The sequence below is a fragment of the Schistocerca cancellata genome, chromosome 10 (genome assembly GCF_023864275.1).
Source record: "Schistocerca cancellata isolate TAMUIC-IGC-003103 chromosome 10, iqSchCanc2.1, whole genome shotgun sequence".
In the NCBI taxonomy this organism is placed as follows: domain Eukaryota; kingdom Metazoa; phylum Arthropoda; class Insecta; order Orthoptera; family Acrididae; genus Schistocerca; species Schistocerca cancellata.
In genome coordinates this window covers 127665293-127737381 of record NC_064635.1, presented here as the reverse complement: position 1 = coordinate 127737381, position 72089 = coordinate 127665293, and the positions used below count along the sequence as shown (strand labels likewise).

The window sequence follows — 72089 nt, the reverse complement described above, 5'->3', positions numbered from 1 at the left end:
TATGTCCCACATCGATTTATGCGGTTATTAACGCATGAGCCGTGTATCGACTCGTGTTACACCTTGCGTTTAGATTGCATTGGTTTTCCTTTTCTCCCCCTGACATGTTTGTTTGGTACATTGTCTGTCATTAAGTGGCTGATTGGTCGTCTTTTCCCTCTGCTATCGATATCTGCGTTTTGCTTCCGGGAAACTGCTGTGGAGGAAGTGAGATCTTTGACCGGTTGTAACTTCGTGTGATGGTGCGGAAGTAGGGGCGTTGCGCGCAGAGAGTGTGGTGGACACGGGAGGGCAGTGTGGCTCTCCAGCGCGAAGCAGGCGTGGTCGGTTGTACCGAGTCGCCACGTGATGTATGTCGGTTGTGTGTAACGAGCGGGTCGAGTTGACGGAAGAGCTCCCCGCGTGTTGGTTGTATGCAGAATCGCCCCACGGGTAGTTGCTGTTCATTTGGCCTTGGTGGGACGTTAACAAGCTTCTTTATATCCTCCGTTTCAACACTGGAGTTTAAAAGGAGACACCTAACATGAAGGAGCGGTCACTACCCGTCAACGTTGCAGAGAAGACGTGAACTCCGGTGACAGAGCGGGTTGTCGCGTCACCGTGGCGTGTTGGGTACGCAGGCGACGCGTGTGCGGTCGGATGTGTGGATCCTTGCCATCGGAGGTCGTGTACTGCCTGTTCGAGCATAATTACAAGTTAAGTTAGTGGAAGGTTTAATCATTAAGTAATAAGTTTGCGTAACCAGTGTCTCTTCTGCCTTGTGGCCTCCGGCGATCAGGTTTCCTGTCCCCGGCACCGGTGTAATTGAAGACAGTGATCTTTCCTCCTCCTCTCGTTACTGTCCAATGGGAGGGGTAGTTTTGGCAGTTTAATTGTTTCGTTATTCTGTCGTGTGTTATGAGTAAATTCACGCTTCTTGTTGGTTGATCATGTGGTCGCTCATTCAGGACCGTGTGGTATAATGTTTCCTTGCACGAGGTTAGCTCTAATTCTGTCAGCACGTTAAGCCATCTTATTACAAGTTTTCGCTGGCTAAAAGTCGGTGTAGTAACCAGCCTGAGAGTGGCAATTGTGTTTACGGGCGTATTTAAATTGGTCAGTATTCTGTCTAGCCTGAGCATCCCTGAGTGGGTAATTTGTGGCCACCTTACACAGGTCCGTCGTATTTTATAATGATATTCCAGGACACTTTTGTTCAAAAAAAATTTAAATTCTTCCATTCCCATATTGCTATTAATCGTGTGTTTGCTGAGCCTTTTGATTTTTTTTAATGGCGGTGTTGGTAGCTTCACTACCTCACTGTATTTTATTAACAAAGTTCTGTATTTACTTTAGTAGCCTGCTTACTAATGTTCTTTAAATTTTTTTAGACTGTTGTATTGCTATAAATTACTTGATTGCTGTATGCGGCGTGCTTTAAAAGGTTGTTTATTGCCGTACTGCTAGCTTCTGTGTTTTTCTTTTTAAATTTTTTTAAAGTGTTTGCGACCGAACCGCCGAATCTTTCCATCAGTAAATGGGGTATGTTCTCAACTGACTCGGTTGTTTTAACCCCCTCCACTGACGGAATGACCCACTTCCTAATTCCGTATGTATAAAACCAATACGGACTTGTAGCTGTCACGTCTTTGCTACGTATTTTAACAGTAAATAGCTCAGTCCTAATGGTAAGAGGCAGTAGTGAATTCACGTTGTTAATATTTGAATACAGCACAGCTGCCCCAAGCTCAGTTCACTTTAACTCCACTCCTACCCTCGCCCTCGCACCACATTAACTATGTGCTACGTGGACCTTGCTAAATTCACTTGCGTGTACATTTTGACCGTTACTCGCCAGTATTTACCTAACGATTAGCACACTCCTAACCGGACTATTTCCCAAAGAGCTGTGATGATTGAACGGGTTCGATCCACAGCCTACAGTGCCCTACAGTCCACACGGTAACACTGCCTACCTGACCCACTTAACTTGGTAGTGAGCTTATGTATCCAATCACCACTGCTAGCAGCAGTGGATAATCCTATCAGCACGACGAGAGCGGCAGACTTACCGTCGAATCCTCCTGAAAATACTTATAACTACGGTCGCCAGCTCTGAAGGAGCAAAAGAATAAATCAATTTTTGGCTCGTTTCAAAGTGAAACGGCTTGAGCTGAATTTGAACTTAATTCTGAATATTACTATTTCTGATCATTCGAGGTGATTCTACAAAGCAAATACTCTCTCAATTTCTGTGAGTTGGTTTGGTAATTACTACGAAGACTATTTATGCAACTTGGGTTAACAAAATTCTTTCCTTCAACTTTATGTAATGATTTTGGCTATTACTCTTTGGACAATTGATATAGAATTACTTAAGTGACTTAACTTGAAAGGTTATGCAGAAAAATTTAAGTAACTATAAATAGGCGACTCATTCTGGTGTGACCATTGCTCTTTTCAACATTCTTATACGCTAAAGCATTCTAGAACAAAAAGAATTGTAAATGAAAGAGGCGATGGTGGCCTCAGTCTGATTTCACTATACTATGTTTGAGGTTACTACACTTTCCAATGAACAACATGCGCCGTAATTTTACTCATTACTATATTCTGTCCTCTGTACTTGCATAAAAGAAAACTGGTATTCTCCTTTTACATGTATACAAAGTTCGACTTAACAATTGCAAGCAGTCTTGCCTTGGGTAGACGTGTCGGTGCTGGTGGTGAGATGCATGTGGCTAATGCAGCTCTTCACGCCTCATGCCCTTAATGGCGGCTGGAACTACGAGCCGTAGCACTCGTATAAGCTACTGCACGTCCGCCATAAAATCTGGGCGCAGGAACTCTTACAATCAGCCCCAGTGGCATAGAGGCGGCTTCGATAACCATTCATCGCGTTTTACTCCACAAACGGCGACGATATTCGCGTCTTCACTGTTGCACAATCACTTTTGCGTGAGCACAGTTACACACGTCCGATCACGTCAACACTCCCCAGGCGATTCCATTGTTCAGTCCCTTTGTCTCCAGCTACCCCTAGCTACGCTCGTATCACCAAGAGTGGGGGCGTCCCCCTACCACCTTTTTACCGAAATCATTTAGTATTTAAGAATATTTATATTTATTACTCTGGAGTTCATACCAGTCATAATAATTTACTACTAGTGCTTTACAACATTAAATTATACAGTAATAACTTATAATTACCAAGAAAAAGAATAAATTTGACTCCGAGAGCTTAGTGCATTGTCTGACAGGTAGCGCTAATTCCCAGTTTCGGCAATAGATGGCATCAGGGTGCACTCCCTAGCAGTCTCAAACCAGCGCGCCCGTTTCCGACGCGCGGGCTCCAAATTACTGGCAGCCTACCATCATTTCCCCCCCATGAACCATGGACCTTGCCATTGGTGGGGAGGCTTGCGTGCCTCAGCGATACAAATGGCCGTACCGTAGGTGCAACCACAACGGAGGGGTATCTGTTGAGAGGCCAGACAAACATGTGGTTCCTGAAGAGGGGCAGCAGCCTTTTCAGTAGTGGCAGGGGCAACAGTCTGGATGATTGACTGATCTGGCCTTGTAACATTAACCAAAACGGCCTTGCTGTGCTGGTACTGCGAATGGCTGAAAGCAAGGGGAAACTACAGCCGTAATTTTTCCCGAGGACATGCAGCTTTACTGTATGATTAAATGATGATGGCGTCCTCTTGGGTAAAATATTCCGGAGGTAAAATAGTCCCCCATTCGGATCTCCGGGCGGGGACTACTCAAGAGGACGTCGTTATCAGGAGAAAGCAAACTGGCGTTCTACGGATCGGAGCGTGGAATGTCAGATCCCTTAATTGGGCACGTAGGTTAGAAAAATTAAAAAGGAAAATGGATAGGTTAAAGTTAGATATAGTGGGAATTAGTGAAGTTCGGTGGCAGGAGAAACAAGACTTTTGGTCAGGTGATTACAGGGTTATAAATACAAAATCAAATAGGGGTAATGCAGGAGTAGGTTTAATAATGAATAAAAAAATAGGAGTGCGGGTTAGCTACTTCAAACAGCATAGTGAACGCATTATTGTGGCCAAGATAGACACAAAGCCCATGCCTACTACAGTAGTACAAGTTTATATGCCAACTAGCTCTGTAGATGATGAAGAAGTAGATGAAATATATGACGAGATAAAAGAAATTATTCAGGTAGTGAAGGGAGACGAAAATTTAAGTCATGGGTGACTGGAATTCGTCAGTAGGAAAAGGGAGAGAAGAAAACATAGTAGGTGAATATGGATTGGGGCTAAGAAATTAAAGAGAAAGCCGCCTGGTAGAATTTTGCGCAGAGCATAACTTAATCATAGCTAATACTTGGTTCAAGAATCATAAAAGAAGGTTGTATACCTGGAAGAATCCTGGAGATACTAAAAGGTATCAGATAGATTATATAATGGTAAGACAGAGATTTAGGAACCAGGTTTTCAATTGTAAGACATTTCCAGGGGCAGATGTGGATTCTGACCACAATCTATTGTTTATGACCTGCAGATTGAAACTGAAGAAACTGCAAAAAGGTGGGAATTTAAGGAGATGGGACCTGGATAAACTGAAAGAACCAGAGCTTGTAGAGAGTTTCAAGGAGAGCATAAGGGAACAATTGACAGGAATGGGGGAAAGAAATACAGTAGAAGAAGAATGGGTAGCTCTGAGGGATGAAGTAGTGAAGGCAGCAGAGGATCAAGTAGGTAAAAACACGAGGGCTAATAGAAATCCTTGGGTAACAGAAGAAATATTGAATTTAAGTGATGAAAGGAGAAAATATAAAAATGCAGTAAATGAAGCAGGCAAAAAGGAATACAAACGTCTCAAAAATGAGATCGACAGGAAGTGCAAAATGGCTAAGCAGGGATGGCTAGAGGACAAATGTAAGGATGTAGAGGCTTGTCTCACTAGGGGTAACATAGATATTGCCTACAGGAAAATTAAAGAGACCTTTGGAGAGAAGAGAACCACTTGTATGAATATCAAGAGCTCAGATGGCAACCCAGTTCTAAGAAAAGAAGGGAAGGCAGAAAGGTGGAAGGAGTATATAGAGGGACTATACAAGGGCGATGTACTTGAGGACAATATTATGGAAATGGAAGAGGATGTAGATGAAGATGAAATGGGAGATACGATACTGCGTGAAGAGTTTGACAGAGCACTGAAAGACCTGAGTCGAAACAAGGCCCCCGGAGTAGACAACATTCCATTGGAACTACTGACGGCCTTGGGAGAGCCAGACCTGACAAAACTCTACCATCTGGTGAGCAAGATGTATGAGACAGGCGAAATACCCTCAGACTTCAAGAAGAATATAATAATTCCAATCCCAAAGAAATCAGGTGTTGACAGATGTGAAAGTTACCGAACAATCAGTTTAATAAGTCACAGCTGCAAAATACTAACGCGAATTCTTTACAGACGAATGGAAAAATTGGTAGAAGCGGACCTCGGGGAAGATCAGTTTGGATTCCGTAGAAATGTTGGAACACGTGAGGCAATACTAACCTAACGACTTATCTTAGAAGAAAGATTAAGAAATGGCAAACCTACGTTTCTAGTATTTGTAGACTTAGAGAAAGCTTTTGACAACGTTAACTGGAATACTCTCTTTCAAATTCTGAAGTTGACAGAGGTAAAATACAGGGAGCGAAAGGCTATTTACAATTTGTACAGAAACCAGATGGCAGTTATAAGAGTCGAGGGACATGAAAGGGAAGCAGTGGTTGGGAAAGGAGTGAGACAGGGATGTAGTCTCTCCCCAATGTTATTCAATCTGTATATTGAGCAAGCAGTAAAGGAAACAAAAGAAAAATTCGGAGTAGGTATTAAAATCCATGGAGAAGAAATAAAAACTGAGGTTCGCCGATGACATTGTAATTCTGTCGGAGACAGCAAAGGACTTCGAAGAGCAGTTGAACGGAATGGATGGTGTCTTGAAGGGAGGATATATGATGAACATCAACAAAAGCAAAACGAGGATAATGGAATGTAGTCAAATTAAGTCGGGTGATGTTGAGGGTATTAGATTAGGAAATGAGACACTTAAAGTAGTAAAGGAGTTTTGCTATTTAGGGAGTAAAATAACTGATGATGGTCGAAGTAGAGAGGATATAAAATGTAGACTGGCAATGGCAAGGAAATCGTTTCTGAAGAAGAGAAATTTGTTAACATCGAGTATAGATTTAAGTGTCAGGAAGGCGTTTCTGAAAGTAATTGTATGGAGTGTAGCCATGTAGGGAAGTGAAACATGGACGATAACCAGTTTGGACAAGAAGAGAATAGAAGCTTTTGAAATGTGGTGCTACAGAAGAATGCTGAAGATAAGGTGGGTAGATCACGTAGGACACATTCTGAGGCATCAAGGGATCACACATTTAGCATTGGAGGGCAGCGTGGAGAGTAAAGTCGTAGAGGGAGACCAAGAGATGAATACCCTAAGCAGATTCAGAAGGATGTAGGTTGCAGTAGGTACTGGGAGATGAAGAAGCTTGCACAGGATAGAGTAGCATGGAGAGCTGCATCAAACCAGTCTCAGGACTGAAGACCACAACAACAACAACAACCATCATTTTAGTTCCGTTAGATGTTCTATTGTTATAAATTACTTGAGTGCCGTTAGCGGCGTGTTTAAAAGGCTGTTTATTGCCGTACTGCTAGTTTCTGTAAGATACGAATAAAATATTTGTGAAAATCTCAACTCGGCAGTAAACTACTAGAAATTTGGCCCCGTTTCCCAACTTGTGGTGTAGCTTGTAGTAACCGTAACCACTGTGTGTGTCAGCGCAGTGTTGCTTGTCTACCGAATCGCCGCTGCTCTCGGTCGTTAAGTGGAGGCCGTCGGACACTGCGTTGTGTGTAATGCCTTACATTTGTTACCCTCGGCACACTCTTCACACTGTGGATCTCGGAATACTGAATTCTGTGACGATATCCGAACATCCCATGCCTCTGGCTCCGCCTACCACTGCTGTTAATTCCCGTCGTGCGGCCACATTCGCGTCAGAAACTTTTCACATGAATCACTTGAGTACAAATGACAGCTTCGCAAATGCACTGACCTTTTATACCCTTTATATTACCACCAACTGCGTACGCGCATGTCGCTGTCCCACAGATTTTGTCACTTCAGTGTAAACGAATAATAAATTATTACTGTATCCATTCGATCACAAGAGAAGCAGAGGCTGAGATTATTTAGAGTTACTGAAAAGGGGTCGTACTGATCTATCAGCTGAAAGTCCCGGTAAAGGCTGGACAGCTTAAGTGAATGGAATAAAATAGTAATCGAGGCATGAATTACGACGGGAAGTTAAGTCCACAGTGGAGGCACATCATCGCCTGAATACGCCAGACGAATGAAAAAGACTACTCGTGCAAGTAACATTGGTTATCTAGTCACGAATGAGCCTTGAGACATTCGAGAAAAGCATTGTCTTCGCAGAATGTACTTGATCAACGCGAATGTACTCTACTAGCCATTAAAGATGACGTGCTATAGACGCGAAATTTAACCGTCAGGAAAAAGATGCAGTGATATGCAAAATCATTAGCTTTTCAGAGCATTGACACAAGGTTGGCGTCGGTGGCGACACCTACAACGTGCTGGCATGAGGAAAGTTTGCAGCCGATTTCTCATACACAAACAGCAGTTGACCGGTGAAACGATGTTGTGATGCCTCGTGTACCATGACGTTTCCGACTTTGATAAAGGTCAGATTGTAACCTATCGCGATTGCGGTTTATCGTATCGCGACATTGCTGCTCGTGTTGGTCGAGATACAATGACAGTTAGCAGAATATGGAATCGGTGGGTTCAGGAGGGTAATACGGATCGCCGTGCTGGATCCCAACGGCCTCGTATCAATAGCAGACGAGATGACAGGCATATCTGCATGGCTGTAACGGATCGTGCAGCCACGTCTCGATCACTGAGTCAACAGATGGGAACGTTTGCAAGACAACAACCATCTACATGAACAGTTCGACGACGTTTGCAGCAGCATGGACTATCAGCTCGGAGACCATGGCTGCGGTTACCCTCGACGCTGCATCACAGACAGGAGCGCCTGCGATGGTGTACTCAACGACGAACCTCGGTGCACGAATGGCAAAACGTCATTTTTGCGGATGAATCCAGGTTGTGCTTACAGCATCATGATGGTCGCATCCGTGTTTGGCGACATCGCGGTGAACGCACATTGGAAGCGTGTATTCGTCATCGCCATACTGGCGTATCACCCGGCGTGATGGTATGCGGTGTCATTGGTTACACGTCTCGGTCACCTCTTGTTCGCACTGAGGGCTCTTTGAAAAGTGTACGTTACATTTCAGATGTATTACGACCCGTGGCTCTACCCTTCATTCGTTCCCTGCGAAACCCTACATTTCAGCAGGATAATGCACGATCGTATGTTGCAGGTCCTGTACGGGCCTTCCTGGATACATAATATGTTCGACTGCTGCCCTGGCCAGCACATTCTCCAGATCTCTCACCAACTGGAAACGTCTGGTCAAAGGTGACTGAGCAACTGGCTCGTCACAGTACGCCAGTCACTACTCTTGGTGAACTGTTGTATCGTGTTGAAGCTGCATGGGCAGTTGTATCTGTACACGCCATCCAAGTTCTGTTTGACTCAATGCCCAAGCCTATCAAGACCGTTATTACGGCCAGAGGTGGTTGTTCTGGGTACTGATTTCTCAGGATCTATGCACCCAAATTGCGTGAAAATGTAATCACATGTCAGTTCTGGTATAATATATTTGTCCAATGTATACCCGTTCATCATTTGCATTTCTTCTTGGCGTAGTAATGTTAATGTCCAGTAGTGTAATTGCGATACCCTGCACGCCCGGGTCGTAATTCAGCTCTCAATTGTGCGGGTAACAAGCGGCTGACCTGTTGCAGACAGGAAGCACGATAGAGACGCTCAGTAGCTCGGTACGGGCTTTTGTTGAGGTTTCGAGAACATACCTTCACTGAGAAGTCAAGCAGTATATTGCTCCCTCCTACGTATATTTCGCGAAGAGACAATGAGGATAAAATCAGAATGATTAGAGCCCACACAGAGGCATACCGACAATCCTTCTTTCCACGAACAATACGAGACTGGTATAGCCACATATACTTGCGTGGCTCCATTTCCCGCTTAGAAAGTGCCGCGGACCATTGTGGAACAGCGAGGCTTTTCCGAGTGATGTGCGATTTGAGGAGTGAAGTTTGCTAAGAAATTCCCGGACGTCACTCGCACTGAAAGTGTACCTAAGGGCGAGTTTAAAACTAAGTTTGAACAATAGTTGTTGTTGTTGTTGTTGTTGTGGTCTTCAGTCCTGAGACTGGTTTGATGCAGCTCTCCATGCTACTCTATCCTGTGCAAGCTTCTTCATCTCCCAGTACCTACTGCAACCTACATCCTTCTGAATCTGCTTAGTGTATTCATCTCTTGGTCTCCCCCTAAGATTTTTACCCTCCACGCTGCCCTCCAATACTAAATTGGTGATCCCTTGATGCCTCAGAACATGTCCTACCAACCGATCCCTTCTTCTGGTCAAGTTGTGCCACAAACTTCTCTTCTCCCCAATCCTATTCAATACTTCCTCATCAGTTATGTGATCTACCCATCTAACCTTCAGCATTCTTCTGTAGCACCACATTTCAAAAGCTTCTATTCTCTTCTTGTCCAAACTATTTACCGTCCATGTTTCACTTCCATACATGGCTACACTCCATACAAATACTTTCAGAAATGACTTCCTGACACTTAAATCTATACTAGATGTTAACAAATTTCTCTTCTTCAGAAACGATTTCCTTGCCATTGCCAGTCTACATTTTATATCCTCTCTACTTCGACCATCATCAGTTATTTTGCTCCCCAAATAGCAAAACTCCTTTACTACTTTAAGTGTCTCACTTCCTAATCTAATACCCTCAACATCACCCGACTTAATTCGACTACACTCCATTATCCTTGTTTTGCTTTTGTTGATGTTCATCTTATATCCTCCCTTCAAGACACCATTCATTCCGTTCAACTGCTCTTCCAAGTCCTTTGCTGTCTCCGACAGAATTACAATGTCATCGGCGAACCTCAGGTTTTATTTCTTCTCCATGGATTTTAATACCTACTCCGAATTTTTCTTTTGTTTCCTTTACTGCTTGCTCAATATACAGATTGAATAACATTGGGGAGAGACTACATCCCTGTCTCACTCCTTTCCCAACCACTGCTTCCCTTTCATGTCCCTCGACTCTTATAACTGCCATCTGGTTTCTGTACAAATTGTAAATAGCCTTTCGCTCCCTGTATTTTACCCCTACCACGTTTAGAATTTGAAAGAGAGTATTCCAGTCAACATTGTCAAAAGCTTTCTCTAAGTCTACAAATGGTAGAAAGGTAGGTTTGCCTTTCCTTAATCTTTCTTCTAAGATAAGTCGTAAGGTCAGTATTGCCTCACGTATTCCCGTATTTCTACGGAATCCAAACCGATCTTCACCGAGGTCGGCTTCTACTAGTTTTTTCATTCGTCTGTAAAGAATACGTGTTAGTATTTTGCAGCTGTGGCTTATTAAACTGATTGTTCGGTGTTTTTCGCATCTGTCAACACCTGCTTTCTTTGGGATTGGAATTATTATATTCTTCTTGAAGTCTGAGGGTATTTCCCCTGTTCCATACATCTTGCTCACCAGATGGTAGAGTTTTGTCAGGACTGGCTCTCCCAAGGCCGTCAGTAGTTCCAATGGAATGTTCTCCACTCCGGGGGCCTTGTTTCGACTCAGGTATTTCAGTGCTCTGTCAAACTCTTCACGCAGTATCGTATCTCCCATTTCATCTTCATCTACATCCTTTTCCATTTCCATAATATTGTCCTCAAGTACATCGCCCTTGTATAGACCCTCTATATACTCCTTCCACCTTTCTGCTTTCCCTTCCTTGCTTAGAACTGGGTTTCCATCTGAGCTCTTGATGTTCATACAAGTGGTTCTCTTATCTCCAAAGGTCTCCTTAATTCTCCTGTAGGCAGTATCTATCTTACACCTAGTGAGATAAGCCTCAACATTCTTACATTTGTCCTCTAGCCATGCCTGCTTAGCCATTTTGCTCTTCCTGTCGATCTCATTTTTGAGACGTTTGTATTCCTTTTTGCCTGCTTCATTTACTGCATTTTTATATTTTCTCCTTTCATCAATTAAATTCAATATTTCTTCTGTTACTCAAGGATTTCTACTAGCCCTCGTCTTTTTACCTACTTGATCCTCTGCTGCCTTCACTACTTCATCCCTCAAAGCTACCCATTCTTCTTCTACTGTATTTCTTTCCCCCATTCCTGTCAATTGTTCCCTTATGCTCTCCCCGAAACTCTGTACAACCTCTGGTTCTTTCAGTTTATCCAGGTCCCATCTCTTCAAATTCCCACCGTTTTTCAGTTTCTTCAGTTTTAATCTACAGGTCATAACCAATAGATTGTGGTCAGAGTCCACATCTGCCCCTGGAAATGTCTTACAATTTAAAACCTGGTTCCTAAATCTCTGTCTTACCATTATATAATCTATCTGATACCTTTTAGTATCTCGGGGTTCTTCCATGTATACAACCTTCTATCATGATTCCTAAACCAAGTGTTAGTTATGATTAAGTGGTGCTCTGTGCAAAATTCTACCAGGCGGCTTCCTCTTTCATTTCTTAGCCCCAATCCATATTCACCTACTACGTTTCCTTCTCTCCTTTTTCCTACACTGGAATTCCAGTCACCCATGACTATTAAATTTTCGTCTCCCTTCACTATCTGAATAATTTCTTTTATTTCATCAAACATTTCTTCAATTTCTGCGTCATCTGCAGATCTAGTTGGCATATAAACTTGTACTACTGTAGTAGGTGTGGGCTTCGTATCTATCTTGGCCACAATAATGCGTTCACTATGCTGTTTGTAGTAGCTTACCCGCATTCCTATTTGCCTATTCATTATTAAACCTACTCTTGCATTACCCCTATTTGACTTTGTGTTTATAACCCTGTAGTCATCTGACCAGAAGTCTTGTTCCTCCTGCCACCGAACTTCACTAATTCCCACTATATCTAACTTTAACCTATCCATTTCCCTTTTTAAATTTTCTAACCTACCTGCCCGATTAAGGGATCTGACATTCCACGCTCCGATCCGTAGAACGCCAGTTTTCTTTCTCCTGATAACGGCATCCTCTTGAGTAGTCCCCGCCCGGAGATCCGAATGGGGGACTATTTTACCTCCGGAATATTTTACCCAAGAGGACGCCATCATCATTTAATCATACAGTACAGCTGCATGCCCTCGGGAAAAATTACGGCCGTAGTTTCCCCTTGCTTTCAGCCGTTCGCAGTACCAGCACAGTAAGGCCGTTTTGGTTATTGTTACAAGACCAGATCAGTCAATCATCCAGACTGTTGCCCTTGCAGCTACTGAAAAGGCTGCTGCCCCTCTTCAGGAACCACACGTTTGCCTGGCCTCTCAACAGATACCCCTCCGTTGTGGTTGTACCTACGGTACGGCTATCTGTATCGCTGAAGCACGCAAGCCTCCCCACCAACGGCAAGGTCCATGGTTCATGGGGAGGCTGAACAATAGTAGAAGGTGGTAATGTAAGTAGTATGTTAACGTCGGCCTCGACTGTTCTGACTACGCAATGACTCATCGGACACCGTTTGGGTCTGTAAAAAAAGCTTGACACATAGAAAGTAAATGATTAAGGTTGACCAACTATCAAAGCAAACACAAATTTAGAGTAACTGACACTATAATTACGAATGATTTCTTATGTCCATAAAAGTTTTTAAACCACATAGAAATGTCCATTCATTAACCACTCTGTTTTTTTCACACACACTGGTCTCACATGCAACAAGATAAGAGTATTTCTCAATAGATTTAAACAAATTACAAATCTTATAATGACGCCTATGTAATGGTGCGTCGGTATTATACAGAAGATAAAAAGAGAGTGATATCGTCCGGCAATGGACGATGGGTTGCGCGCTTTTTTTTTTCTTTTTGTAATATTCAGATGTTTTCAGAGTTTCTTTGGCGCATCAGTAGCGCTGCATTCATTTCTCCTTGTAAATCGTTAAAATACATCATTACAATTCGTAGTTAAATATTATACATTGGCAAATAAGTGGCTCTTGGCCTCTTTCATTACCCAAATTAGTGTTTTATGTGACGAGATGTGGCGGTGTGAAAATGCAACATCTCAGACTGATTCCCTCACACTGAAAGGCGTGCCGCAACTCCCAGGGCGTAGGAGCACAATGTCACTGGCCCCCGGCCGTGGTCGTCAAGTGCCCACTTAAACAACAGAGGATAGTCGGTGCAAACAGCTACTAGAGAAGAGAAAGGATTAATAGATAAGAAGACATCTAAATACCGGCGATCACCGACATTCGTAATTATAAGTGTTAACTCTTTCATTAATTGGCAGGAATACAATTAAGCTAGTAATTATTTTAAATTAGTTGTAAATAACACATGAGAAGTGTCAGTCCACCACTGGACTAATGTGTGTGGCATCATAACCCCATCACATGTGCACCGGCCATCCGAGACCAAGTAATGGACTTATAACAACATTCTTTGTCATCACACGCCTTAGCCAAACACTAACAGCAGCGAGAGAAGCGAATTAGCGAATTGACATCCTGTACGAAGACTATAGGTAACGCCACATAATAAAAGGGATGACGTGAGTAGCTCATCTTACGTAAAAACGATTAGCTTGTGAGTAAGCAGATTGTTTTGTTTCACCTAAAAGAGTTGTTTCTGTTCGGTCATTGAATATTGGGTAGGAAGTCTAATTGATGTTATTCATTAAATAATGGCTCTCTTTTCCTCAGGTGATAAACATTGCATCCTTTAATTACTTAATTTCGTCTAGTGAATATTTATCCTATTGCAGTTAATATGGTAGGAGGGAAAAAACTGCGGAAGTACCTCCGGCAATAGGTTCAGCGGAAATCATTCCGGGCAGTTCTCTGACGTGGGTGGGACAGTGACGGAAGACAGGCGTTTTGGAACGGGTTTCTTTTACGCAGCGCAGATTTGCACCAGGCACGTCGTTAAGTCCGTTGTTTGATCACAGACATTCAGGCACGCATCATTTCTTAATGCTAGAGCCAGGTCTGTCTGCCAAAACGAGAAAGTGCGATCCCAACATACCACAATCTCATAGATTCCACCAGCTCCTTCCGATGAGAACGGCAGAATTCCCTTTCCGTATGAAATACTGATATTCGATGTTTCTTCATCGCCCTTTTGATGAAGTTGTGTGGACACTCTACACGTAAATTATTTTCTGTACCTCAACTCCACGAATTAACACGGAATCACCAATTTCCACCACATGTATTTGCCTCCACGTTAGAATTCTGACGTATTTTCGTGGGGCGTGTCCGTCTCACATTTGTGTTGCACTTGAACCAGGATTATATTGAAAAAGCGTCCCCTATTAATAATTCTTTTCTTCTTTGAAAAATGGAGGAGTTTCAGGATAAATGTTCACAGGTAAGTTAACTGACGACAAAGATATTTGACGTTCCACAAATCCGACTTTAAGGGGTGATTTATGACACTTGGAGGTTGTTTAGTATGTGCTTGGCACTTTCAAGTACCTGTTCAGTATACAGTTGTGTCAGTTCCGAGTAGCTTTTCCCCTTCCTGTTGCGCTTTGCGTGAACTTACCCCGTCATATAATTAGTCAGAATGTCAGTTCGTATTATCATTGCATCTCTAACTGTCTGGGGGTACGTTTCAGTGCATCAAGATATTTCATCACTTAACACTTTACAAGAGCACCCTCTTGCTTTTCTTCATCAGTCTTCTGATTGGTTTGATTCTGCCCTGCACTAATTCTTCTCCTGTGGCTACCTCTTCATCTCAGAGTAGTACGTACGACCTACGTAATCAATTATATTCTGGATGTAATCCAGTCTCTGTCTTCCCATACAGTTTTTAGCCTCTACAGTTCTAGGGGAGTTATATCACGCTGTACCTTCTTCTTTTAGTGTTTTCCTTATATTCCTTTCCTCTCCGATTCTCTGGAGAACCTCCACATCCCTTGCCTTTTCAGTCTATCTCATTTTCAACATGCTTCTAGAGCACCACATCTTAAATGTTTCTCTCTCTTCTGTTCCGGTTTTCCCACAGTATACGTTTCACTACCATACAGTTCTGTGCTCCAAACATATATCCTCAGAAATTTCTTCCTCAAATTGAAGAATACATTTGGTGGTAGGAAACTTCTCTTGGACAGGAATGCTGGCCAGGAATGACCTTTTTGCCAGTGCTAGTCTGCTGTTTATGTCCTCCTTACTTAGTCCATCACAGGTTATTTTCCTTCCTAGGTAGCAGAATTCCTTAACTTCATCTACCTCGTGACCGTCTATTATTGTTAAGTTTCTCGCTGTTCTCATTTCTGGTACTTCTCATTACTTTCATCTTTCTTCGATTTACTCTCAATCCATAATCTGTACTAATTACACTGTTCATTCCAGCCAACATAACTTGTAACATTCTTATACAGAGCGATTCCATGATGATGTTATAAACATTCACGGGTGTTGGAGAAGGCTGATTGTATCAATATGAGGTAAGGGACCCCGGTCCGGAAACGACAAAGTTATAAGCGAAAGTCGTTCTGATAGTTCTGGCAGTGAAATGCACGTACCAGCACAATTGTTTCTGAGATTGCAATGTGGGAAACTTACAGATGTGGTGATATGGAACAAAACAAGAAGACGACGTCTAGCAAGCGTGGGTTCTAAAATACATACCTTAAGAGCTATGTGCCTAGTTCATATTCTCTGCTGAACAGGTGCCCATATTCTTAACGTATCCATATTACAGTCCATGTTTACTTCATGTTTTTTTTCTTGTTTTGCTCCATACTATCATCTCTAAAAGTTGCCTAATCTACAATTGTAAGAACAACAGTACACCACTGTCGAAGAACTCGGAATGATTCTCCGTTATAAATTTCGATTTTTTCGTTTCTGCGTCGAGGTCTCTCACCTCTGATTGATACCGTCAAACCTCTACATCGACCCTGTAAGTTTGTAACATAATCACGGGAACAACCTCTATAGCACAATATAGAAGTGCAGGTTACACACTTGGCAAAAGAAACTTTCCGAAAAAATTCAATAGCGCGAATAATTTAAAGACAATATATTTTGAACCAGTTTTCTTCGTGCCGCTTATTGGTTCTTGTGCCTGGTTACCCCGTATGTTTGTATTTTGTAATAATAATCAGACGAGCCGTATAGATATAAAATGATCTGTTGTGAATTTCTTGGAGACACCATTATCTTTTGGAGTGAATGATAATTTATTGTGTCCAAATGGTAATGTTTGTTTGTTTTCGTTTCACTTTGGGTAGGTGAAACCCAACTATATGGCTATCGCAAGACCAACCCAATAAGACCAGGTAGAATCCGCCCACACAGGATAATGAGTGATGTGTGGAAGGTTTGATTCTTATCCTTCAGGAAAAGTGGTGCTCCACTATCTCCAGTCGGGCTCACTGTAGGTGAAACCCGTCCAATGAAGCCCTTCTGTAGTGGGACACCCTCCTCTAACACTACCTCTTTTTATAGAAATAACCGATTCCATGTATACTATCGATTCTTGTGTAGGTGAACATTATATCAGCTGTTTACCTGAATGAACTTCGTATGATTTTGTATACGATGTTTTATATATCAGACTAAAGTATGTAAAAATAAATTATTTTATTACGCTATGAATGTACAGTTAAAATTATTCTTATCTTAGAAATATCTGAAATTACAAAATTTCTGGTAGATTTAAAATTCATATTATTAACTGCACAAAAAAGCTAATTACTAAATTTATTTCTGGATTCTTTTATGAAATAATGTTCTATATGGGTGATGATTATTCTTTTGTCAAGAAATTTTTTAAACTCTTTTGCCTTGTAAGCTCTTTGGAATAGGGTGAGTAACGCAGAATGTAATGAGTAATGGGCATGCCTCTGATGGAGGCATACATATTTATATGATCGACACTAACAATGTAATTTGGAATACTAAGTCGCAATTGTAAAAACGGTGTGATACTGAAAAATGTCACAAAGAATAAAATTCAAGAGTATTACAGGCAAATCTTCATCAGTCATTTAGTCATGAGGAACCCACAACGTTAAATCAAAATTTCAGCCGCAAGAATGTACCCCTAGACGCAAAAACTGGAGCCAACAGCAAGAGAAAATGAAGATAAGTAAGAAGTTTTTCTTTTGTACATTTTACGCCTCTCGAAGCTTTCAAAACTTGTCGAGAGACAGAGTTTTAATAGTGATGTTTGGGAGAGAAAGATTACAAGTCCCACAGGCACCCAGCCAGCAGCTATGCATTAAGTATTCTCTGAGAAGCATTAGCTAATTACGTATTCGAATGGAAAAAACATCGAGTGCCAAAGCTGAAAGTCTAAGTCCCTTTAAGTAATTGTAATTTCTCGTTTCAGCTCTCATGATACAGATGGCCCTATTAAGCGTTTGTTCTAAAGTGGACTACACCAGGCTCAGTGTGGAAGAGCTTGCACACAGGTAAACAATGAAGAACAGGTCTATTAACATCAACATAAATTCCCTATTCTCCGTTCAGGAGCATTAATGAACTACAACACAAAATAATTTAGTAATGGAAGCAGCTGTAGGATAATCAAAGGGCAGACAGTTCGCCTAGGAGGTCTGGTTGACTGATCATCGGATGAATATGTATTACGGGTCACAAGGAGAGATGACTGGCACAGGGCACAACCACAGTACTGAGGCGAGAAGCAAAGACCACGACGTCGTCTTTGGGAAGAATACGAAGAATAGCGGAGGCTTCACGTATCCCTGATATGGTAGATTTACATTCTAGAAGCGATACCGCTGCCACCTCCTGCCGAGGCGAGCGACCTGAGTTGCAACGTTGGCATTCTGAACTGTCCTCATTAACACGCCACGTTTCCGCTGTTTCTCTTACGGCCCCTGTATCCTATTGTGTAGGCAACCTGTGGTGCTCTACTGTTGCGTCAGTGGGCTATATACCAAGGGGTAACGTCTTTATCTATCAAGAAATTATTTTCTCATTGTCCACTACACAAACCTTAAAGCATATTATGATCAGCCTGTAACAGAATTTTTGTCCTGACAATGTGGAGAAATTTTTGTTTGTGGAACAACAATTGTGTGGAGGACAACATCTTCAGAATACTAAGCACCACCAGCTTGGACTAAGCCTGAAACTACACTACTGGCCATTACAATTGCTACACCACCAAGATGACGCGCTACAGACCGAAATTTAACCAACAGGAAGAAGATGCTGTGATTGCAATTGATTAGCTTTTCAGAGCATTCACACAAGGTTGGATGGTGGCGACACCTACAACGTGTAGACATCTTGAAAGTTTCCAACCGATTTCTCACACACAAACAGCAGTTGACGGGCGTTGCCTGGTGAAACGTTGTTGTGGTGCCTCGTGTAAGGAGCAGAAATGCGTACCACCACGTTTCCGACTTTGATAAAGGTCGAATTGTAGCCTATCGCGATTGCGGTTTATCGTATCGCGACATTGCTGCTCGCGTTGGTCGAGATACAATGACCGATAGCAGAATATGGAATCGGTGGGTTCAGGAGGGTAATACGGAACGCCGTGCTGGATACCAACGGCCTCGTATCAGTAACAGTCGAGATGACAGGCATCTTATTCACATGGCTGTAACGGATCGTGCAGCCACGTCTCGATCCCTGAGTCAACAGATGGGGACGTTTGCAAGACAACAACCATCTGCACGAACAGTTCGACGACGTTTGCAGCAGCATGGACTATCAGCTCGGAGACCATGGCTGCGGCTACCCTTTACGCTGCATCACAGACAGGAACGCCTGCGATGGTGTAGTCAACGACCAACCTGGGTGCACGAATGGAAAAATGTCTTTTTTTCGGATGAATCGAGGTTCTGTTTATAGCATCATGATGGTCACATCCGTGTTTGGCGACATCTCGGTGAACGCACATTGGAAGCGTGTATTCGTCAACACCATACGGACGTATCACCCGACGTGATGGTATGGGGTGCCATTGGTGACACGTCTCGGTCACCTCTTGTTCGCATTGACGGCACTATGAACAGTGGACGTTACATTTCAGATGTGTCACGACCCGTGGCTCTACCCTGCATTCGATCCCTGCGAAACCCTACATTTCAGCAGGATAATGCACGACCGCGTGGTGCAGATCCTTTACGGACCTTTCTGGATACAGAAAGTGTTCGACTGCTGCCCTGGCTAGCACATTCTCCAGATCTCTCACCAATTGAAAACGTCTGGCCAATGGTGGCCAAGCAACTGGCTCGTCACAATTCGCCAGTCACTACTCTTGATGAATTGTGGTATCGCGTTGAAGCTGCATCGGCAGCTGTACCTGTACACGCCATCCAAGCTGTGTTAGGCCCAATGCCCAGGTGTATCAAGGCCGTTATTACAGTCAGAGGTGGTTGTTCCGGGTACTGATTTCTCAGGATCTATGCACCCAAATTGTGTGAAAATGTTATCACATGTCAGTTCTAGTGTAAAATATTTGTCCAATGAATACCTATTTATCATCTGCATTTCTTCTTGGTGTAACAATTTTAATGGCCAGTAGTGTATGTCGGAATGATGAAACAAAACATTTTACACTCAGATTCATATGTAAATATGGCTACGAGCTAATGATTACAAGAATTTTTTATTTTATTTTAAATTTATTTATTATTTCTTCTAATACAGATGTGAATCACTAATTCGTAGCCACCAACGTTACACATCTGAAAAATAAAAGTTACTGTATAGAACTCAAGGTGTCTGCTACAAAATAGGAGGAACAGATTAACTAAATTGTTTGTAATTTCCAAAAGCCGTTATGCACGTCCGTGTTATTTCGTCAGATTACGCCAGCCTGCATGGAAACTGCCGCCACATTCAGCCAGTGGATGCTAGGAGCTGACCCTGGTGAAGTAGGGCAGGGTGTCGAGAGGTGCCGGGTAGGCGTAGAGCCAGGTGGGTCCCCGTATGGTGGGGTGCTCCGGGTCCGACTCGTCGCGCCAGTAGCCCTCGGGCAGGTAGATGTCGCGGCTGGTCCTCCCGTGCTGCACCACGGGCGCCACCAGCACGTCCTCGCCCAACAGGTACTCTGCACACAAACAGTACAAAGCGTCACCACTTGGCACAGCCCAGTTGTTCAACACCCATTATTCATATAACCTCATGTTGTGGAGACCACGACTCTGCTTCTTGCACACATAAAAATATGAGTCTGCTGCCACATCACAAAAAGGAACAGGCGCGCGCGCAGTCCCCAGCAAGCCAGAAAACCAATAACACACACTCCAGCAACCGAGATCGAATCCGCCCGGCGGATTAACGACGACGGCCGGTTGACCGGCCAACCTGGAAGTGGTTTTTAGGCGGTTTTCCACATCCTCCTAGGTGAATACCGGGCTGGTCCCCACGTCCCGCCTCAGTTACACCACTCACAGACATTTGAAACACATTCTCACTATTTCACCATTTAGCCGGCCGAAGTGGCCGTGCGGTTCTAGGCGCTGCAGTGTCGAACCGCGAGACCACTACAGTCGCAGGTTCGAATCCTGCCTGGGGCATGGATGTGTGTGATGTCCTTAGGTTAGTTAGGTTTAACTAGTTCTAAGTTCTAGGGGACTAATGACCTCAGAAGTTGAGTCCCATAGTGCTCAGAGCCATTTGAACCATTTCACCTCTTCTTCTTGTACTTCACTGGCATCTTTCACTTTATTTATCCAATTCTCGCTTCATACAAGAGTAACGTTACTTAATAGCTTTATAACATCAGATTTTTTTCTTCGGGTTGTGTAGCTGTGCCATTTCTCTGGCGCGTCGCGTATCCGGCACTATCGAGAGCGACTTGTATTTCGGTTTCCGTCTGGTTCGGCTGCGCAGGTGCTGAGGCGGCTGCTGCCCTCTGGAGCGTTTTTCGCGGGGGGGGGGGGGGGGGGGGGCGCTCCGCTCGGCAGTTGGATTCGCACCGAGCTGGTGGTATTTTGCCTTCCGCCACGGCACGGAGGTGTGGTCTCGTTGTTGGCGGGCCTCGTTGATTTGGCCGTTGGGCGGTGTGGCGTGTTGGTGACGTGCCGTAGTGGACAACTGATGGATCCCCGCACGCGATCGCTCGAGGTTCTCCGCCTCTGAAAAGGGTGCCACGATATCGCTCGGGTTTCCGCACCCAGGAGTCGTAAAGACTGCAGGGCAGGCTTTCTGTGTGTTTGCTCTGTCCGGTCTGCGTGGCGGGTTTCGTTTCACCTTACTTCAGCTGTTGTTTATATTTTCTGCGTGATTCCGGTTTGGGTGTCGAGTTTTCTGCCGGTGTGTACCCGGTCGTCGCCCCCGTTTTCCCGCCCGGGGGGCAGCCGTATCTGTTGGTGGGAATTATTTGGCAGTGTGTGTTTTGCGTGGACCCGGTGTGCTCACGCGCCCTGATTCTGAGTTGAAATTACTGTGGTCAGGCTGGCTCGGTTGCTGGAGTGTGTGTTGTTGGTTTTCTGGCTTGCTTGGGACTGCGCGCGCGCCTGTTCCGTTTTGTGATGTGGCAGCAGACTCATATTTTTATGTGTGCTTGTTAAGTTGCTAGCAATTGCTTTTAGCCTTGTGCTTACTTATTTTTGTTTAAATTGCTGGGCATTGTCATTTACCTGTTCTTTTACCTTTATTTATTTGTTGTGCCAGTTAGCCCTAAGATGATGTCAGACTTTGGTATCTGTCAACCTTATTTTGGCTACTACCGCTCACGTGTAATATTGCCGGCCCTATCCCGGATTTTGTCATTAATTAAGATCCTTTTATACTGTATTTTTAGTAGTAGGTTTGGCAAGTGCACTTGCGTATGCTATTTATTATGTTCCCCCCCCCCCTCCCTCTTCCTCCTTCGTGTAAACTGATTTTGGTAAGATTGCTAGGTGGCCTGTGTTCTTCTATTACCTATGTAAGTTTGTCCGCTGCAGCATTCGTGTTAGCCCTAAGATGTCAGACCTTGGTATCTGTCAACCTTATTTTGGCTACTAGCGCTCACGTGTATATTGCCGGGCCTATCCCGGATTTTGTCATTAATTGAGATCCTTTTATACTGTATTTTTAGTAGTAGGTTTGGCAAGTGCACTTGCGTATGCTATTTATTATGTTCCCCCCCTCCCTCTTCCTCCTTCGTGTAAACTGATTTTGATAAGATTGCTAGGTGGCCTGTGTTCTTCTATTACCTATGTAAGTTTGTCCGCTGCAGCATTCGTAACATGTTCTGGCTTTGACCGGCAAGCGGCCCATGTTGCTAGAGTTTGAATGTGGTCTGCGCTGCTGCAGTCAGCAAACTTTCTGTAAGGAAGCAAATGCTGGGCTTTGCTGTACATATATTTATTATTTGAGCTAGTCATGTACGTGTTGTTGTGTTGAGGGTTTTATGGCATTTTTTAATTGAGATACCTTTGGAAATTTTATCACTCTTTTAAAGAAGGTATAGGAAGGAGTAACTTCGACTGAAAATTTGATTGTAAATTATACATTTGTGCTTCACATTATAAAATTAAACTGTATTAGGTGAAAGTATGTAGTTTAATGCACAATGATTTTTTGTTAATGTATCAAATTGTAAACAGTTTTCTTTGGCAGTGATTCAAACGACACGAATAAGTTCTGTGTTCACCTGTGGCATATAACATTTTTATTACCTCATATTGTAAGCAGCTTGATTTGTTTGTGTCACTGTAATTTGTAATCCACAGTGTAATTTATTACAATTAATTAATTGTTTTAAGGAAATAAACCTTGAATTGTATGTCCCCTTTTCATTAACCGAAACCAATCCAAATCGTCCGCTCAATGGTAGCAGAAGCAGTATTTCTCCATATACTGCTTGAAATTTGTGGAGACTTTCATATATACCATTGCCTTCACCATAACTTCCGTGTTACACATCAGATACTTAAAAACATAACACGTGTTTAATTATTTCATTCAATGAAAACCTCATCGACCTGATGTCTTCGCTGCTGGTGAATTTTTCAGATTGTGTGGCCGAGGTTCAAGAAACTTTTTCGTTTCTGACATTTCGTCCAGAGCTCGGTTGGACATCTTTAGAGGTGCTCATGGTGACATTGAGTCTCGTCGGCTGTCGAGTCGGACGCCGAATACTGTTCAGAATGGGCGTGGTCGAGTTTTCACGTAATAAGCAGAGGTAATGCTTGTACCCGCCAGGATACCCGAGAGCGTTAAAGCGCTGCTTCCTGGACTTGGCTAGACGCGCCGGCCCCAGATCGAATCCGCCCGGCGGATTAACGACGACGGCCGGTTGGCCGACCAACCTGGATGTGGTTTTTAGGCGGTTTTCCACATCCTCATAGGTGAATACCGGGCTGGTCCCCACGTCCCGCCTCAGTTACACCACTCACAGACATTTGAAACACATTCTCAGTATTTCATCATTTAGCCGGCCGAAGTGGACGTGCGGTTTGTAGGGAAGCAGCCTACTCACGCTGTAGTAAATTGACAGCAGTTTCCATTGTGTGCCAGCCAGTCTGCTGTAACTAGCTCTGACGTCATAAATGTTGCGCAATACCTTAAAAATCAAGCAAATGACTTAAAACTTTTCTAGCATGTGAGGAATAATACTAAATTAATGTGTGTTAAATATCAGTTCGATAACTTCAGCCATTTTTGAAATTTGGACGTTTTTCTAAAAAAATCATTGGCGCAACAGAAAAGAGCTAGAGACTTCAAAATTTATATTTAGAATCATCTTTCATAATGATTTAATAAAAATAGTACTTTGGATTTCATAGATTAAGACTTTAGTGGAATTTCATGATTTTCTGGTTTTCGTCTTAAAACTGAAGGAAGCAAGATAGATTAAGTAGGCTAATAAATAAGGCTAGGATGTTTAGATTTAAATAGGTTGGAGGTCCGCTATGACTGTGAAGATGTGAAAAGTTTCTTTTGAATACCTATAAAATTATAGCGATAGCGGATCTCAAAAGGGCCAGTTCAGAGCTCATCTGCTGCATGCAGTGTAACTTAATTAATTCTCTCGCCCAAAATATTTAACTTAGCCACGTCAAAATTTTATTATCAATACTTACCTGCGTGCTGAATGCACGTTTAAATTAAGAGCTTCATCGGCCATCAGCAAAAGAAGCTATAAATTATTATGTAACTTGAAGTGGTGCGTTACTAGCCCAGCGGGTAGTCGGGAGAGCCGATTTGAACAGGCGTTCTCTTAGCCGTCCGCACCGCGGCTATATATATAAGAGCGCTGCGCGAGGAAGGAAGGCCCCAGTTCTCTCCAGACGCTGAATAGCACGTCAGCTGTGTCGGGAGTCGCTTCGCTCGGAAGCACTGCTACAAACAGCCTCGGGTGCCGTATTAAGTTACTAGAGATACGCGGAACCGTGAAAGCATTTCATTAATTCTGAGATGATTTGCATTATCTAGCTTCAGTTTGCGTATTGTCGTATTTTCACGTGCCGTCGCGGGACAGACATTCTACCAATTATTATAGCGTGGCGTTCGATGAAATATTCTCATCAAATCTTGGCGAGCATTCTTTTAACATTTAATTCGGAAATTTATAGTTGCATCATCGCATTAGACTCTGAACTGCTCTGTTAGTTAGGTTGTAGGGATACTTGTGTTTGTTATCAGTGAATTTCAGAATATACTCAACTATTTTGGAAAAATCGTTTTGATCAGAAATCCCGAACAATCTCCTAATTCCTCAGAGCTATAAGCTGCAGCTATAATGGTATTCTCAGATGAAGTGGGCACTAGGAACTCTCTTTACAGGCTCCACGTTTTATTAAATCACTTTCTGGGTGCTAAAAGGTAAATAGAGAGCCAGTGTTGAGAACGGCGAAAGACAGCATTAACAACATTTTAAAAGCCTGAAACTGATTCAAACATTTTGAATTGCAAGCCTTTATACAGCAAATTATAATTTCCACGAATAACTCGCCGCCCCACAGGTTCTAGGCGCTGCAGTGTCGAACCGCGAGGCCACTACGGTCGCAGGTTCGAATCCTGCCTCGGGCATGGATGTGTGTGATGTCCTTAGGTCAGTTAGGTTTAACTATTTCTAAGTTCTAGGGGACTAATGACCTCAGAAGTTGAGTCCCATAGTGCTCAGAGCCGTTTGAACCATTTCACCATTTACACTCGACGCAAACAGCTGGGGTACACTAATTCCGTGCTGGGGGGTAAGGGGTGGTGGCAGGAAGGGCATCTGGCCACCCCTTAAAAACTAACATGCCAAATCCGGTGAATCAAGGTCGACCCTACGTAACCGCGGGACAAGGCGCAAGCGATAGAATAGAAGCAGAGATAATACTTGTCGGACATAAAACTTAACTACTGACTGTCGGCAATCAGTTCTGCGGCAACTTATCAGAGCGGGAAGATATCGCAACAACGTAACAACAGTCAGGCTTTCAGACCAACTGCAGAAAATATATCAGCAAGTCTGATCAGTGAAGTATAAACGCCCTACTCTGTTGGCATGTGTAGTACATAAGATCCTGTGTTCGTGTGGAATGATCTACGAGGTGCCTTCAAGTTCTAAGGCCTCCGATTTCTTTTCTCGAGACTGGAAAGAGATAGAAACATGTGCATTGTTTTAAAATGAGGCCGTGTTCATTGTCAATACGTCCCAGAGATGGTAGCACCGTACGGCAGATGGAATTTTACCGCCAGCTGCGAAAATGAGAACTGTTTTAAATACTCAAAATGGTGACGTTTTCCTTACTTGTACAGCGTGCAATTATACGTTTTCTGAATTTGCGTGGTGTGAAACCAATTGAAATTCAGCGACAGTTGAAGGAGACATGTGGTGATGGAGTTATGGATGTGTTGAAAGTGCGTTCGTGGGTGCGACAGTTTAATGAAGGCAGAACATCGTGTGACAACGAACCGAAACAACCTCGGGCTCGCACAAGCCAGTCTGACGACATGATCGAGAAAGTGGAGAGAATTGTTTTGGGGGATCGCCGAATGACTGTTGAACAGATTGCCTCCAGAGTTGGCATTTCTGTGGGTTCTGTGCACACAATCCTGCATGACGACCTGAAAATGCGAAAAGTGTCATCCAGGTGGGTGTCACGAATGCTGATGGACGACCACATGGCTGCCCGTGTGGCATGTTGCCAAGCAATGTTGACGCGCAACCACAGCATGAATGGGACTTTCTTTTCGTCGATTGTGGCAATGGATGAGACGTGGATGCCATTTTTCAATCCAGAAACAAAGCGCCAGTCAGCTCAATGGAAGCACACAGATTCACCGCCACCAAAAAAATTTCGGGTAACCGCCAGTGCTGAAAAAATGATGGTGTCCATGTTCTGGGACAGCGAGGGCATAATCCTTACCCATTGCGTTCCAAAGGGCACTACGGTAACAGGTGCATCCTACGAAAATGTTTTGAAGAACAAATTCCTTCCTGCACTGCAACAAAAACGTCCGGGAAGGGCTGCGCATGTGCTGTTTCACCAAGACAACGCACCCGCACATCGAGCTAACGTTACGCAACATTTTCTTCGTGATAACAACTTTGAAGTGATTCCTCATGCTCCCTACTCACCTGACCTGGCTCCTAGTGACTTTTGGCTTTTTCCAGCAATGAAAGACACTCTCCGTGGCCGCACATTCACCAGCCGTGCTGCTATTGCCTCAGCGATTTTCCAGTGGTCAAAACAGACTGCTAAAGAAGCCTTCGCTGCTGCCATGGAATCATGGCGTCAGCGTTGTGGAAAATGTGTACGTCTGCAGGGCGGTTACGTCGAGAAGTAATGCCAGTTTCATCTATTTCGGGTGAGTAGTTAATTAGAACTTGAATGCACCTCGTACATTAAAAGTACCGAGAGAGGCTTGTATACAAGACTGAAAGAACGTAAATGTCTTTGCAGCTGTAGGGGAAAACAAAGAAATCAGTTGTAGAGCAGAGTACACTCTTCAGTCGCGAAATTGTGAACCGAACTTTTCTGAAATCAGCGACTATGCACGGCTATATACAGAAATTGTAAACATAGGGATGATTTTGACAGAAAAGAAGACGCCGTGAAACATAGTCATATATGAACAGCGGCTTTGCAGAGTTGATAGATAAGTCACTATCTTACACGGGATAGCAGTGGATAGTTAAGCCCTGTCTGCTGATCACGTGAAAAGTCGACAAAGGACCTTTTCCACAGTATTTATGTAGCTGTCCCACGTTCGCAGCCGCCAAGACTCTGCATCGCCAGGACTCCCAAAGATGATGTCCAACGCAACCAAGCACGAAACGTCACGAACCGAAACGTTTAATTTCTTTATTGTTAATTACCATTTTCTACCGTACTGACAATATACTTTCAAACTGTCTTCCTCAGGTAAGGAAATTTTAGGACTGTGGTCTGTACATATTTGGTATAGTCGATTTATGGGAGAGTCTTGTACCTGGTGCAGAGTGTCCCTAGGAACATGTGACCAATTTTCATCTGTACTTTAGGCTACTGGCTCGTTTTAGAATCACATGACCGAACGCACAGTAAACACCGACACGAGCTGTCTCCACCATTTTCTATATATTTCTCCTTGCTATAAATGAGCTTGTGCTTGTAAATATTCCTATTTCTACAGATTTAAATGCTGTCTAATATATTAAAGCTATCTGGAATATATTGTGAATTATTCAGTTACAGATTTTTTTTGGGTAGTACTGGAAAACCAGTTACATAACGTGTCGACGGTAAATTCATACAGTACATTATCGATTCTGCACCATCTTGTAATTTGAAACGTAATAAGGCTTTTTACCATGGAACTTGACACATTTGCACATTAACTTAGTTTTTTTAATGCCTGAACAGTCTTGCCGGACTTGAAAATAGAAATTTAGTTTCAAACTTTTAAACGACCTTTGATAACATTTCTGTTCAATTCGATTTCACGTACTGGAGTATTGTAGAAACTTGTAGTTTGGAACAACTTTCCAGAGATTCGCCTCCACTCAGTTCTGTAATAGAAGTCTGATACAGTAGAATAATTATAAAGTAATAGATGGACGACTAAATACCGCACTGATTATATTTCCTCGACTGCAACGTTTTTAAATTTGAATAGAATGTTTATTCCTAGGTACACCAACACGTTATACTTTGCATCATGTTTTTACATTTGGAAAAAGCCTAGTTTTGCAGAATAATTTTTGTAATTTAAGAAAAATGCTTGAGCAGAAGATGTCGGCAAACAGCATCATTTAAAAACGGAATAAGAAAATGTATCAGACTTCTATTACAGAACAGAGTGGAGGCGAATCTCTGGAAAGGTGTTCCAAACTACAAGTTTCTACAATACTGGAAACTGGAGGTTGCTTTTATTTTCCCGTATTATTGCTTCATTATCTGATACCACTAATGCACTCAGATTAGTGCGTTGTTGTAATTTAATTGCTTGATAATTATCCGACGACATTGTCAGTGTCAATGCTAAGAAGACTGTCACCACATAGCTGCTTCTAGATAGCGTAACGTTTTTACAGCAAAGCCTGTCGTGAAGAAATCGACTGGGAAGAGTAATCTCGCAATGACTCACAAAATGTGAAGCATGCGCGATAAGTGCGTCACATCATGAGAATGTGAATGACGGTCTCTGCAGTTGTACTTTATCCTGAATATTCGTGGAGCTATGAAAACCTGCTAAAACGACGTCAATACGTGAGTGGCACTTTGCTGTGCATGCAATGAAACGCCGGCTGGAGTGACCGAGCGGTTCTAGGCGCTACGGTCTGGAGCTGCACGAGCGCTACGTTCGCAGGTTGGAATCCTGCCTCGGCCATGGATGTGTGTGATGTCCTTAGGTTAGTTAGGTTTAAGTAATTCTAAGTTCTAGGGGACTTATGACCTCAGAAATTAAGTCCCATAGCGCTCAGAGCCATTTGAACCATTTTTTGCAATGAAACTGACAACAGTTCCGAGACTGCAGCAGCTTTAATGGAGTAACGTATACTGACACTGGCATCTCTGAGAACATTTAATTTATCGTTTGAGTTCGATTTAGATCACTGTGTTGAGGAAGGGCTGTCGTGATGGCGGAGAGTGTCACGGCGTGTGACGTGTGATACCCTCTCAGACTTCAGGTTGTCTCGACTACGTGTTGGTTCTTGGAGGAAGCGTACATGGACTGTTAGTTGTAAAGCAAATTGTAGGTATGAGAATCTAAACTGGAGTGTAGACTGAAAATGGGAGAGTGTCCGAAATATTGCTTACGTAGGAAGCTGTTGGCCGTACCTGTGCTGATTTCCTGAGCGGTGGAGTCTGTGGGGTCGAGCCACCAGATGGGCAGGTTGACGGGCGTCCCGTCCTCGACAGTCTTCTTCATCAGCTCGACGATCCGCGGCGCGTACTGGGCGCGCAAGTCAATCAGCTTGAGGCAGATCTCCAGGGTCTGCAACGCGGTCAGCAAACACGAAGTTACAGCCTTGCGCTGCCTCCTGAAACCAAACTCTTTATAATAGTTAGGGACGAGTAAAGACATGTATGAAGATAACGTAGCAGTACGTACGCAGGCTATTTTTTTTTCCAGGAGCTGATAGGAGTAGAGAAAGTGATGCATCCATCTGGCAAATCGCTACTCCTCTTAGCGTTTCAGCCGTGCAACGGGTGAGAGAGGAATGGTTCACGGAACGCAATAGAATACGACATGATGGGCCGGGTCGTACCACCCAGACCACCCCTCGTCACTCCCCCCCCCCCCCCCAAGAAGATCAACACGTCATCTGAGTGGCATTACAGGATATATCTGCGTCCTCCTCGGCTTTGGAGTAACAGTGGAACACGTTGTACAGTATCAGACGTGACAGTCGGTTGTCGCTTGTTACGGCACGGGTACACGTGCGCGTCTTCCACTTCTCTGTCTACCTTTGAAGAACGTGCAGAAACGTGCTAGAAGGCAGTGGTGTATGCAACGGCGTCTCTGGGGACAGCAATGGCATTAGATTGTGTTTTCGAAGGAATGTTTGAAAATGATGGCCGCATATTGGTTCGACACAGACAGGCGGAATGCCGTCACAATGACTGCATTTGCTGTAGACATACAGCGCCGGATGAAGACCTTATGGTGTGGGGTGCTATTGGGTACAGTCAGAAATAACAGTTGGTGCCTGTCCAGCCCACTGTTTCTAGTGTGACCTTTGTGAAGGACATAGCCTTCCCGAACATCACCCTGGACATCATTTTTCAGCAAGACAATGCACGATCCTACGTTGCTGCACGAGCACATTCTCTGCACGAATAGGTGCCTTCTTGGTGTCACAATATGTAGGCCTTTTGCTCTGTATCACTGTGAGCCTAGTGTAGCATTGTGACCCAACGCCAACCACCACAGATGAATTTTGGAACAAGGTGAATGCAGCGGTAGGGCGCAGTTTCTGCCCTACACGGAACGAGCCCACCATGGCACAAGTTTTTAGGGCCTAGTAGGCAACAGGACACATGCTGAACCGAGGTGAAAGAATATATTGAATATGATATCTGAGTTTGACCAAAGGCATATTGTGATTGCCCAAAGCCTTGGGATGAGCACTTCAGAAACTGCACTACTTGTCAGATGTATGACGAGTGCTGCGGTGAATGTCTTCAACATGTGGTGAATCCAAGGTGAAACCACGTCTAGACATTGGGATTGGAGGGATACCCCTTATTAGCAGGAGATGTGGCGAACTATGGTAGAACGAACATCAGACTTTAACTTTGGGAAGTGTGCAAGAGCATCTGATCATGCAGTACACCGAACACTCCTAACGATGCAGCTCTCTGCAGCTAACAACCCATGCGTCTCAACACCACGAGAGTGGCAACTACGACTGAAATGGGCACATGACAACCGGCACTGGACGTTGGCACAGTGGCAGAGCATTTCATGATCTGACGAATCCCGATATCTTCTTCATAATGCTGATGGAAGTGCGCGAATCCGCCGTCTTGCAGGGGAACAGTTCCTTGACACCTGTAAGGAGGGATGGAGTCAAACTAGCAGCGCCGAATATGCTCTGGGAAGCATTCAAATGGGCTTCCGTGGGTCAAGAGGAGCTCTTGTAAGGCACCATGATGGCCAGGGAGTATCGAACACTAGTTGTACACCCCTTAATGACGACCATATTTCCCATTGGCAGTGGTATTTTTCAGCAACATATTGCGCCATGTCAGAAGGCCACGAGTGTGATGGAGTGATTATAAGAAACACAGTGGTAAATTCCAATTGAAGTGCTGGTTCAATAGCTGCCAGATCTGAACCCAATGGAACGTGGCGTCAATGTTCATCGCCCCCTCCTCGGAATTTACGGTAACAAGGTGACTTGTTTTTGCAGATGTGGTGCCAACTTCCTTCAGAGACCTAGCAAAGCCTTGCTGCTTTCAAGCCATGACCTCCCACTCTGTTAACCATGCCAAAGATGGACATACCGGCTGTTAGGTAGGTGCTCATAATGTTCTGGCTGATTGGTGTATTTCTTTTTGGAGCGATGTCGTTTTAATTTTATTGTGTAACCCATAAATTCCTTGTACGTTACCCTATCAAAGTTGTGATGCTGTATGTGCGTTTCATGTGGCTTGTATAAATACAAAGTGACACTTGTTGCAGAAGCACTGGACGCACCTCGTTGTCGTAGTCCCAGGGTTTGACGTGGTACCTCATGGCAGGCATGAAGACGGTGGCCTGCATCCAGCGGATGTACATGTCACTGGAAGGGTACGAGCCATGGTTCTCATCGCCGCCCACGTTCTCCGGCATCACGAAAGGGTGGCCCAGCATGCTCATCTCGAGCAGTTTGGGCACCAGCGTCTGCAGGCCGCTCTGCTTGCCCCAGCTGCTGTCCACCGGGTCCATGAAGAAGAAGTTGGGCAGGCGCTGGCTCTCCACGCTGGTGCGCAGTGTGGCCATGGGCCCGAACTGGGAGGCTGCGCGTGCGTAGGCGTCGGTGAACGCCACGGGGCTGCTGTCCCGCGGCTGGATGTTTGGCTGCTCCGGCAGGTAGCTGGACTCGCCGAAGTCGAACATGAAGCCGTCCACCCCAGTCTCGTTGCGAAGTGCCTGGAAGGAGATGAGGGTTAAAATTGCCTACCTGGAAAGACGATATACACTCCTGGAAATTGAAATAAGAACACCGTGAATTCATTGTCCCAGGAAGGGGAAACTTTATTGACACATTCCTGGGGTCAGATACATCACATGATCACACTGACAGAACCACAGGCACATAGACACAGGCAACAGAGCATGCACAATGTCGGCACTAGTACAGTGTATATCCACCTTTCGCCTCAATGCAGGCTGCTATTCTCCCATGGAGACGATCGTAGAGATGCTGGATGTAGTCCTGTGGAACGGCTTGCCATGCCATTTCCACCTAGCGCCTCAGTTGGACCAGCGTTCGTGCTGGACGTGCAGACCGCGTGAGACGACGCTTCATCCAGTCCCAAACATGCTCAATGGGGGACAGATCCGGAGATCTTGCTGGCCAGGGTAGTTGACTTACACCTTCTAGAGCACGTTGGGTGGCACGGGATACATGCGGACGTGCATTGTCCTGTTGGAACAGCAAGTTCCCTTGCCGGTCTAGGAATGGTAGAACGATGGGTTCGATGACGGTTTGGATGTACCGTGCACTATTCAGTGTCCCCTCGACGATCACCAGTGGTGTACGGCCAGTGTAGGAGATCGCTCCGCACACAATGATGCCGGGTGTTGGCCCTGTGTGCCTCGGTCGTATGCAGTCCTGATTGTGGCGCTCACCTGCACGGCGCCAAACACGCATACGACCATCATTGGCACCAAGGCAAAAGCGACTCTCATCGCTGAAGACGACACGTCTCCATTCGTCCCTCCATTCACGCCTGTCGCGACACCACTGGAGGCGGGCTGCACGATGTTGGGGCGTGAGCGGAAGACGGCCTAACGGTGCGCGGGACCGTAGCCCAGCTTCATGGAGACGGTTGCGAATGGTCCTCGCCGATACCCCAGGAGCAACAGTGTCCCTAATTTGCTGGGAAGTGGCGGTGCGGTCCCCTACGGCACTGCGTAGGATCCTACGGTCTTGGCGTGCATCCGTGCGTCGCTGCGGTCCGGTCCCAGGTAGACGGGCACGTGCACCTTCCGCCGACCACTGGCGACAACATCGATGTACTGTGGAGACCTCACGCCCCACGTGTTGAGCAATTCGGCGGTACGTCCACCCGGCCTCCCGCATGCCCACTATACGCCCTCGCTCAAAGTCCGTCAACTGCACATACGGTTCACGTCCACGCTGTCCCGGCATGCTACCAGTGTTAAAGACTGCGATGGAGCTCCGTATGCCACGGCAAACTGGCTGACACTGACGGCGGCGGTGCACAAATGCTGCGCAGCTAGCGCCATTCGACGGCCAACACCACGGTTCCTGGTGTGTCCGCTGTGCCGTGCGTGTGATCATTGCTTGTACAGCCATCTCGCAGTTTCCGGAGCAAGTATGGTGGGTCTGACACACCGGTGTCAATGTGTTCTTTTTTCCATTTCCAGGAGTGTAGATGACGCCTCCTGACCTCAACAGAATACCGGGTACCGAGTTGATATACAGCCCTGTGAAGCAGCGAGGCTCGGTTGTAAGTAAGTGGCACAATGCAACACAGGCCGAGTGAAAATATGGGCGATGGGCGTGTTTCGCCGAAAAATACAATCCAAATGCAGTTAATTACTTTCCTCTCATCACAAGCACCTAGATATGGAGAAGTTTGGGATCGTGCTGTACAGACATTCTGTCTCTAAATTAGGAAAACGTGTCTACTCTCACTTATTTTTCGCTATAGCAGACATCAGTCCCAAGAAAGCAACACAGTAGTTGCCATGGAACCATCATTCCTTGCTGGAAACAGGTGAAAATGGACAAAAAGGAGAGGTGGCAATGGATACTTATCCACTTTTAAAGCACGGCAAAATGATTTAATTCTGTATGATTTTATTCCGCAACTAACCGCTCTGTCATCCATTGGTGTAGAGAAAGCAATTTCACAATACAAAATCAACGCTATTTCATTACGCAAAACTACAATACATGAATACAGCATGTGAGAAGTAATGTGTCAAGCATTGCATAACTAGTGCTTCCGCTAGCTGAGTTTAGCAGACAAGATGTGAAGCTCTTGTCCTCTTTTGTCGTCTCTTTGATAAGGACAGATTTAGGTGCTTTTCTGGACAGCATTTTCTACACATTTTAATCTTCCAGTTCAGTACCTGTAGACCTCGAGTGCACACTGTACAACAACACTTGAGTGGTCTAACAACGCACTTAACTGCACCAGTGTCTTTGGGGGTAAGGGCTTTGACTGCACCAGGGTTCAAGCCCAGCCATCGATTACACTTCATGGCCAATCGTCGCCGAAAACTTCGAGCGTGAGGGATCACCCTCGTTTTGTCAACGGTCTTGTCGAATAGGGCGGACGCCCCCTTGGGGTGGAAAACTGCCCCTAAATGGCGGAGGATCAGCAATGATGTACGGCGTGAGGGCCTGGAAGGCACTGGGTATAACTACATTAAAGACATTTAAGATTTATACACAGGACTTTGGATATCCCACAGGGGATTGCCAAGATGTAGGTACCCATGAGGAAAAGACTGAAAATCCAACAAAAAGATGACATTCAACTACTATGAAAGTAGAATGTCAGTAGTTTTCACATGCTATGGAATCTAGGAATCCTGCATAGCGAAATGCTATGGCTCCAGGATAAGGAGGGCAAGCCTGCCTCAAACTGATTCCCTGTCACATACACTCCTGGAAATGGAAAAAAGAACACATTGACACCGGTGTGTCAGACCCACCATACTTGCTCCGGACACTGCGAGAGGGCTGTACAAGCAATGATCACACGCACGGCACAGCGGACACACCAGGAACCGCGGTGTTGGCCGTCGAATGGCGCTAGCTGCGCAACATTTGTGCACCGCCGCCGTCAGTGTCAGCCAGTTTGCCGTGGCATACGGAGCTCCATCGCAGTCTTTAACACTGGTAGCATGCCGGGACAGCGTGGACGTGAACCGTATGTGCAGTTGACGGACTTTGAGCGAGGGCATATAGTGGGCATGCGGGAGGCCGGATGGACGTACCGCCGAATTGCTCAACACGTGGGGCGTGAGGTCTCCACAGTACATCGATGTTGTCGCCAGTGGTCGGCGGAAGGTGCACGTGCCCGTCTACCTGGGACCGGACCGCAGCGACGCACGGATGCACGCCAAGACCGTAGGATCCTACACAGTGCCGTAGGGGACCGCACCGCCACTTCCCAGCAAATTAGGGACACTGTTGCTCCTGGGGTATCGGCGAGGACCATTCGCAACCGTCTCCATGAAGCTGGGCTACGGTCCCGCACACCGTTAGGCCGTCTTCCGCTCACGCCCCAACATCGTGCAGCCCGCCTCCAGTGGTGTCGCGACAGGCGTGAATGGAGGGACGAATGGAGACGTGTCGTCTTCAGCGATGAGAGTCGCTTCTGCCTTGGTGCCAATGATGGTCGTATGCGTGTTTGGCGCCGTGCAGGTGAGCGCCACAATCAGGACTGCATACGACCGAGGCACACAGGGCCAACACCCGGCATCATGGTGTGGGGAGCGATCTCCTACACTGGCCGTACACCACTGGTGATCGTCGAGGGGACACTGAATAGTGCACGGTACATCCAAACCGTCATCGAACCCATCGTTCTACCATTCCTAGACCGGCAAGGGAACTTGCTGTTCCAACAGGACAATGCACGTCCGCACGTATCCAGTGCCACCCAACGTGCTCTACAAGGTGTAAGTCAACTACCCTGGCCAGCAAGATCTCCGGATCTGTTCCCCATTGAGCATGTTTGGGACTGGATGAAGCGTCGTCTCACGCGGTCTGCACGTCCAGCACGAACGCTGGTCCAACTGAGGCGCCAGGTGGAAATGGCATGGCAAGCCGTTCCACAGGACTACATCCAGCATCTCTACGATCGTCTCCATGGGAGAATAGCAGCCTGCATTGCTGCGAAAGGTGGATATACACTGTACTAGTGCCGACATTGTGCATGCTCTGTTGCCTGTGTCCATGTGCCTGTGGTTCTGTCAGTGTGATCATGTGATGTATCTGACCCCAGGAATGTATCAATAAAGTTTCCCCTTCCTGGGACAATGAATTTACGGTGTTCTTATTTCAATTTCCAGGAGTGTATTAACGATGAGGACTGGTGAGCCAACCATGGTTTTAAGTCGGTTTTTAATATCCCACCAGGTAAATATCGACGGCCTCCCATGATTGCTACTGTAAGTAAACGCTTCCACAGTTTAGACGCTGACAGATGGCGCACACAGTTCTGTCCCCAGTGGATTGGTGGCGTCAGCTGTCACTAACATTGCAACAAAAAAAAAAAAAAAAAAACAAAAAAAAATGCTGACTCCATAGCGAAACAGTAAAAGGAAAGAAAGCAGAAGAAGAAATCTGGATGTAATGGGCGTCATTGTTGTTTGATCAGACGAATATATGGTACTATCAATAGCTGCAGAAAATGGTATAAGAATTTGTTGTGAATAAGTAAGTAGAATAGAGACAGTTCAGTGATAGGGTGGTTCTCATTTGAGTTGGTAGCAAACCAACGCGAGCAATAATAATTCATCTGATGGAACTACATTTCCCTGGTGTCATATGAGTCTCAACTTTAGCTTCAATAATAACAGAAGCTTCTATCCTGATCGAAGATCTCCCCATGACAGTGTAATTCCATCAGATCAATAGAACTGTTGAGTGGTACTAAGATAGGTAAATAAATGAGTGAAATCAATGTGAAGTGGAGATAATAAATGGAAAACTTAGTTTAGTTTAAAAGAGTTACACACTGGCAAACAGTGGGCAGAGCAGCAGAGGCAGTGACTGCTTGCAAGTCAGCATGTTCAGGAGAAGCCATCGCCCTCCCCACATAAGCGGAAGCTGTCGATTCAGCCGTCAGGGCGTTGCCCGACCGGCTTACGTGTTTCTCAGTTGTCACATGTGATCAAAGGCCCTCACCTACATTCCAAGAGCCAATGACCGACGTTAAGAAGATTCTTCGAGAAGCTTTTCAACGTGACAGAAGAGGCAATGACTGTGAAGTAGTTCACCTCCACTGAACTGAAGTAAATAAATACGCGAGACACAGTGGGCCCGACAGTAGTTTTCAGTTCCAGTACAGTTCAGTCGGTGCTGAAGACCGTCATGCAGGAAGAGACTACATCGCACACAGAAGCACCAAGTCCGCCGCTGTAATGGAATAGCTAGCAGCAGCCTCGCCGCCAGAAGACAGAAATTAGAAGGTATTTGAAGACATTTTTACATACCTGGGTGACTCGTGAGGATGGGAAGGAGACGGCCTCACATCAGCAGTCACCTATGAGCTGGTGATGAAGATCTGTCAGCCGAAGACTGGCAAGCTGGAGTCCGTTGTTCGAGTCCGGGACACTGGCCTTCCCCCGCTGCGCCGCTCCGCTGGCCGACGCACAACACACGCGGCCGCATAGAGAAGAGAAACACTGGGATGCCACATCACCATCCGATTCACGACTTCGTTCTCAATAATTAAACGGGCCACCTAACGATGCGCGTCTCCAGTCAACTGGGCGAAACAGCGACATGAGATACACATCACCACGCGTAATCAGACGCTGCCGCTCACGCAAGAAGAAGGCTTCACAAACGACACAGCTGCCGCTCTCCCTGCCAGAACAGTCCAGTAAGGAAACCATTGTACAAAACTTTCAATAAAAGTTATCTTATGTAAAAATGCTGTTTCATTCTACCTCATACCCGAGCCAAGGAAGAACCCACCCTGCCCACATGTTGTTAGGAGATGCTTGGTTGGTTGGTTTTTGGGGGAGGAGACCAGACTGCGAGGTCATCGGTCTCATCGGATTAGGGGCGGATGGGGAAGGAAATCGGCCGTGCCCTTTGAAAGGAACCATCCCGTCATTTGCCTGGAGCGATTTAGGGAAATCACGGAAAACCTAAATCAGGATGGCCGGACGCGGGATTGAACCGTCGTCCTCCCGAATGCGAGTCCAGTGAGCTAACTGTTGTTAGGAGAGAAAAAGTAATTTATTTAGTGTTTTTCACCGTGACATAATGCTTTAGAATCAAATGCCCTTTGCAGTAATGCTCATCCTGACAACTGACAAGCATCAAAAGAGATTACCCAGTTACAGAACACTTACACTTGAGATGAAGGCGACATTTATCCATTACATAGGAAACTGGGGTGGTAATTCAGTATCAGACATTTTCAGCAATACTAAAGATTTAAGAAGGGGGAAATGGGCTGAAGACATGAACTGAGGTTTGTGGTAAGGGGACGCTGGACTGGGCCGCAATGGTGGTGTAGTAATTAGCACATCTACCTAGTAGGCAGGACACTCAGGTACAAGTACTGACTTTGGCACGAATTTTAATTAATTGCTTCAGCTTATATCCTTCTCGAAGAACAATTCACTTATACATGGCATCGTCTCAAGCAGGTTACAGAGACAGTATGAGTAAATGAGTATGTAATGAAGTAGGTAAATGGAGATGAGAATCCAATACTCATGACGGACTGAAACACAGTGGTACCTGAAGAAATAGAAGACAATGTTGAAGGACAATACCGGTTTGATAGTGGAAATGAGAGACTACAAAGAGTAATTAAGTTCCGCAGTAAATATCCGCCAATAGTAGAGAGTACACTGTTCAGAAATCACAGAAGGAGGAAGTATACTTGGAAAATGCCCAGAGGGACGAAAAGACGCCAGCAGAGCTACGTAGTGGTGAGACAGAGATTCCGAAATGAAGTATTGGAATGTGAGGGGCACACAGTAGCTGACATTGACTCGGATCACGATTTAGCAACTATGAAGAGTAGACAAAAGAGAATCGTCCAGAAGAATCAGTGTTTAAATAAGTGGAATACTGTAGCACTGATGAGCGATGAGATGCTTTTGAAGTTTCCTGCAGCTCCAGTTACAGCTGAAATCAATACCACACTAGATAGTTCCGTTGACATGCAACGTACATATCTAAAAAGGGTAGTTACAAAAGTTGGTCAGAAAGACACAGATATAAGAAAGGTAAGTGTGATGCAACCTTGGGTAACAGAAGAAATAGATTCATTGATGAATGTATGTCACTGAATGTACATGCAAAATGATACTACTGAACGGCAGATACACTCCTGGAAATTGAAATAAGAACACCGTGAATTCATTGTCCCAGGAAGGGGAAACTTTATTGATACATTCCTGGGGTCAGATACATCACATGATCAGACTGACAGAACCACAGGCACATAGACACAGGCAACAGAGCATGCACAATGTCGGCACTAGTACAGTGTATATCCACCTTTCGCAGCAATGCAGGCTGCTATTCTCCCATGGAGACGATCGTAGAGATGCTGGATGTAGTCCTGTGGAACGGCTTGCCATGCCATTTCCACCTGGCGCCTCAGTTGGACCAGCGTTCGTGCTGGACGTGCAGACCGCGTGAGACGACGCTTCATCCAGTCCCAAACATGCTCAATGGGGGACAGATCCAGAGATCTTGCTGGCCAGGGTAGTTGACTTACACCTTCTAGAGCACGTAGGGTTGCACGGGATACATGCGGACGTGCATTGTCCTGTTGGAACAGCAAGTTCCCTTGCCGGTCTAGGAATGGTAGAACGATGGGTTCGATGACGGTTTGGATGTACCGTGCACTATTCAGTGTCCCCTCGACGATCACCAGTGGTGTACGGCCAGTGTAGGAGATCGCTCCCCGCACCATGATGCCGGGTGTTGGCCCTGTGTGCCTCGGTCGTATGCAGTCCTGATTGTGGCGCTCACCTGCACGGCGCCAAACACGCATACGACCATCATTGGCACCAAGGCAGAAGCGACTCTCATCGCTGAAGACGACACGTCTCCATTCGTCCCTCCATTCACGCCTGTCGCGACACCACTGGAGGCGGGCTGCACGATGTTGGGGCGTGAGCGGAAGACGGCCTAACGGTGTGCGGGACCGTAGCCCAGCTTCATGGAGACGGTTGCGAATGGTCCTCGCCGATACCCCAGGAGCAACAGTGTCCCTAATTTGCTGGGAAGTGGCGGTGCGGTCCCCTACGGCACTGTGTAGGATCCTACGGTCTTGGCGTGCATCCGTGCGTCGCTGCGGTCCGGTCCCAGGTCGACGGGCACGTGCACCTTCCGCCGACCACTGGCGACAACATCGATGTACTGTGGAGACCTCACGCCCCACGTGTTGAGCAATTCGGCGGTACGTCCACCCGGCCTCCCGCATGCCCACTATACGCCCTCGCTCAAAGTCCGTCAACTGCACATACGGTTCACGTCCACGCTGTCGCGGCATGCTACCAGTGTTAAAGACTGCGATGGAGCTCCGTATGCCACGGCAAACTGGCTGACACTGACGGCGGCGGTGCACAAATGCTGCGCAGCTAGCGCCATTCGACGGCCAACACCGCGGTTCCTGGTGTGTCCGCTGTGCCGTGCGTGTGATCATTGCTTGTACAGCCCTCTCGCAGTATCCGGAGCAAGTATGGTGGGTCTGACACACCGGTGTCAATGTGTTCTTGTTTCCGTTTCCAGGAGTGTAGTTTAGGAAATAAGGTGTCGTCAGCATTGAGACAGCGAGAAAGTAGCTTGCACTTAAAGTGGATCGCAAATCACGCAGATTATATTCATTCAGTATATCGTAATGAGAACACTTAGCGACTTCCAACTAACTCTAGGCATAATTTAAAATTTCTGCTAAACCTTTTGTAGCTTACATGCTTAAAGTCAAATACACTGAAGCGAGAAAGAAACTGATACAGACATGCGTATTCAAATACAGAGATATGTAAACAAGCAGAATTCGGCGCTGCGGTCGGCAACGTCTAAATAAGACAACAAGTGTCTGGTACAGTTGTTAGATCGCTTACTGCTGCTTCAATGGCAGGTTGTCAAGATTTAAGTGAGTTTGAACGTGGCGTTATAGTCGGCGCACGAGCGATGGGACACAGCATCTCCGAAGTAGCGATGAAGTGGGGATTTTCCTGTACGACCTTTCCACGATTCTACCGTAAATATCAGGAATCTAGTAAAACATCAAATCTCAGACATTGCTGCGGCCGGGAAAAGATCCTGCAAGAACGGGACCAACGACGAGTGGAGAGAATTGTTCAACATTGCAGAAGTCCAACCGTTCTGCAGATTACAATGCTGGGCCATTAACAAATGTCAGCGTGCGAACCATTCAACGAAACATCACCGATATTCTCTTTCGGAGCCGGAGGCCCACTCGTGTACCCTTGATGACTGCATAACACAAGGCTTTATGCCTCGCCTTAACTCATCAACGCCGACATCGGACTATTGATGGCTGGAAACATGTTGCCTGATCGGGCGAGTCTCGTTTCATATTGTATTGATCAGAAGGACGTGTGCTGGTATGGAGACAACCTCATGAATCCTCAAGTTGGTGGAGGCTCTGTAATGGTGTGTGGCGTGTGCAGTTGGAGTGATGTGCGACCACTGATAAGTCTAGATACAGTTCTGACAGGTGACACGTATGTAAGTATCTTGTTTCACCACCTGCATCCATTCACGTCCTTTGTGCATTCCGGCGGACTTGGGTAATTCCAGCAGAACAATGCGACACCCTCCCCCCCCCCCCCCCACCCTTCCCGACCCAAACGGCCGCAGAGTGGCTCCAGGAGCGCTCTTCCGAGTTTAAACACTGCCGTCGGCCACCAAACTCCCCATAGATGAGCATGATTAAGCGTATCTAGAATGCCTTGCAACGTGCTGTTCAGAAGAGATCTCTACTCCTCGTACTCTTGCGGATTTGTGGACAGCCCTGCAGTTCCCTCCAGCACTACTTCAGACATTAGTCGAGTCCAGGCCTCGTCATGTTCGAATACTTTTGCTTGCTCGTGGGGGCCCCACAAGATATTAGGCAGGTGTACCAGTTTCTCTGGCTCTACAGTGTATCTTAACATGTTAATTCATTTGTAAGGTAATCAGATGTTTGGAATATAGGAGTGCGTAGTTTCTACATCAACATCTACATTTATACTCCGCAAGCCACCCAACGGTGTGTGGCGGAGGGCACTTTACGTGCCACTGTCATGACCTTCCTTTTCTGTTCCAGTCGCGTATAGTTCGCGGGAAGAACAACTGCCGGAAAGCCTCCATGCACGCTCGAATCTCTCTGATTTTACATTCGTGATCTCCTAGAGAGGTATAAGTAGGGGGAAGCAATATATTTGATACCTCATTCAGAAACGCACCCTCTCGAAACCTGGACAGCAAGCTACACCGCGATGCAGAGCGCCTCTCTTGCAGAGTCTGCCACTTGAATCTGCTAAACATCTACGTAACGCTATCACGCTTACCAAATAACCCAGTGACGAAACGTGCCGCTCTTCTTTGGATCTTCTCTATCTCCTCCGTCAACCCGACCTGGTACTGATCCCACACTGATGAGCAATACTCAAGTATAGGTCGAACGAGTGTTTCGTAAGCCACCTCCTTTGTTGATGGACTACATTTTCTAAGGACTCTCCCAATGAATCCCAACCTGCTACCAACGATTAATTTTATATGATCATTCCACTTCCCACTCCCAGATATTTTACAGAAGTTACTGCTACCAGTGTTTGTTCCGCTATCATATAATCATACAATAAATTCACGGGGAAATGTACTAATAAAAGTTTCTCAGGCTTCCAGCCTCGTCAAGTGGTTTAAAATCCACAAGCTTTCGGCCGAGAACTCCTCTGCCATTGTCAAGTGGTTACCATTTGACAATGCCCGAGGAGTACTGGGCCGAAAGCCCGTGGATTTTAAACCACTTGACGCGGCTGGAAGCCCATGTAACTTTTACATGTTTGAAACTATTTTATTAATACGAGTTTGATCCTTTAAAGAAACGGGACTTTACTGTTTTAGTTATAACAGCTACTGAACAAACAAGGATGAGTGTTTGTTTGTGTTTTATGTGTATTAAAGGACCCGCAAAAAGCCCTATTAGCGATTGGTTGTACAGAACTTAAGTAGAGGCTTAAAGCGTACCTCACTTCTATACAATTGGTGACGAGTGTACTCACCGAAACTCGATCCGTCCACCAAGCTGCTGCCTCGGGATTGGTGAAGTCGACAACGCCGGCGAAACCCCTCCACCAGCGAGTAATGAAGGTGCCGCTTTTGTTGAGCACGAAGTACCCTTTGTCCAGCGCCTCAGAGTAGAATGGCTCGCAGTCTCTGTTCACAAACGGGTGCATCCAGAGCGTGACGCGGAAGCCCAGAGCGTGGAGGTCGTCCGTGAGGGCGCGCATGTCGGGGAAGCGGGTAGTATCGACCGTGAGGCTGCCGCTGCAGGTCTCCCAGCGGTCGTGTATCTCGATAACGCCGGAGTCGAACCCGTGGTCGACTACGTCGGCGGCCCTGTCCCTCACGTTCGCTTCGGGCGGCACAACTTGCCAGGTGGGGTGAAGGGCCACGCTTTCCTCCGGGATCGCCGTGGGTTTTCCCAGGTAGTTCTGGACTGCGTACAAGTGCGCCCGCCTCGCGTCGGCGAACGAACACATCTCGTACTCCATCAGGTTGTCGGGCCGGTCCTCCGGATAGGGAGACTTGTTCCAGGCGCTGAAGCACAGCTTGTCCTTCGTCAGATTGGTGTGTTGGTCGACAAAGAGAGGGACGTTCGAATGGACGCGGACAAGTCTTCCGTCGGAGAAGAGCCAGTAGCGCGCGGCGATGGTGGCGTGGTGTATCTTGTTGGTGACGTATGCGTAGTGCTTGTAAACGTTCTTCTCGATCGGCCAGTCGCGGTAGGTGGACTCGACGCCGCCGTAGATGTGGCTGCTCAGGTGGTTCTGGCACATCACGACGGGCTCGCTAGAGGAGTTCTTCCAGTGCTTGATAGTGAGGCAACTTCCCGATCTGTCTTCACGCCGGATGACCACTTTGGAGTTGTCGAAGAGGAAGGACTCCTCATCATTGCCACTCTCATAGCGTGGAGCCGGCGATGGGCCACTGCTGCCAGCTTCGATGTATCCCAGTTCCACCTCTTGTCCACCTGCAACAGGCAAGTAAGTAGTTCCTGTGAGTGAACTTATGGCAGTCGTGGAAAATGGAAATGTCGTGTGACTAGGGCGTCCCGTCTTTCGACTTGATGCCACTTCGGCGACTTTCGCTTCGATGGGGATGAAATGATGATGATTAGGACAACACAACACCCAGTCCCTGAGTGGAGAAAAGCTCTGACCCACCCGGGAATCGAACCTGGGCCCTTAAGATTGACATTCAGTCGCGCTGCACACTTTTTTTTTTTTACTTAATGGTGTAACAATAACAAACATAAATTGCTTCTAGCATTTTGTTTTAATATATAAGACGATGACATTTATAAAATAAAATATTTCTGGGAAACGTAAATAAGTGGACCTTTGTTCCATTAAGTTTCGGGTGTGCAGCCGCAAGAAATCTCCTTCTTCTAATATTTCGGCTGCATAACGTTCAGCCACCTTCAGAGTGAGCCGCAAGACTGCCGCTCCAGTCTTTTTTTTTTCCTTTATTGGGTTTCGATTCCCTCTAAAGGGGGCGGGCTGGCAGCAGCTTAATACGCCGCTCTTCAGCCTACAGAATTTGTTTTAAAAAGACGAAGATAATAAAAAATAATAACAGTTGGCGATAAAATCGGTGACTTAAAGGTAAAAATGGCAGAAAATTCTGGAGCATAAAACATAAAACACAGGGTCGATGAAGCTAATAAAACACACAGGAAGCAGAAAAACAATAGACAGACAATTAAAAAAACACGGCGACAGTCTGGCTTCTGTTCGCAAGAGATATAAAAAGCACACCCAGCGACAGCATGATTTCTGTTCGCAACACTGTGGAAGGACGCACAACACCGAACACTCACTTAAACACTGCGCTAAAAGTTGGCACAAATACGACATACCACACCCGAGAGCAGGTAGGGGGGAAACTGGTCAGATGACGGGAAAAAGGGGGGGGGGAAGGAGAGGAAAGTGAAGGGGGAGGGGGGAAAGGAGCCAATGGAAGAGGAGGATCCATAAGAGGGGTGGGGGGTGCTGAGCAGATGGGCCAGGGATTGGGGAAGGCAGAGGAGTGGAGTACAAAAAGACTCGGGGGGGGGGGGGGGAGAGAAAGGAGATGATAGGCGGGGAGAAAACACAGGATGGAAGGGGGGAGGAAGAGGGAGACCATGGAAAGGACGGAGGAAAGGAGGGGGGGGTTGAGGATCAGAGTTGATAGGAAGGATAAATGGAGGGAGAGAGGGCATCATCCGGGAGGGGGAGCTGATGGAAGCCACCTTGGGAAAGGAGATGTAGGGTGTAGAGATGGAGGGTAGGGGGGACACAACGGTGAAGAAGTGGCAGGGGGCGGAGATGGGAGAGGAGAGGAACAACCAGGGGGTGAGGGGGTTCAAGACGGCGGGAGGTGTAGAGGATGCGGATATGTTTGAGGAATAGGAGCAGATGGGGGAAAGGAAGGAGATCGTAGAGGATCCGCGTGGGGGACGGGAGGCGTATACGGAAGGCGAGGTGGAGTGCATGACGCTCAAGGATTTGGAGGGACTTATAGAATTTGGGGGGGGGGGGGCAGATATCCTGGCAGGACTGGCGTAACAGAGGATGGGACGGATTAATGATTTGTAGGTGTGGAGGATGGTAGAGGGGTGCAACCCTCACGTCCGGCCAGAGAGGAGTTTGAGGAGTCGGAGGCGGTTGTGGGCTTTGGATTGGATGGAGTGGAGATGAGGGATCCAGGTGAGGTGATGGTCAATGGTGAGCCCAAGGTAGGTGAGGGTGGGGGCCGCTCCAGTGCTCGCTTCGTCCCTTTATACTGTTGTACCGCGCGATTGCGCATGCGGCCACAGATGCAAATGCGCATCTGCGGCCGCATGCGCAGTCGCGCGGTACAACAGTATAAAGGGACGAAGCGAGCACTGGAGCGGCGGTCTTGCGGCTCACTCTGAAGGTGGCTGAACGTTATACAGCCGAAATATTAGAAGAAGAAGAAGGAGATTTCTTGCGGCTGCACACCCGAAACTTAATGGAACAGTCTTTGCGCCGCCAAAACCTGAAGATTCACAACAAGTGGACCTTTCTTTTTTTTTTTTTTTACATAATAGTGAAAAAATATCCTGCTTCTATCAGTACAAAACAATAACGGACCACGTTCCTCTTTTGGGCGCATACCTTGCCAATCCCGTTATACCTCGCGTAGGTGTCAGGTACGTCTTCACGTGTGGTGGTGGATCCTCTCCACTGTCCTGGTCCTTTCCTGTTCTGATACTTATAGTCAATAATTACATTCTCCTACCCGGGACACCCCAAGTGGGTGGGGGATCAAGCAAGGCACTCCCTAAAAAATTAGCGTAATATGTTCGATATCTCGGATGTCTCATAAGCTGTGTGCGATGTTCTTGTAGTATGGCCCAAAAGTCGAGCACATTCTTAATGCCGTCTCGGAAAAGATAACGCACAGTCAAACCTCGAATCCAAGTCACTGCGTTTGTCTTTGTTCGGGGATAATATGTCCTATCTGGGAGAAGTAGTATCCGTGGTTCTATTGCTTGCAGCCCCACCCGAAGGAGGAAGGCGATCATTTTTTTGACCAAACACCATACGTCCGCCGAAGGCCCGTATATCAGGCGATGCTCCTCTGTGTCCATAACATTGTACCGCGGACATAGTGGCTCGTCCGCCATATGAATTGTATGCAACCTGGAACGAGTCACGTATTTCCCATTTACCACCTGATACCACAGTGCGCGCGTTCCCGTATCAAGGTGTGGGTGGTGCACTGTACGACGTACCACTGACCACGTAACTGTTGGTTGGCTGCGCTCTACGGCATTATTCGGCCGTCGTCGAGTCAAGATGTGATATGTATTACGTGCCGTTATCGTCGTCCTGGTAGCCGGTAGTTCCATATGTACAAAACTGTGTTCCACAAAAAAGGTTCGCATATGGGCAAGCGATGGTGAGATGTGAGACACCGCTACCGGAACCGAACGAGAAGGTGGAGCGAGTTCGTCTATCAAGGTGCCCGTCAGACTTGTCCGGTGTCGTGTCCACATCTTTATCATTGTGGTTACATAAATAGCCACTGCTCGGTCGCGTACGTGGACCAGTCCATCCACTCAGCTACCGGTGGCAGACACGGCAGTCATAAAGACATGAAACGACTACCCTAAAATAGGAGAGAGTGAAGCTGCTGGCAACTTCAGTGTATCCCAGTTCCGTCTCTTGTCCACCTAAAGATTACAAGTAAATAGTTGCTGTCAGTGAATTACGACAGTCGTAAAGACATGAAAGGACTACTGTAAAATAGCATGCAGTGTTGTAACTAGCGGTTAGTGCACGTAGCAGCACGTGATAGTTTTTGGTCCATACTTCAGTCTAGCGCACTGGTTCCCAGTCTTGGGTCTGTTCCTCCATGATGGGTAAAATTATATTTTCTGCGGGGTAAAAACAAAGGCTTCGATTTTTTTTTCGGTCACGAAACTAAATTATATTTTACAGATTAATACTTTTTATCACTATTTCGTAATGCTGTAACACTGATTATGAAAATTACCACCAATTACTTTTTCAGCTACTAGAGTTGAAGCATGACACAATTGGATGGAGGTTAGAGTCTGTGTAGCGAATGTATGCACACCTTCCTGCCCACATTGTCCACCTACTGCATACCTATGCCTTCTCCAATCTGTAAGTAGATCCAGCAATGGCCCAGAAATCCTTTCATTTTTCTCCTCAAAACTGATGAACTAACTGAAAGCACAACAGTAGCAACTACGTAATGTCTGCTACATTGGTTAGGGTTTACACAGTATTGTTATTATTATTATTTTATTGACAAAGCATTGTCAGTTTCAAGTCTTCCAATTTCTACCACTTCAGAAGTACCAAGTGCACGAAGTCCGGCAATTAAGTGATATACCAATAAAAAGTGTAGTACACACTTTTAAGTATAAACGTGTGTACTACACTGATTTTAAATGGGGGGAGGGTGTAGGGTGTTCAAAATTGTTCAAGTTGCTCTGTGCACTATGGGACATAACATCTGAGATCATCAGTGCCCTAGAACTTAGAACTACTTAAACCTAACCAACCTAAGGACATCAAACACATCCATGACCAAGGCAGGATTAGAACCTGCGATAGTAGCGGTCGCGCGGTTCCAGACTGAAGCGCCTAGAACCGCTCGGCCACAACGGCCGCGCGGTGCAGGGTGTGGGTGAAACAAGTTTCGTGAGGGTGAGCAATGCTGTACAGGGAGCAAGTTTTGTAACTAGTGTGTACCCTCACTGTAGCTACCATTTTTCTCAAAAGGACTGGTTATTTCCTGAGAACTGCTTACCTGTCTAAAACAATAAGGTTGCTAGAAATAAGCAGTACCAATTATCTTACTTGTTTATGGTCCAATAAAACACCTACAAAAAGTAAATAGGATTCATCTTCTGTCCTTTCAAAGCTTATCAAATAAAAATGCTACATTCAAAACATTGCTGCAAAACCAACCTTCAAACAGGACCAGCCGCTAGCAGTACAGTTCTGAATACCATTCTAACTTCGTTGTCCGATTTACAGGCCATAAAAAAATCATATAGCATATGTTATTTTAGATGTGAGGTCGCTTATGTCGTTGTAGACGCCCATGCTTATTACGGCGAGATTGTACCTCTGGAACTAAATACTTTTTTAAATCTGTTTACAGTTACCCGTTGGGACCATCAGGCTGGGCAGGATTATATTATCTGTTATATTAAGGGCCTGTGCAAAAACAGTTGTTTTTAAAACACTAGTGGTACTGTTTAACGCATTACCACATTTCAGAACACACGGACAACGTCAAAGCAGTACGGAACTGGAAGTGGCGTGGTTAGAGATGTTTCTGTTAACATTATGTCACAGTAAGGACAAACAGTGAATGAGTATGTAATGGGGCCCGGTAAAGAGGGATTTAAGTTGTAAAATACCCACAAAGCTAAAGCTGAATATCATAGCGACATGTCCGGTGGAGTCGTAGCAATAGTGAAGAGTTTGGAACTGTCAAGAACAGGAGAAAGAAGAGGAACAGAGTAACACGTTAGGCCAGTTGATAGCTGCGGTGTAGGCAATAACTACTCATATTTCGCTTTCAAAACAGTATGAGTAGGCTGCAAATGTGAAGATGGATTTGGTTAATGAAAAGGTCACAACAGTTGCTGACAAGATTGACATAAAATTTGGAGAACTGAATTCGACAAAGTGTGTCGGCAGGGTGGAAACTGGTTGTGAACGTAGAATTAATGAAAGTAGATGTGAAACTGCAATTAGCATTAGCAAAGTGGGAATCAAACCACATACGATAACTGACAAATATGTCCAACAGGTCAAGAGGCGTAAAAATAATTATGTGCATCTGGAAGACATTTGAAAGCAAATGGTGACATAAAAAGTGCTAACATTGAAAAACAGTGTGTTGTAAGGGTGGAAATGAAGAAGAAAATTAATTATTTAGAACAGAATATTAACAGGGGCAGGTGCAGTTAATGTTAATTCATATTCTAATAGTCGATTATCAACAGACAAGAAATTTGCTCCTGCAGAAGGAATACATTCAGTAGTTTTCGTGGATGAATACCGCAAAATGTTTCCGATAGTCTTAAAGGGGAAAGATGGCATTCTTGTAGTGAAACATCCACTGGCAGGTCACAGTGGGTGGATTGTTAGAGCCTTGGGAGAATCCACAAGTTTTAACGAATTCGCAACAAAATTTGTGGCCAAATGTGCTTTAACAAAGGGAAAGCAATTTGAAAGAAGAAGTTAGGAATAAGCTTCGTAATTCGCCTTAGCTGTGGCAGACGACGAAAGGGTCTCGTTAACGTTTAGTTAAGTTTTAGGATACTTTAATCCACTAGCCATGTTTGTTGTTCACGGGAAAAGACAGATTAACTAACTCGGCCAGAACTAGTTGTCTTGGCAGAAGAGCCAACACCGTGTTACGAATAGAGGCTGAAATGCACGCGTTTTAGCTCACGCAGGCTGGCATGAGGAGGGAAGAACTATAGTGACATGAGGTCTGGAACATGACAAGGAATTAGAATTCAGAAAGCGGACGTAATTAGTTTGATACTTAACTTTAATCCATTAATGATGAACGTCGCTATTGACGGTACATGATTCACGATATTATCTGTTCAGAATACATTCATAGTAACCGAATATGGCGCCTTGCTAGGTCGTAGCAAATGACGTAGCTGAAGGCTATGCTAAACTGTCGTCTCTGCAAATGAGAGCGTATGTAGACAGTGAACCATCGCTAGCAAAGTCGGCTGTCCAACTGGGGCGAGTGCTAGGAAGTCTCTCTAGACTAGACCTGCCGTGTGGCGGCGCTCGGTCTGCAATCACTGATAGTGGCGACACGCGGGTCCGACGTATACTAACGGACCGCGGCCGATTTAAAGGCTACCACCTAGCAAGTGTGCTGTCTGGCGGTGACACCACACTAGTAATTACGATAAAAGTATACGATCTCGACTGCTGAAGGGTTCATTAAATTGTGAACCAATACCACTGTGATGTCCTACTACACAACATAGCCTTCCTAAAAATATTCCTTACGTGGTATCTCATTAGTTGCGCAGCACTACAACAGCCGGTACAGAAAAACAGTGTTTAATGTCACATACAGTTACCAAGTTGGTTCTCGCAAAATATATTACTAATACTGAACCATTCTGAGGAAAGACATAAAGTCACGAAAACAATGTGCATGGCCATTTATGGACGTTAATTTAAGACAATTTAACAATTTATGCCTCCCCTTTAGATTTTGCAGATGAAATTAGCTTCTGACTACTTGTATCTATAAATTTTATATTTTAGATCATGGCCACTTAAGATCTCACAACAGTTGACCTGTTTTAACAAAAAGGTAATTAGGGTCTATATGAAAGAGTAGTACTAATACATAAACGTACACAGCTGCTGTTGTTGTTGTTGTGGTCTTCAGTCCTGAGACTGGTTTGATGCAGCTCTCCATGCTACTCTATCCTGTACAAGCTTCTTCATCTCCCAGTACCTACTGCGACCTACATCCTTCTGAATATGCTTAGTGTATTCATCTCTTGGTCTCCCTCTACGATTTTTACCCTCCACGCTGCCCTCCAATGCTAAATTTGTGATCCCTTGATGCCTCAGAACGTCCTACCAACCGGTCCCTTCTTCTTGTCGAGTTGTGCCACAAACTCCTCTTCTCCCCTATTCTATTCAATACCTCCTAATTAGTTACGTGATACCCCATCTAATCTTCAGCATTCTTCTGTAGCACCACATTTCAAAAGCTTCTATTCTCTTCTGGTCCAAACTATTTATCGTCCATGTTTCACTTCCATACATGGCTACACTCCATACAAATACTTTCAGAAACGACTTCCTGACACTTAAATCTATACTCGATGTTAACAAATTCCTTTTCTTCAGAAACTCTTTCCTTGCCATTGACAGTCTATATTTTATATCCTCTTTACTTCGACCATCATCAGTTATTTTTCTCCCCAAATAGCAAAAATTCTTTACTACTTTAAGTGCCTCATTTCCTAATCTAATTCCCTCTGCATCACCCGATTTAATTCGACTACATTCCATTATCCTCGTTTTGCTTTTGTTGATGTTCATCTTATAGCCTCCTTTCAAGACTCTGTTCATTCCGTTCAACTGCTCTTCCAAGTCCTTTGCTGTCTCTGACAGAATTAGAATGTCATCACCGAACCTCAAAGTTTTTTTTTTCTTCTCCATGGATTTTAATGCCTACTCCGAATTTTTCTTTTGTTTCCTTTACTGCTTGCTCAATATACACATTGAATAAGATCGGGGAGAGGCTACAACCCTGTCTCACTCCATTCCCAACCACTGCTTCCCTTTCATGCCCCTCAACTCTGGTTTCTGTACAAATTGTAAATAGCCTTTCGCTCCCTGTATTTTACCCCTGCCACCTTTAGAATTTGAAAGAGAGTATTCCAGTCAACACCGTCAAAAGCTTTCTCTAAGTCCACAAATGCTAGAAACGTAGATTTGCCTTGCCTCTCCTTAATCTTTCTTCTAAGATAAGGCGTAAGGTCAGTATTGCCTCACGTGTTCCAACATTTGTATGGAATTCAAGATGATTTCCCCGAGGTCGGCTTCTACCAGTTTTTCGATTCGTCTGTAAAGAATTCGCGTTAGTATTTTGCAGCTGTGACTTATTAAACTGATAGTTCGGTAATTTTCACATCTGTCAACACCTGCTTCCTTTGGGATTGGAATTATTATATTCTTCTTGAAGTCTGAGGGTATTTCGCCTGTCTCATACATCTTGCTCACCAGATGGTAGAGTTTTGTGAGGACTGGTTCTCCCAAAGCTGTCAGTAGTTCTAATGGAGTGTTGTCTACTCCCGGGGCCTTGCTTCGACTCAGGTCTTTCAGTGCTCTGTCAAACTCTTCACGCAATATCGTATCTCCCATTTCATCTTCATCTACATCCTCTTCCATTTCCATAATATTGTCCCCAAGTACATCGCCCTTGTATAGACCCTCTATATACTCCTTCCACCTTTCTGCTTTCCCTTCTTTACTTAGAACTGGGTTTCCATCTGAGCTCTTGATATTCGTGCAAGTGGTTCTCTTTTCTCCAAAGGTCTCTTTAATTTTCCTGTAGGCAGTATCTATCTTACCCCTCATGAGATAGGTCTCTACATCCTTACATTTGTCCTCTAGCCATCCTTGCTTAGCCATTTTGCACTTCCTGTCGATCTCATTTTTGAAACATTTGTATTCCATTTTGCCTGCTTCACTTACTGCATTTTTGTATTTACTCCTTTCATGAGTTAAATCCAGTATGTCTTCTGTTACCCATGGATTTCTACTAGCCCTCGTCTTTTTACGTACTTGATCCTCTGCTGTCTTCACTCTTTCATTCCTCAAAGCTACGCATTCTTTTTCTACTGTATTTCTTTCCCCCATTCCTGTCAATTATTTCACTATGCTCTGTCTGTAATTCTGTACAACCTCTGGTTCTTTCAGTTTATCCAGGTCCCATCTCCTTAAATTCCCACCTTTTTGCAGTTTCTTCAGTTTTAATCTACAGTTCATAACCAATAGATTGTGGTCAGAGTCCACATCTGCCCCTGGAAATGTCTTACAATTTAAAACTTGGTTCCTAAATATCTGTCTTACCATTATATAATCTATCTGATACGTTCTAGTATCTCCATGGTTCTTCCACGTATACAACCTTCTTTCAGCTGCTGCTGTTATAAACACCCATATGTAGTGTGGAATTGACGAGCAGATGTAACAAGGGGCAAGTAGGGAGTACTGTGACAGCGGAATGGGTCGGACCAGAGATTTGAGTGACTTCTAACGCGAACTGGTTATTGGGTATTACCTGATATCACGGACATTTCAGTCTTTCTAAAGCTGTGATAGACGATTGTTGGTGACTGGGAAGTGGAAACGCGGATGCAGCTAAACGATGGCTCGTCAGAGTCATGTACTGACGGACAGTCACCGGTGAAAACTGTGCAGGGTGGTTGCAAGAAATCGGTGAAATCGACGGAAAGAAACCACTCGCAAGTTCCAAAGTACGACCATGAGCCCAGCTAGCACAATGATTGTGCCTAGTCAGTTAAAACGAATGGGGTAATATGATGGAAAAGTTCCTCATGAGCCCCATATTACTGTTAGTACCAAGGGACGCATGAAATGGCGCAAATAGAAACGCCACCGAATAGTAGATCATTTCAAACGAGTGAATTTGAGTGATGAATCATGCTATACCACGTGACAATCCGAGGGAGGAATTTGGATTTTCGCTAATTCCTGGAGAAAGTTACCTGTCATTATGTGTAGAACCAACAGTGAAGTACGAAGAATGTAGTGCTATGGTATAGGGTAGCACTATGTGATGAGTGAGCCGTGGCGCTCGTTACTGGCGCGCCAGTCTCTTAGATGTCCATTATCGATCCTTCGATGTTTATCTTTGCTTGCCTTGTTGTTTTCGGCATTCGCGGGGCGAGTGGCAGTTGACGTTTGCTCGGGCTACCTGCTGAGACGCCGCGAGGTACGAGGTGGGAAGCAACCACGTATATGTGGAGTTGGTTGTACGCGTTCTGCAGGTGCAGCACGGAGGATATGTGTTGGCTGCCTGCCTGTCTGCTCTCCTGATTTTGCTCGCCGTGCCTTGCGACTGCCTACCTTGGGTTGCTGCCTGGTGTATCCTACACGAGCCATACCGGACGTTAAGCAGCCTTATGTTTCTTTTAAAGAAAAGGAGCAAATGTCTAAAACTTTTTGTAACCAATTTTGGTGGCCTCTGAAGTGTGGCCTTAGCGTTCACACTGCCTTTGGGGAGAGCTAACTCTTTTAAATTTAAATAGTTGGGGGTTCCCTGTCCTTTATAATCTTTTGGGGGTTTTATTTAAATTTTCTCTTTGGGGTTCCTTCCTTGTGTTTGGTTAAATGTTTACTTGTAGCTGGTTAAAACTCGGAGAAGGTGTTTGATGTTACTGCCGCCTCCGGCATTCGTCTTTTCATTTAAGTGTTGTCATCCCTTCGAGCGGCCTGGTGTCACTCCTCGTTAATTACTACTGGTTTATCTGTACTTAATTTTGAATTGGCCGTTTGATTTAATTTTTTGGAGCACAGTATATCACTAAGGTAACCTCCTTGTACACCACCTTGTGCCCCGGTCTAGTACCTTAATTTTCAGTGGCATGAGTTATCTCCACTACCAGTTTTACTGATGTGCTCCCTTCAAAATCTTGTCTTGTGTAAGTTTGCCCCATGTGTGTCTGGGAACACAAAGATGAGCTTTAGTGTGACTTCAGTGCTAGTCAGTTAATGGAATCTTCGTTTTGGCTTGGCTTCCACTGAAGAGTTTGTGTAGAGCGTAGTGTGTTTGATTTGTTATTGATTTAATTACTGTAAGTTTGTTTATTAATGGGGAGCAAGACATTTAAAGACTGTTGGTATTAACTCCCCTAGTTGCTGGGTGTCGCTAATTCGTTCCAAATGGCCTACTACGTATTCAATGGCAAGACTGTTGGTAGTTGGTTACTGTGAATACAAATTCACGCTATTTATTTGTTGCCGAAATTGTTAAAGTGTCTGTGTCGTGGTTCAATCACTAGCTACGTGTTTGAGCTAAATTGATATAAATCTTACATTGCCTCCTTAAAATTTGTTGCTAGCAGAAACCCTTAAGAGAACTAAGTTTTGTCACTGCTTATGTTAACCTTTACTGGGAGCAATATTTCATGCAGTAAAAATTTTGTCTTAAAATGTGTATTTCTGTGGTTCATGGTGTGGGTTCCTGTAGTCATGTCCTAGTTCATGAACCACGGACAACGTATGAGTGGCCACGTAAGTGGTCCCGACAGTCGGGATACCAGTTACTTTGGAATAAGCATGGGCATCTCGGACATATTCTGAGTCGTGGTCACCTTTGTGCTCATACGGCAAAGACTACCATATCCACCGGTTAGTCCCTCAACCGTTAGGGGTAAAAGCCAATGGGACTCGGGGCAAGTAAGGCTAGCAACCCTGCTTCCCTGGTACTTTAAATATGATGCTGGCAACAATCAGAGCAAAATGCCACGGACCTTTGGAGGTGACGGAGTTCCACCTCTAACTGACAAACCAGGGACTCCTAATATACGACTTGGCAAACAAATGGTAATGAGATGGGGAGCTATTAATATCAATGGGGGCTACTCTGGGAAGAAGGTAGAGCTGGCAGAGGCTGCAAGTAAGATGGGGCTGGACGTTTTAGCTGTTAGTGACATTCGGGTAAGGGGTGAGAAAGAAGAGGAAGTGGGAGAATACAAGGTCTACCTGTCAGGAGTCAAAGCAGGAATAGCACAATGGGGTGTAGGGCTTTACATCAGGAAAGAAATGGAACCCAGCGTAGTTGCAATAAGGTATGTAAACGAACGACAGATGTGGATAGATTTGACAGTGTCTAGCAAGAAAATTAGGATTGTGTCAGTATATTCACATTGTGAAGGGACAGATCAAGATAAGATGGATAGTTTTTATGAGGCATTCAGTGATGTAGTTGTTAGAGTAAAGGACAAGGACAGTGTTCTGCTCATGGGTGATTTTAACGCCAGGATTGGAAACCGAACAGAAGGGTATGAAAAGGTTATAGGTAAATTTGGAGTGGATATGGAGGCCAACAGGAACGGGAAACAACCCTTGGATTTCTGTGCCAGTATGGGCTTAGTAATCACAAACTCCTTTTTTAAACATAAGAACATTCACCGGTTACTTGGGAAGGCAGGGGAACCAGATCTGTCAATGACTATATAATAACATATCAGGAATTCAGGAAGGCTGTGAGGGACACACGTGTATTCAGGGGATTCTTTGATGACACTGATTATTATTTAATCTGCAGTGAAATTTGGATTGTGAGGCCGAAAGTGCAGCAGGTCAGGTCCATATGTAGGAGGATAAGAGTGGAGAAACTTCAGGATAAGGAAATCAGGCACAATTACATAACAGCGATCTCAGAACGGTACCAGTTAGTTGAATGCAGTCAATTACAGTCACTGGAAAAGGAATGGACAAGGTACAGGGACACAGTACTAGAAGTGGCTAAAGAATGTTTTGTAACAGTAGTGTGTAAAAGTAGGATGAAGCAAACAGCTTGGTGGAATGACACAGTCAAAGCAGCCTGTAAAAGGAAAAAGAAGGCGTATCAAAAATGGCTACATACTAGAACTCAGGTAGACAGAGAAAGTTATGTTGAAGAAAGCAACAAAGCCAAACAGAGAATTGCAGCATCCAAGAAGAAATCTTGGGAAGACTTTGGAAACAGGTTGGAGACTATGGGTCAAGCTGCTGGAAAACCATTCTGGAGTGTAATTAGCAGTCTTCGAAAGGGAGGTAAGAAGGAAATGACAAGTATTTTGGACAGGTCAGGAAAACTGCTGGTGAATCCTGTGGATGCCTTGGGCAGATGGAGGGAATATTTTGAAGAGTTGCTCAATGTAGGTGAAAATACGATCAGTAATGTTTCAGATTTTGAGGTAGAATGGGATAGGAATGATGATGGAAATAGGATCACATTTGAGGAAGTGGAGAAAATGGTCAATAGATTGCAGTGCAATAAAGCAGCTGGGGTGGATGAAATTAAGTCGGAACTCATCAAATACAGTGGAATGTCAGGTCTCAAATGGCTACACAGGATAATTGAAATGGCCTGGGAGTCGGGACAGGTTCCATCAGACTGGACAAAAGCAGTAATCACACCAATCTTTAAACATGGAAACAGAAAAGATTGTAACAACTACAGAGGTATCTCTTTAATCAGCGTTGTGGGTAAAATCTTCTCAGGTATTGTTGAAAGAAAAGTGCGAGTATTAGTTGAGGACCAATTGGATGAAAATCAGTGTGGGTTTAGGCCTGTTAGAGGTTGTCAGGACCAGATCTTTAGCTTACGGCAAATAATGGAGAAGTGTTATGAGTGGAACAGGGAATTGTATCTATGCTTTATAGATCCAGAAAAGGCATATGACCGGGTTCCTAGGAGGAAGTTATTGTCTGTTCTACGAGATTATGGAATAGGAGGCAAACTTTTGCAAGCAATTAAAGGTCTTTACATGGATAGTCAGGCTGCAGTTAGAGTTGACGGGAAATTGAGTTCATGGTTCAGAGTAGTTTGCAGGGGTAAGACAAGGCTGCAACCTGTCTCCACTGTTGTTCATATTATTTATGGATGATATGTTGAAAACAATACACTGGCTGGGTGAGATTAAGATATGTGAACACAAAATAAGCAGTCTTGCATATGCGGATGACTTAGTTGTGATGGCAGATTCGACTGAAAGTTTTCAAAGTAATATTTCAGAGCTAGATCAGAAATGTAAGGACTATGGTATGAAGATTAGCATCTCCAAAACGAAAGTAATGTCAGTGGGAAAGAAATATAAACGGATTGAGTGCCAAATAGGAGGAACTAAGTTAGAACAGGTGGACGGTTTCAAGTACTTAGGATGCATATTCTCACAGGATGGCAACATAGTGAAAGAACTGGAAGCGAGGTGTAGCAAAGCTAATGCAGTGAGCGCTCAGCTACGATCTACTCTCTTCTGCAAGAAGGAAGTCAGTACCAAGACTAAGTTATCTGTTCACTGTTCAATTTTTGACCAACTTTGTTGTATGAGAGCGAAAGCTGGGTGGATTCAGGTTACCTTATCAACAAGGTTGAGGTTACGGATATGGAAGTAGCCAGGATGATTGCAGGTACTAGTAGATGGGCACAATGGCAGGAGGGTGTCCACAGTGAGGAAATCAAAGAAAAACTGGGAATGAACTCGACAGATGTAGCAGTCAGGGCGAACAGGCTTAGATGGTGGGGTCATGTTACACGCATGGGAGAAGCAAGGTTACCCAAGAGACTCATGGGTTCAGCAGTAGAGGGTAGGAGGAGTCGGGGCAGACCAAGGAGAAGGTACCTGGATTCGGTTAAGAATGATTTTGAAGTAATAAGTTTAACATCAGAAGAGGCACCAATGTTAGCACTGAATAGGGGATCGTGGAGGAATTTTATAAGGGGGCTATGCTCCAGACTGAACGCTGCAGCATAGCCCGCGTCTTAAATGATGACGATGGTGATGATGATGTGTATTTCTCTGATGTAATAAACGGGTGATAAAAGAAAAAGCAAAGGGGCCTGGTCCTTCCTATTGTGTCCGGTTTGAACCACGTATCAATGAGGATGTGGTCCCATTATTGCAAAAGGGTATGAACGTATTTTATACACTACTAGCCATTAAAATTACTACACCGAGAATAAATGCAGATGATAAACGGGTTTTCATTGGACAAATATATCATAGTAGAACTGACATGCGATTACATTTTCACGCAATTTGGGTGCATAGATCCTGAGAAATCAGTACCCAGAACAACCACCTCTGGAGGTAATAACAGCCTTGATACGCCTGGGCATTCAGTCAAACAGAGCTTGGATGGCGTGTACGGGTACAGCTGCCCATGCAGCTTCAACACGATACCACAGTTCATCAAGAGTAGTGACTGGCGTATTGTGACAAGCCAGTTGCTCGGCCACCATTGACCAGACGTTTTCAATTGGTGAGAGATCTGGAGACTGTGCTGGTCAGGGCAGCAGTCGAACATTTTCTATATCCAGAAAGGACCGTACGGGACCTGCGACATGTAGTCGTGCATTATCCTGCTGAAATGTAGGATTTCGCAGGGATCGAATGAAGGGTAGAGTTACCGGTCGTAACACATCTGAAATGTAACGTCCACTGTTCAAAGTGCCGTCAATGCAAACAAGATGTGACCGAGACGTGTACCAATGGCACCCCATACCATCACGCCGGGTGATACGACAGTATGGCGATGACGAATACACGCTTCCAATGTGGGTTCACCGCGATGTCGCCAAACACTGATGCGAACATCATGATGCTGTAAAGAGAACCTGGATTCATCCGAAAAAATGACGTTTTGCCATATGTGCACCAGGTTCGTCGTTGAGTACACCATCGCAGGCGCTCCTGTCTGTGATGCAGCGTCAAGGGTAACCACAGCCATGGTTTCCGAGCTGATAGTCCATGATGCTGCAAACGTCGTCGAACTGTTCGTGCAGATGGGTGTTGTCTTGCAAACGTCCCCATCTGTTGACTCAGGGATCGAGACGTGGCTGCACGATCCGCTACAGCCGTGCGGATAAGATGCCTGTCATCTCGACTGCTAGTGATACGAGGCCGTTGGGATCCTGCACGGCGTTCCGTATTACCCTCCTGAACCCACCGATTCCTTGTTCTGCTAGCAGTCATTGTATCTCGACCAACGCGAGGAGCAATTACGCGATACGATAAACCGCAATCGCGATAGGCTACAATCCGACCTTTATCAAAGTCGGAAACGTGATGGTACGCATTTCTCCTCCTTACACGAGGCATGACAACAACGTTTCACCAGGCAACGCCGGTCAACTTCTGTTTGTGTATGAGAAATCGGTTGGAAACTCACGTTAGCACGTTGTAGGTGTCGCCATCGGCGCCAACCTTGTGTAAAAGATCTGAAAAGCTAATCATTAGCATATCACAGCATCTTCTTCCTTTCAGTTAAATTTCGCGTCTTTAGCACGCCATCTTGGTGATGTAGCAATTTTAATGGCCAGTAGTGTAATATTGTGTACTACATACAGTAGAGGAACAGGTAAATAACTACGATTGTTTGAGTTAGCATGACACGGGATCCTGTCTTAAAGCTTGATCTGTGAACCAATGGACTGTGGGACATGACATGTGTGAAACACTCTGGCCTCCAATAGCCCTGACCTGAACCCACTGGATCACCTTTGGGATGTGTCAGAATGTCTACTTTGCTCCAGAGTCCAGAGTCCAAACATGACTACCCTCTCTGGTCTCGGCTCTTCAGGAATAATGTGGTGCCATTCCTCCTCAGATATTCTGATCGTGGAGGGTGTCCCCAGGAGAGGTCAGGTCTTCATAAAAGCAATGGCTGGGAACACTCCATACTGGTGTCTGTAACTGATAATCTGGTACTTCCAATCAGATAGTGTAGTGGATGGATTACATCGCTCAGGGGTACAGTGAATCTATGGCCTGGAAGTTGTCGAGTGTCTCAGTTAGCAGGCCAGTCATGACCCCATACATATCGGGACACACACACACACCCTCTCTCACACACACACAGACTCACCGCTGTTGGAGAACAGCAGGATGCGTCCGCTGGCCTCGTCATAGCGGCTGCGGAGGCCGGCCGCATCCACGGCAGACGCCGCCAAGAGTCCCAGCAGTAGAGTCGCCTTCGCCCACATTGCTGTGGCACAGACACACACAGTTTCTCAGTTAGTTACTCAGTCACGTGGTCCACAGACCATCTTAACGAATCTTGTATCGAAACGATGTGGAACGATCTAGTGTACATGTATACATGATTAGCTTTATCATTAATGAAGACACTATTGTTTAATGCTATTGATGCCACTACATTTCAAAGCAACTACGTGTGCCTTTTACTTTTTTTATAGGCTACCAATATTTAAATAAAAATTCATCCAAGGAACAAAAGACATCGTCGAGGAGGAATGATTTTTGGTTAGATTTAAAACTTGCTTCTCTGCCTGTCACACACAATTTACTGATAAATCATTTCTGCTCGTCCACATTGAACTTCCTAAGTGTTTGAGAGCATTTCAAATGGTTCAAATGGCTCTGAGCACTATGGGACTCAACATCTTAGGTCATAAGTCCCCTAGAACTTAGAACTACTTAAACCTAACTAACCTAAGGACATCACACACACCCACGCCCGAGGCAGGATTCGAACCTGCGACCGTAGCAGTCCCGCGGTTCCGGACGGCAGCGCCAGAACCGCTAGACCACCGCGGCCGGCTTGAGAGTATTTGCAATAGATAATAAATGTAGTTTTCTGCTCTTGTGTTGTAAGCCTGGATGTCACTATTCTTCTCAAATTTCATCAGGTGTGAAAAGTCGTGGGATACTTCCTAATATCGTGTCGAACGTCCTTCTGCCTGCCGTAGTGCCGCAACTCAACGTGGCGTGGACTTAAGAAGTCGTTGCAAGTCCCCTGCAGCCATGCTACCTCTACAATCGTCCATAATTACGAAAGTGCTGCAGGTGTAGGTTTTTGTGCACGAACTGACATCTCGCGTATGTCCCACAAATTTTTGGGTGGTCCATTGATCGTGATCGGGCCAAATATCTCACGAAATAAGCGTCATACGAAAAAATGACAAAGAACGAAACTCGTCCAGCTTGAAGGGGAAACCAAATGGCGCTATGGTTGGCTCACTAGATGGCGCTGCCATAGTCAAACGGCTATCAACTGCGTTTTTTTTTAAAACAGGAACCCCCATTTTTTATTACACATTAGTGTAGTACATAGAGAAATATGAAAGTTTTAGTTCGACCAGTTCTTTCGCTTTTTGATAGATGGCGCTGTAATAGTCACAAACATATGGCTCACAACTTTAGACGAACAGTTGGTAACAGGTAGGTTTTTTAAATTACAATACAGAACGCTGGTACGTTTGAACATTTTATTTCGGTTGTTCCAATGTGGTACATGTACCTTTGTGAACTTATCATTTCTGAGAACGCATGCTGTTGCACTGTGATTACCTGTAAATACCACATTAATGCAATAAATGCTCAAAGATGTCCGTCAACTTCAATGCATTTGGCAATGCGTGTAACGACATTCCTCTCAAGAGCGAGTAGTTCGCCTTCCGTAATGTTCGCACATGCATTGACAATGCGCTGACGCATGTTGTCAGTCGTTGTCGGTGGATCACGATAGCAAATATCCTTCAACTTTCCCCACAGAAAGAAATCCGGGGACGTCAGATCCGGTGAACGTGCGGGCCATGGTATGGTGCTTCGACGACCAAACCACCTGTCATGAGATATGCTATTCAATACCGCTTCAACCGCACGCCAGCTATGTGCCAGACATCCATCATGTTGGAAGTACATCGCCATTCTGCCATGCAGTGAAACATCTTGTAGTAACATCGGTAGAACATTACGTGGGAAATGACCATACATTGCATCATTTAGATTGCCATCGATAAAATGGGGGCCAGTTATCCATCCTCCCATAATGCCGCACCATACATTATCTCGCCAAGATCGCTGATGTTCCACTTGTCGTAGCGATCGTGGATTTTCCGTTGCCCAATAGTGCATATTATGCCAGTTTACGTTACCGCTGTTAGTGAATGACGCTTCGTCGCTAAATAGAATGCGTGCAAAAAATCTGTCATCGTCCCGTAATTTATCTTGTGCCCAGTGGCAGAACTGTACACGACGTTCAAAGTCGTCGTCATGCATTCTGGTGCATAGAAATATGGTACGGCTGCAATCGATGTTTATGTAACATTTTCAACACCGACGTTTTTGAGATTCGCGATTCTCGCGCAATTTGACTGCTACTGATGTCCGGATTAGCGGCGACAGCAGCTAAAACACCTACTTGGGCATCATCATTTGTTGCAGGTCGTGGTTGACGTTTCACATGTGGCTGAACACTTCCTGTTTCCTTAAATAACGTAACTATCCGGTGAACGGTCCGGACACTTGGATGATGTCGTCCAGGATACCGAACAGCGTACACAGCACACGCCCTTTGGGCAGTTTGATCACAACACGATATCGACCTTTTCCACAATTGGTAAACGGTCCATTTTAACACGGGTAATGTATCACGAAGCAAATACCGTCCGCACTGGCGGAATGTTACGTGATACCACTCACTTATACGTTTGTGACTATTACAGCGCCATCTATCACAAAGCGAAAAAAGTGGTCCAACTAAAACATTCATATTTCCTTACGTACTACACGAATATGTAAACAAAATGGGGCTTCCTGTTTAAAAAACGCAGTTAATATCCGTTTGACCAAGGGCAGCGCCATCTAGCGGGCCAACCATAGCGCCATCTGGTTCCCCCTTTCAAGCTAGACGAGTTTCGTTCTTTATAGTTTTTTCATTTGATGCTTATTTCCTGAGATATTTGGCCCGGTGATTATCAATGGACACCCTGTATACCTTACAAATTAACAATACGATAGAATCAGCGTAATAAATACAATATTATGTCCGTTATTTTTGCACCACAACGGAACATTTAATCAACACACGAAGGAAGGAAAAAAATTCTAGTGAGGACTCATATTCAAAGAAAAATACTGAAGTAACAGGATTGTCCAAATAACCGCGAAGAAAAAAACAACTAAGATCAGCCTTGCTCATTGAGTTAAACGATAACGTATAGACTACTGCACGGGATTTGTTTGTCAATGCGATTAGCTGCAGTGTTTAAATTCTACAGAATTGTCATGATATGAGCAACGGTACGTGAACTCTATAATAACAAGAAAAGTAATTGTAGTTATTTTAGTGTCCTAATATTTACGTGATTTTGAACCTATAATATGATACATCGGACTCAAGCAAGCTATCGAACATGAGTGGAAAGGAATATCGAGCTAAAAGAAGACTGTACAGAAAAATGGTGATGTTTTTTTTCTCATAATTTTTGTACTTTGTTTGTCTGATCAGTTACTTCCGGGACAACTCTCATAACACTGCCAATGTGAATGTCGCCGTCGCTGGTTTGCTATTGGGACGGTGAGAATTTTTTAAGTACCTTTGAAGTGGCAGCCTACAAAACAAATACAGTGGTATCCATGTATGGGAAAATCGTTAGTAAGTCCTCAGAATTTAAATTTTTTTCTTCGTTGACATTTACTGCTTCCCTGACATCTGAACATCTTTCGTACTCAGGTGAAGACCACGATTACATCTGGGTGAACCCGTTGAGCGTCCAGTGGTCTAAACTTCACATAAAGATGACCGTCAAATGCATTCGCTACTTCTGTACTGTCGAAGTCAACTGAAGTCGCTGCATTAAAACATGGGGAAGAAACACAATATAGTGTAGCACTTCTGTAATTAGTGGTTGCTTGTCGCCCACTGCGATATTGTTGTACACTGTGTTCAGTGTTATAATTTCCTTCCCTTTCTCAATCGCTATTGTTAAAGACTCACGAAAAATACCGTTCCAAAATCGTTACCGACTCAGTTACTGGCCACAACATACACTCCTGGAAATTGAAATAAGAACACCGTGAATTCATTGTCCCAGGAAGGGGAAACTTTATTGACACATTCCTGGGGTCACATACATCACATGATCACACTGACAGAACCACAGGCACATAGACACAGGCAACAGAGCATGCACAATGTCGGCACTAGTACAGTGTATATCCACCTTTCGCAGCAATGCAGGCTGCTATTCTCCCATGGAGACGATCGTAGAGATGCTGGATGTAGTCCTGTGGAACGGCTTGCCATGCCATTTCCACCTGGCGCCTCAGTTGGACCAGCGTTCGTGCTGGACGTGCAGACCGCGTGAGACGACGCTTCATCCAGTCCCAAAGATGCTCAATGGGGGACAGATCCGGAGATCTTGCTGGCCAGGGTAGTTGACTTACACCTTCTAGAGCACGTTGGGTGGCACGGGATACATGCGGACGTGCATTGTCCTGTTGGAACAGCAAGTTCCCTTGCCGGTCTAGGAATGGTAGAACGATGGGTTCGATAACGGTTTGGAGATCGCTCCGCACACCATGATGCCGGGTGTTGGCCCTGTGTGCCTCGGTCGTATGCAGTCCTGATTGTGGCGCTCACCTGCACGGCGCCAAACACGCATACGACCATCATTGGCACCAAGGCAGAAGCGACTCTCATCACTGAAGACGACACGTCTCCATTCGTCCCTCCATTCACGCCTGTCGCGACACCACTGGAGGCGGGCTGCACGATGTTGGGGCGTGAGCGGAAGACGGCCTAACGGTGTGCGGGACCGTAGCCCAGCTTCATGGAGACGGTTGCGAAAGGTCCTCGCCGATACCCCAGGAGCAACAGTGTCCCTAATTTGCTGGGAAGTGGCGGTGCGGTCCCCTACGGCATTGCGTAGGATCCTACGGTCTTGGCGTGCATCCGTGCGTCGCTGCGGTCCGGTCCCAGGTCGACGGGCACGTGCACCTTCCGCCGACCACTGGCGACAACATCGATGTACTGTGGAGACCTCACGCCCCACGTGTTGAGCAATTCGGCGGTACGTCCACCCGGCCTCCCGCATGCCCACTATACGCCGTCGCTCAAAGTCCGTCAACTGCACATACGGTTCACGTCCACGCTGTCGCGGCATGCTACCAGTGTTAAAGACTGCGATGGAGCTCCGTATGCCACGGCAAACTGGCTGACACTGACGGCGGCGGTGCACAAATGCTGCGCAGCTAGCGCCATTCGACGGGCAACACCGCGGTTCCTGGTGTGTCCGCTGTGCCGTGCGTGTGATCATTGCTTGTACAGCCCTCTCGCAGTGTCCGGAGCAAGTATGGTGGGTCTGACACACCGGTGTCAATGTGTTCTTTTTTCCATTTCCAGGAGTGTATGTTCGTCATCCCATGTAAAACGCCGGCCGGAGTGGCCGTGCGGCTCTAGGCGCTACAGTCTGGAGCCGCGCGACCGCTGCGGTCGCAGTTTCGAATCCTGCCTCGGGTATGGATGTGTGTGAAGTCCTTAGGTTGGTTAGGTTTAATTAGTTCTAAGTTCTAGGCGACTGATGACCTCAGAAGTTAAGTCCCATAGTGCTCAGAGCCATTTGATCCGTGTAAAATCGGGTCAAACATTCATGAGTTACGCTAACTGACGTGTATGTCATTCGTACGAGACAACTGCTCACCTGTATGCACTCTGGCTGTCGTCGTGAAGTGCAGAGAAGCTGAAGAGGTGCTTCTGACTGGTCTCACAGGTGCTTATATAGCCACAGCTAATCGGTTGACTTGTTTAATTATTACCGTGATACGCGTATAGCACGTCGGCGATGCAGTTATTATCTGCTGGTAGCATTTTAACGATCTAACCAGAGCTCATTATAATGACATGATGAGAACCTAAGAAAAGCTTTCAATAATTGTCAGCTCTGATGTGTTACCTGGATTACATGATATTAAACATCAACAGGAATCACCTGACTTCTAAAAGAACAAGTTCAAGGTCCACGATAACCATCGAAAATTAATTTTAATCTTCTAAGCAAATTTTTGTTTCGCATTCTCTTCCAGCTGAGCAAAATTTAATCTAACGGAAGATAAGAATCATAATGTAGTTTTGTGTTTAAAAGTGCGAGAAAATTATTGGTGCAGTTATCGTAATTGCCACCATACGCACGGGAGTCGAACTGCTTGGATTTTCAAGAGGCGCTGCATCAAAGAGTTATATCGCATACAGAGAAAGCGAAAAGCATCTTCCGCCAAGTGACAAATTCGGACGAAATTGTGAGTCATTGACACAGATGATCGTTTAGGAGGACTGCGAGTACTGTCAGAGGAACCGCCTTCAGTTGCATGGGAAGTTTTATTTATTCATTGACTATTGGTTTCGGACGGCTTCTCCAAACCAACCACGTAAGTTGCGTCTTGCGTTACGGCCGGATGTGCATGTAAGTTATCAGTCACATAGCATGTACAGTATAACCTCATTAACACAAATCCAGAGGGTCGGAAAAAATGAGAGTCGTGTTCAGTGAAAAACACAGATTTTAATACATGTAAATGTACGGTAATACATGAATGTGTACACTACAATATCAATGACTTTACATTACTGTAGGCTAAGTACAGTATAAAGTGGCTGTAGAAGTACAAGCACTCAGAGATTACACTATTCGAAAAAAATCAAGGATGGGTCGCTGACGTTCACGGGAGCGAAAATAACTTATAATTTCACAACCTTAAAACCAGCAGCGACGTCGGACGTTAAACCAAATCGTTCTAAACTATCCGGGGTTGACGGGTATGTGGAACGGTATCTGCATTCTGCTCCTCCTATTTTCTTCTCATGTCCCGTCTTGCACCACGGTCACAGCTTTTGGCGCATCATATCCCAGAGAAGTGCATACTACAACACTGTCGTGTGCGCTAATGAACTCCTCGAAAGTAATCCCAGGATTCGCAACCTTTTGCAGAGTTATCCATTCATCAGGAGAAATGGCATCGTCCAACTCGTTGACATCTTAAGTGGTATTTATTACGTTTGGTGTAAAAGCTGAACATTTATGTTTGTTGGGTTCAAATCTCGTGCAATATGAACAGCACATCTCTCAATGTTAGAAGTGCAACCATTCGACTGTTCAAACGAAGAAGCCACTTGCGAAGTGACGTGCTGTCTATCCAAGCTTTCTTATGGTGACAGCAGATACAAAATAAAGTGTCCATACTTAAGTATTGAAAACAACACGGTTTCTGGACTTAGCAATAATCCAGGGACGAAAAATTGTCACTGCTGTCCACATTACACCCAACGGCAACAGCTACACGAAAAATTGTCACTGCTGTCCGCATTACACCCAAGGGCAAAAGTTACATGTTGTTTGCTGCTTGTTCCAAAGTGACACTTAACACCTGTCATTCCCAGGGTGCGATTTGGAACAAGTTTGTGAAACGTCCATTTTCGTTCACACTGAACACATCACACGAGGCGTACTTTTCCCTCACTCCGTCAAGTTCATGAAACCAACAGTTTGCACTTTCTTCATCAGTTTTATATGCTTCAACACTAATTTGTACAGATGAAATTGAATGTCTCTTTTGGAACCGATACGGCCAACCTGCAGAACAACTGAGGTCTTCAATGCCGATATTTTTGGCAATTTCATTTGCTTCTGGCTGAATCATAGGGCCATTTAAAGCTACGTTATATGCAAGCATATGAATGAACTATTCCAGCTGTGATGTCTCGGTGTCTTCATACTTAGCGCTACGAAGTCGCTCTGATTTGTTTCCGGAATCTGATCCAGGAGCATTAATGTATTTTTTTCTCGATTCTTAATTATGGAAGACAAAGTAGATTTGGGAATTCCAGACTGCTCTGCAACTGCAGTTTTTTTTGTACCGCGGTGCACTCCATCTAGAATCTTAAGCTTTATGTAAACATTTAGAGCTGTCTGTCTGTTCCCTCTCTGCCATGTTCCGCTTGTAGACTTCTGTAGAGGACTCTAACTCGATTCGGGTGCGACTAAAGGAACACCAGGCATCGAATACCTTTCTGAATGTTACTACACACAGTATGGAATTTTTTCAAATGTAGGTACACAGTGATTGTTGAGCTTATAATCGCGGCTGCCGGCCTACAATACGCTAGAAACGAGTCAACAATGGGTAAGTTGGTCGGTGGTCATGATGTTCTGTCTGATCAGCTATTTTCCTGCCGGGTCCAATATCTCTTTCGCGTTGACCACGAGTTCGTCTTAAGCGGGTTCGCGCTGACGCTGTTACGGTATAGTGGACTTCTGGTTTCTCTGTTACAACTAGATGTCATGGAGAGTGTTGTAAAGGTAACAAAAATTACAAGTTAATTCAGAAAGGAAAAAGAACGCTCAGATTACAGTCTAATATCCATTTCAAATGCTGGTTATAAAGTTTATACACCTAGCATTAAAAGGAGCAGAAGCACTTTTAGAGAGGAATAGGGCGGTTTTCATAAAGGAAGACCCTATGCAGATACAATATTTCTTTAACGCTAGATTCATCAACAAAGTTATAGAAGAATGGAATTCTAAAAAACCCTAGCAGCTGCACACGGGAAAGCACAAAATTATCTATGCTATTTTACTTGCAGACGACCTTGTTCTCCTTGCAGACAGCGAGAGTGCTCGCGTTACAAGAAAAAGTATTTAAATACCGCTTTACAAACTTATCAAACGCTTGTATCTGCAAATAAAAGGACTGTAATGGCAATGGAAGGGAAAAGTGATGTACAATAAAATAATAGAGCAGCTATATTCGTTTTATGATCACGGTACGGAGAGTCTATACAGGGTGTTACAAAAAGGTACGGCCAAACTTTCAGGAAACATTCCTCATACACAAATAAAGAAAAGATGTTACGTGGACATGTGTCCGGAAACGCTTAATTTCCATGTTAGAGCTCATTTTAGTTTCGTCAGTATGTACTGTACTTCCTCGATTCACCGCCAGTTGGCCCAATTGAAGGAAGGTTATGTTGACTTCGGTGCTTGTGTTGACATGCGACTCATTGCTCTACAGTACTAGCATCAAGCACATCAGTACGTAGCATCAACAGGTTAGTGTTCATCACGAACGTGGTTTTGCAGTCAGTGCAATGTTTACAAATGCGGAGTTGGCAGATGCCCATTTGATGTATGGATTAGCACGGGGCAATAGCCGTGGCGCGGTACGTTTGTATCGAAACCGATTTCCAGAACGAAGGTGTCCCGACAGGAAGACGTTCGAGCAATTGATCAGCGTCTTAGGGAGCACGGAACATTCCAGCCTATGACTCGCGACTGGGGAAGACCTAGAACGACGAGGACACCTGCAATGGACGAGGCAATTCTTGGTGCAGTTGACGATAACCCTAACGTCAGCGTCAGAGAAGTTGCTGCTGTACAAGGTAACGTTGACCACGTCGCTGTATGGAGAGTGCTACGGGAGAACCAGTTGTTTCCGTACACTTCTGCGAATGGTTCATCCACAATGTGTCAATCCTCATATCAGTGAAAATGTTCTCTTTACGGATGAGGCTTCATTCCAACGTGATCAAATTGTACATTTTCACAATCAACATGTGTGGGCTGACGAGAATCCGCACGCAATTGTGCAATCACGCCATCACCACAGATTTTCTGTGAACTTTTGGGCAGGCATTGTTGGTGATGTCTCGATTGGGCCCCATGTTCTTCCACCTACGCTCAATGGAGCACGTTATCATGATTTCATACGGGATACTCTACCTGTGCTGCTAGAACATGTGCCTTTACAAATACGACACAACATGTGGTTCATGCACGATGGAGCTCCTGCACACTTCAGTAGAAGTGTTCGTACGCTTCTCAACAACAGATTCGGTGACCGATGGATTGGTAGAGGTGGACCAATTCCATGGCCTCCACGCTCTCCTGACCTCAACCCTCTTGACTTTCATTTATGGGGGCGTTTGGAAGCTCTTGTCTACGCAACCCCGGTACCAAATGTAGAGACTCTTCGTGCTCGTATTGTGGACGGCTGTGATACAAGACGCCATTCTCCAGGGATGTATCAGCGCATCAGGGATTCCATGCGACGGAGGGTGGATGCATGTATCCTCGCTAACGGAGGACATTTTGAACATATCCTGTAACAAAGTGTTTGAAGTCACGCTGGTACGTTCTGTTGCTGTGTGTTTCCATTCCATGATTAATGTGATTTGAAGAGAAGTAATAAAATGTGCTCTAACATGGAAAGTAAGCGTTTCTGGAGACATGTCCACATAACATATTTTCTTTCGCTGTGTGTGAGGAATGTTTCCTGAAAGTTTGGCCGTACCTTTCTGTAACGCACTGTATATATATATAAGCTAACGTGAATACGTGCATGCGCACACACACACTATCATCTCTCACTATGGAGTGCACAATCGTTTGCATAGTAATTACGCAGATGTAGGCAGAAGACAGTATTGAAATGATTGTTAGGCGTTAGTGAGATTTAACTTCCGACTGTACTGTTCTCTGTTAATATGCAGAGTGCTCACAAAAATGTCTAATCCTTTGAGAGATGGTTGTCCAACGAACATAGGTCCAGAAACGCATACTTTCCGGGGTAAGCAAGTGTTTAGAGGAATGGCTGTGTCGAACTTGGTTGCATTTATTGGCACATTCGTTTAATCGGCGGCCCGTCAAATGTGTCGGTAGGGAGTTACAACGTCTCACTTACAGAACTCTGCCAACAATTAGGTGGTGTGCAGTCAGTTTTGTGGTTCGAGTCTTGTTGTAGGTTATGTTTGTTTTCGTCATGTTTGTGTGCCTTATTGTACAGTACTGTCAACCCTGGGTACGTATCACGGTGTTTAGCCTTCTTCCGAACGTGAATTCACTTACATGTTTACTGTTACTACCCTGATTGTGCGTACAGATGGAGTAATACATATACATTTTCTCTCTTCCACCATTTGTTAGCAATGGAAGCCTAGTACTGGACAAGTGAAAGGGTGGATATGATAATCCCCTATGCTTTGGCAAATGGACATAGACCGCGAACCTATGCCCTCTTCGCTGAAAAATGTCCACAGCGCAGAGTGCCGACTGAGAAGCGGTTCAGCAAACTCTTCCAGGGTCTGAGGGAACCAGACTGACAGTGGAAGGCCCGGCACGGTCTGCAAGACTGACATGGAGGAGCGTGGCCTACGTTCGCTGGAAGAAACCCCTGGGCCAGTGTGCGACGATTATCAGCAGCAGAAATGGTGTCTCACTTTATGAACAATTGCTGTACCCATACCATCTACAGCGCGTTCAGGCGCTAAGGAAATAGGATCATCATGGCA

The 72089-nt window shown here is 45.2% G+C and overlaps 1 protein-coding gene across 1 annotated transcript; it reads right to left on the bottom strand.

Annotated features, from left to right (window-relative positions):
- Positions 1-19943: 19943 nt before the first annotated feature.
- On the bottom strand, positions 19944-66483 carry LOC126106667 (myogenesis-regulating glycosidase-like). The gene is made up of 6 exons (XM_049913031.1): positions 66451-66483; positions 60870-60989; positions 43209-44179; positions 31722-32156; positions 29357-29513; positions 19944-20214 (listed from the first exon to the last, which is right to left on the bottom strand). The coding sequence occupies exons 2-6, from the start codon at positions 60985-60987 to the stop codon at positions 20018-20020; spliced, it is 1878 nt and encodes a 625-aa protein (XP_049768988.1). The 5' UTR covers positions 60988-60989; positions 66451-66483; the 3' UTR covers positions 19944-20017.
- Between the last annotated feature and the right edge of the window lie 5606 nt (positions 66484-72089).

Bases quoted from the DNA above. Each gene is read 5' to 3' on its own strand.
- LOC126106667 (XM_049913031.1), bottom strand. From the start codon at position 60,987: ATGTGGGCGAAGGCGACTCTACTGCTGGGACTCTTGGCGGCGTCTGCC. The intron at 29,514-31,721 runs GTGCGTCCAGTG...ACCGCGTTGCAG, and splicing joins CCTGGGACTACGACAACGAG to ACCCTGGAGATCTGCCTCAA. The intron at 20,215-29,356 runs GTACGGCCAACA...GTTTGTGTGCAG, and splicing joins CGCTCAGGAAATCAGCACAG to AGTACCTGTTGGGCGAGGAC.